At 40.7% G+C, this 63,296-nt stretch overlaps 3 protein-coding genes across 3 annotated transcripts in view; all 3 read left to right on the top strand.

The window, feature by feature from the left end:
• Positions 1-2,629: 2,629 nt before the first annotated feature.
• Positions 2,630-16,003, top strand: LOC309410469 (putative short-chain dehydrogenase/reductase family 42E member 2; the record flags this gene model as incomplete). The annotated part of the gene is made up of 11 exons (XM_082006857.1): positions 2,630-2,860; positions 5,467-5,562; positions 6,342-6,402; positions 8,222-8,340; positions 9,873-9,948; positions 11,163-11,245; positions 11,779-11,916; positions 13,195-13,260; positions 14,065-14,128; positions 14,484-14,557; positions 15,800-16,003. 11 exons carry the CDS (start codon positions 2,630-2,632, stop codon positions 16,001-16,003), a joined length of 1,212 nt encoding a protein of 403 aa, XP_081862983.1.
• A 4,255-nt stretch (positions 16,004-20,258) lies between these two features.
• Positions 20,259-31,510, top strand: LOC309410468 (putative short-chain dehydrogenase/reductase family 42E member 2; the record flags this gene model as incomplete). The annotated part of the gene is made up of 11 exons (XM_082006856.1): positions 20,259-21,235; positions 21,768-21,863; positions 22,870-22,927; positions 23,576-23,694; positions 24,635-24,710; positions 26,157-26,239; positions 27,503-27,640; positions 28,438-28,503; positions 29,163-29,226; positions 30,566-30,639; positions 31,262-31,510. Exons 1-11 carry the CDS (start codon positions 20,894-20,896, stop codon positions 31,508-31,510), a joined length of 1,365 nt encoding a protein of 454 aa, XP_081862982.1. The 5' UTR covers positions 20,259-20,893.
• Positions 31,511-44,798: 13,288 nt separating this feature from the next.
• Positions 44,799-63,296, top strand: part of EEF2K (eukaryotic elongation factor 2 kinase) — a gene marked incomplete at its 5' end in the record, with an annotated part of 23,209 nt that continues 4,711 nt past the window's right edge. Inside the window, 13 exons of the mRNA XM_082006555.1 lie at positions 44,799-45,044; positions 48,730-48,830; positions 50,415-50,475; positions 51,343-51,380; positions 53,719-53,890; positions 56,299-56,448; positions 57,993-58,125; positions 58,830-58,957; positions 59,566-59,767; positions 60,040-60,107; positions 60,884-60,961; positions 61,756-61,818; positions 63,090-63,224. Coding sequence (XP_081862681.1) covers positions 44,799-45,044; positions 48,730-48,830; positions 50,415-50,475; positions 51,343-51,380; positions 53,719-53,890; positions 56,299-56,448; positions 57,993-58,125; positions 58,830-58,957; positions 59,566-59,767; positions 60,040-60,107; positions 60,884-60,961; positions 61,756-61,818; positions 63,090-63,224 — 1,575 coding nt within the window. The remainder of the gene's footprint in view (positions 45,045-48,729; positions 48,831-50,414; positions 50,476-51,342; positions 51,381-53,718; positions 53,891-56,298; positions 56,449-57,992; positions 58,126-58,829; positions 58,958-59,565; positions 59,768-60,039; positions 60,108-60,883; positions 60,962-61,755; positions 61,819-63,089; positions 63,225-63,296) is intronic.

Below are 63,296 nucleotides of genomic sequence, written 5' to 3'. Positions count from 1 at the left end.
TGGGGATGAAGACAGAAAAGTCAGCCCAAAAGTGCTAAGTACCACTGCCAAACCAGATTTTTGTTTCTTCTCTTTGTCCAAATTTAGATTGAAAATCATAGGTACAAGGAGAAAGTATTTCCATTAATGCTGCTGCTAGATAATGACACAACCATGAGAGAGGTTTGGTTTCGAACATTAACGTTAAGAATGTATTTCTTCTTTTTTCTTTAGTAAAGAACCCTCTTTGTACTTTTTAAAAATAGTGTGAGACATTTTAGTAATCAAGTACAATTTATCTACAGAACGATGGTACCAATAGCATTTTTGTGTTGTCTACTGTCTTATCAATACTTTTACCAAGTAACAGTAAAGGACGCCATCCTATTTCGGTCTGATGTGGAGAAAATACTTCATTTTTTCCTGAAAAGGAACGTAAATTATGTACATATTAAGCCCTGCCCTTTTTTGGCTCCTGGCCCAGCCACCAGCTACAAAGGAGCAGGAACAGCAAAAGGGCCTTAGCACACGTGAACATCTCTGTGTGAGAGTACCTGATGCCCTTGTGGTACTAATTGTCCATCAAAGAGAAGTCTCGCCATCTTACTTGGACAGGAAGGACTGCGAGAAAGCTGACGTCCAGGATTCTACCAAGGGTACTTACTACTTCTTTAGCTATTTTTAAAAACCTGAAATGCTTGATTCTAACTTTCTATGGGAAGTAATTTCTGCATTTCTAATACTTGAAATGATGATAGGGGAGCTAAGAGCAGCTCACGCTACCTGTACTGCATAAGATGTAACTATGCTCATCGTGTAGAATACATTAACAAATCAGAATAGGTCCTAAAAAATTAGAGAAACAAGGAAGTTACTGGTTCTGGAAATAAGTATTTTCTTGCAGAAAATTGCTTACATTCAAAATTTTATAATAATTTTCTAATTCTATGAAGTACATTGATATATTAATGCTATTAGTGCTTTTAAAAAAAAACAACTTCAAATAGTAGTGCTTTTTAAAAAAAATTCAAACTTTTGGATACAAACTCCAGCTTACTTAAAGTTTAAGGAGATATTAATGACAAGTATTCAAATATATACCATTTTTCAAATATGTCTTTTTATGGTATATGTGACAGGCTTGACCGTGTATAAAAAGGTGCTATTTCACAGGAGACAAGGCAAAAGAATTTTATGTGGCGTAAAACTACTGCGTAGCATAATGTAGAGATGCAAGTTTAAATTTCCCTGATTGAACCAGGAGAGCATACTTGGTTTAGTTTTATTAGTTTTAATTTAAATTTTGTGTGGAAATGTGAATTATTTTTCATTTTTGAAATGTCGGGATGTTTTTCAAGATAAGGAGCTTTTCCACTGTGTTATGCCACTCAGTTCTCTGAATGTAGTGAGCTGACACTGGTGTTAAAACTGCATGGAGAACGTAGTACTTACTTCCCTGTGTCTGAAATCTAAAAAACAATGCATAAAATATTTTTTAATAATTTTGCTTGTGATATCTTTCTTAACTAGGCAATGGCAAAAGTAGTCCATAACTTTGTGTAGCAGACTGCATTTTCTGTTGCTTTTCTAGTATTTTTTTGTCACCCTGCAGCTGCCAGTTACCAATCATGCCCAGCTTCGCATAATCTCTGGTATAACCCTGGTATAAATAACTGAGAGTAAACTATGCTTAACTACCTGTGCCCAGCTGGTGGAAAATGATGTACTCTCATGCATGGGGATGTTACTGTGAGGACCCACAGTAGCTATGAGAAAACCATAGGCTATCTACATGGGAAAATTAACTGGACTAATTTCTTGGAGTATATTGTGATCTGGAATACCAGCCATTTTAATTGCAGAATATGAGTGAATTTCTAAAGAGAAGTGATTATTGTAGAATAAACTAATTTTTAATACATAACAAAGTAACTCCTGTGGAATTGCTTATCACAGGATGATATTCTAATCAGTTTTCCCAAGTAGATGAACCCACAGGGCAGATGGCTTATCCCTTCTGATCCTTGTCGGTTTAGCTGTATATGAATGCCCTAATGAGAACAATATAGGCAAAAGTTAGTAAGAAGTGGACCGAACAGTAAACATATTTAGTGTGTAACCAGAAAAGTTCAAAAATGGTAACAAATAATTATCATTACTGAAGAACTGTGACCCAAATGTGATATAAAGTGGATTTTAAAAGCAGAATCAATCTTTTCTTGCATTCCTTATCTATTTTTTTTACCTGACTAGTAGGCTAACGTCTATTTGGCATTAATATATCAGAATTCAGTGAGTTTTGGCAGATAAAATGTTTGATATACCAAACATTCAAAAATTTAATCATACCTGTTAAGGTTAGGTAGTTGTAATGTCTCTAGGATCCTGTAATTTCTCTTCATTTCTATATAACATGAAATTTGTTGTTATGAGGAAAAGACTAAATCTTGGAATATAAAAAGTGTTTAGACTCATGACTCATTGTACATAGAAATACCATCACCAAAATTATGAATTTATATATTTTAAACTTTTAAAAATAATAAAATAGTATAATCCTAAATATAGGAACATTGTAACATGAAATTTACTGAAATTACCCGGAGTATTATGCAGGTATTTTCAAGAGATCTGCTATCTTGCAGTCGTGATGCAAGAAGGATCTACAGAAGAGCTCCACAGCAGCCAACCATGTGAGAGCAAACTAAATGAGGGTGCGGGACCCCTGGTTAACAGAAGCAGAAGGACAATGGTGACAGGAGGTGGAGGCTACCTGGGATACAATCTGGGATGCGCTCTTGCCAGGTCAGGAATTGCTGTTGTTCTGTTTGATGTACGGAAACCTAAATGGGAAATTCCAAATGGAGCAGATTTTTTCAAGGTACGTTGAAATTATGTATTTAACAGCAGTGAAATGAAGTTGTACTACTTTTATGCACATTAGCAAGGCTTCCTCTTAAGGATTTTTGATAAAAGCACAATAAGAAGTCATTGTAAAAGGTCCTCAAATGCATAAGTAAGTGATTAAGAGGTAGCAAACGGGAGTCCAGGTGGTCGGTTCTCTCGGTGTCACCAGTGAAGTTCTGAAGAGTCCCGTGTTGGGAGTGCCACTCAACGCTTCCATAGCTCACCTACGTGAAGGAGCGAACAATGAAGTGACAAAGTTACTGCTCAGAAAAATTATTTTGAGTAAAAAGGTGAGAGCAAGACAGGGCAACAAAAGTGATCACAAATGTAGAATGACTGCCATGCAGGGAATGATTGAGGAAACTAGGACTTTCCAGTCTGGGAAAGAGATGACTTGGGAGCGGGAGAGCTCTACAAACTGTGAGTGACATTGTGACAGATAGGGATTGACTGTTCGCTGTCCTTTTTAGTACCAGAAGGAAGGGCCATCAGGTGAAATGAGGAGTCAGTTCAATACAAACAAAAAGAGGTCTTTTTTTCATGCAGTGAAAAGGTAAAAGGCATGTACAAACCCTCGCCAAAAATGTACTTCCGTTGGAGATTACGAAATAGGTAAGCTAAATTAGGCTCAAGAAATCTTCTGAATGAAAATACTTGGAGACTGGAAGAGTATTCTTGGGGAAAGTGTCACATATTCTTGCCCTGTTCTTGCTCGTCCCAGGGCATCCGTTGATGAGCACTGGTTCCGTTTGATCCTTAACAAGTCAAGGAATTTATTATGTCTGCAAAAGATGGGGGAACGAAAGAGACCTCAACTATTTAACGGCTCACAGCTATCTGTGGAGGACAGCGTCCCCCACTATGCCCTGATGTGGGGAGCACCGACTCCTCGCAGCTGCTTCACCCACCCAGGTTTGGGGGTCGGGGTGCACTAGCGCTTTCCGTGTGCTCCTGTCGTCTTGCACAAGTTCTAGCTAGACACAGGGTATCATTCAGCTGATCTTGCCTGAGCATTCAGCGTAAGAGCCCTTTGACACCATTGGGACTAGAAAGTTGATGGCAAAGCTGAAAGTGATCACAGGATCTTTGTGCCAGGGGCCACTGTGGTGATGGCAGATTTTCTCCTTCTGGCTACATCGCCACGTGGGACAGGCGGTAGGGGAGGCAAAGGGGGATGGTGACATTGCTCTGCACGTGGCTGTGTAGTGGGCAGAATACCAAGCTAAGCAGACCTTTAGTCTGACCCAGGATGGTTGTTCTTATTTCCAATTTCATCAACAGCTTTTGTAGAATATGGAACAGAGATCAAGTATTATTGAGGAACCATTCAAAAACCATAAGCTTGATTTGTTAAGGATATAAATCCACAGAATTTGATTTAAGTTGGTGGATTGATGGCAATTTACATCTTTTAAAGGAGACTTCAAGAGATCTGACAAATCATCTTCTGAGAACAGTTGTTTTTTTAATAATTCAACTGAAAAACAAGTATAGGTCAATTACCTAGAAAATAGAACTATAGAGTCCTAGTAAATGAAGTAATAAGTCAATTCGGAGATCCGAGCCTTGATCACTGATTTGGAGAGTGCTAATATTGTTTATACTGGTTAGCTGCTTTAGCATTTGATTGAAGGTAGGAAGGGTAAGTCAGCCATGTTTGTGAAATACTTTAGCAGTCTCAGAAGAAAAAAGTTGAGAGTTAAAGACTGATTAGATTACCTCTTAATATTACCTCCAGCCATTTCTTTTGTGATTATTCTACCAATTTCATTACAGTAAATTAAATAATATGTCATATTTTGAAATATCATCATTCAGATAAGAAAGGTATAATATTTTTATTGATATCTATTTAGGTATGTGGAGTATTATTCATATAGTATTATCTGTTGTACAAAAATGCAATATAATATTCTAAGCACAGCATAGCATTTGATAGTAGATATAGTGTGTGTGTATTCAATACAGTACAGTGTTCGGTAGTAGATATTTCATATAATGCAATTATAATACACCACTGTATACTAATACAATAATAAATGCATATAGTGTGTACTCTTTTGTTTTAATCTTGTTCAAAACTGTAATTAAATTTATCATGCAGTGTACCTAAAATAAAGCTTAGATGGGCAAAGAGACATTTGTCCAGATTGCAGAAGTCAGATCTTAAGGTGCTAACAGAAGAGGAGTTCGCTCTTATTTGGTGATTCCATGGCAGACAGATGACCCCTTCCTGCCCTGATTTATTGTCCTTAGGGCTTGATTCTCCAGCCCTCAAGCATATGCTGCTCCCATTCAAGTCAAACGAGTTTTGCCAGCCTGCAGGCTGCAGGGCTAAGTGTGAAAATATGCATTATAATTGAAGCCAACAAGAGTCATATTTGTTTTGCAAGAAAATACTAACAAAATTCTTAGTCATGCATTTTCTCCACATTTATAACGTTTTATTTAATGCTAGTTGATATTGTGAAAAATGTATCTGAATGACATTACATTTTCATTAATAGCCATAGTTAATACTAATTCTGTAAGAGAATGTAATGAGCTCTATCAATCAAAGTCCATTTTCTCATTTTACAGGGTGATGTGAGGGATTATGATGCAGTGTTCAAAGCATGCGAAGGAGTTGACTGTGTTTTTCATGTGGCTGCATGTGGAATGTCAGGATTAGAACAAGTAAGCACAATTTTCCTAATATTTTCTTTCGTTATTCTTGTGAAAGCAAAAATTTGTCTGCAAATACGTAGCAAAAAATGTGGTTCTATGATATTTAGGTCACAGAAGTTAGTTATAAAGGTCAAGTCATCCATACAGGCAACAAGAAGGGAGATATTCCTTAAATAATAAATGTCAAAGCATGAAACCAATGTACTACACAAAATACTCTAGAAAAATTAGATCATAGATTTAAGATCTTGGATAAGAAGGCATACCCTTTTTTGCTAATCTGAAGAAGTGTGACAATATTGCTCTAGAACTAATGTTGATGCGTTTTCTTCTTGTGAACTCATGGTCATGAGGAAGCAGACTAGCAACTCAGTGTAATTATGCTAAATAACAGTGATATTCACAGAGGGTGTTATCAAAAAAGTCATGAAACTACTAATTTATTTCTAGGAACAGGACAGATTGCCACTGGAACAAGAATTTGTGAAACCTTTCAGGGAGCATAACCTGTAATTCCTGTTTCTGTATCATGGATTACCTGGGGTGCAACAAAAAATTAAAGCATTGTAATTTCCTTTCAGAAGCATCTTATCTTTCATTTTTCAACTTTTTTCACACACTGAATAAGACAATAAAAATGAGAACTGACAGAAATCACTGTATGTCAGGACAGAGAACTGTAACACACACCTCACATAAAGGCCACAGCTGTTCTAGATCGGCAGTTGTAACAACTGTATTGTGAATGTGACTTAATTAATTAGATATTGTGCAAACTCTATTTCTAGCTTCAAAAGAAAGACCAGATTGAATCCATAAATGTCGGAGGCACAAAAATAATAATTGATGGTATGTACCTAGATTTTCTTCGCATCTGAACCAAACAATGAATTAAAAAAACTTCTAATTGGATGTTTCCTGTGTTGATTTGGCAGTAAAATGAGGCTCTTCTCTCCCTCCTTTCAGAGTATGATGTAAAGCTAGCTGTGCAGGTCCCATTAAAACCTGTAGGAGATTTGCCACTGATTTGAATTGTGGATAGGTTTTCAACCTGAACTTCAGTCCTTGACAGACCAACTTAAACTCTCCTCCGTGTACTGGTTATTTTTTTCCTTTTGCTCCATGTAATGGAGAAGCGTTATCCTCTTTCCTCATAGAAATAACGTGAGAGATACCATACTGTTTGTTGTGTTGTAAACATTGGTAGCAGGAGCCATCGACATGCTAAGTATATTTAGCTATTATTTTATCACATTAATCTTCTGTCCTTTCTGATCATCTATCTAAATGTGATCTCTTTTTATTACGTACTGATTTTTAACTACTGTCTCTAGAAAATGTTAGTAGATTTCTTTCTGTATATTCAATTCTAGAAAGAACATTTCAAAGTGTATTTTATATACCAAAGCTACTTTCTCTTTGGTTTTCCCTCAAAGACCAAAAGGCAAAAAACAATCAAAAAGCAAAATGGCAAAAGCAGTTTTGATTTAGACCCATTTTCGTGCAGCCTCTGGATTACTGTGTATTATTACTGAAAAAAGCCAGAATAATTAGAGTGAATTGGTAGGCAAGTAAAACTCTAAATGAGTTAGAGGGAAGAGATTGCCACATATTCCCTTCTTCTTACCCCAACCTCTGAACCCACAGATATATGTGATGTCAAATTTCCATAGGCTCCCAACAAAGCAAGGGTCTTGGGAGGAGCTGTTAATCTACATTTTAATAATAGATATTATTACTGTATTTTGTTCCAAATATTTACAACACAGTAATTACATTTATTATTTTCAAAATGAGCCAACTGCTCTGTAGATTCTAAAAATTCCTGACTTTGAATATTAATTCACTTAAACATTCGAAGTATTGTTAAATCAGAAGGAAATTTATGTTATTCAAGTTTGCAATGACATATATGCAGCAGAATTTAGACATAATATCTTAACACCTGACTGGAATCCATAATTAAGACTTTGTTTTGTAAATAATATTAATTCCAGTTGTATCTAATGTCCCATTGATTATACACCAACAGCATATGTTTCCTGCTAACGTGTCGTTTATCACTTACGAACAGATTGAGACCAATGCACGTTTGTCACACACCAGAGCGAGCTAGCACATTTTCTTATACGACTTTACTTACCTGCACAGGCATCCACAAAACTGTGGTGCAAGAAGCTCGCTGCTGAAATAAGGGCAAAAATAATCGTCCCCAGTCAGGCTGTTCTCCACAGTACTACCCCTACAGAAAGAGGCAGGGAGTCTTCAATGCTGTTTGATCACAAGAAAAGTTCATACTCATCTCCTTTTTTTCAATTGGTAAAACGAACATGTTTTAAGAAGTGTTTCTGAAGTGAAGGAGGAATTTTTTCCCCCTGCCAAGACAATTCCTCTGTCCAGCTGATCACTAGAATCCAGTAGCGATACGATAATTGCGGGTACCTGATTACAGAACGTTTGGTAATGTAGTATTTACATAGCAGATATTTAGGATGAAAAATTCCAGCTGAATGAAAGATAATATTATATGTTAAATGATAAGTTAATATTAAAATTAAAAGATTACTTTTTCTATAAATATGTTTGTTTTCAAAAAGAGAAGCTGCCCGTTCATATGTTGTTTCTCACTCTTTACTTTTGTTTTAAAATATTTTGTATACCATTGTAGTCTGCAAACAAAGAAATATCCCTAGACTGATATATACCAGTACAGTGAATGTGGTATTTGGAGGGAATCCTATTGAAGAAGGAGATGAAGAAACCGTGCCATATTTTCCACTGGAAAAGGTATTTTGTTCATGTGATGGCATGGCATTTACTGTGCTCTAAAGGATAGATTATGTGAAGGCTGTTCTGAGAGCAGAAGCTGGTTTACTATAGATCACATCAAATTCTAAGAAAGTATTTTTCATTAATGAAAACTGAACCATGATCAATGAAGAAATACTCAAATCATAGTGGCTTTAATCTGCTAGAACTAGCCAGATTTCAGATGATAGAATACCTAAAAATGGCTAAGAAAAGTGGAATGTGACATTTAACAAGAATATTTTAAGAGGAAGGGCTTTCAGGGGACCATCTGCTATGTAAATACTGAATATTATGGCCCCCGTCAGCCTTCGCATTGAAGAATAGTGTTACATAATCAATTTCTACATCTTTATTCAGATGCATTTCTGCTGCTTTGAAGTTCCCAAACCATGCTTTCTTGCTGCAGGCCAGGTGGTTGCCATCACCTCAGGGCTGCTCTGAAATACCATTTCCTTCTTTACTGTCATCATTTAGGAAATATTTTCTAGCTGAAATCTGAAGCTCAGTGCATTCTGGCCACTCTTCCCATTTGTTCTTTCCGGCTCCCAGCACACTGCCTGCGGTTAAAAGCTATAATTTTAGGATGTACATCCTGTGTCCAGGAATCCCAAAGAGGACTGACGACTGCTCTGTTGGCGCCTCCTGAGATACTTGGTTGGATGTGTCAGTTTGTGCACAGCACCTCGGACTTCTGAGAAAGCATTTCAGGAATTTGCAATTAGTTGCATGTGTCTGAGCCCTAATCATATGTTTTCTCTAACGGTGACCATGAAATAGCAGCAGCTATTGCTTGTAGGTGGGGCATAGAGAGAGGTGGAGCAGGTGGATTGAGCCACCTGAGAGTAGAAAAATTTTCAATGGTGGAATTTCATTTTTAGGTATATTTTTCAATATAAAGCATGGCAATGCAAAATTCAACAGATACTTATCCACACAAGGCTATTTATGTAACCACTAAACCAGCATGTGCTAACTGTGTCCAGAATCCTATTGTTTAAATACACTTCGGTGCAATTTTTAAAGTTAGTGGTAAAAGATACAGCTGGGAGAGAATTATTTATAACTCTGCAAGTAGTTTCAGTAAGAAATGGAAACATTTTTAGGAAATTCTGAATTTTTAATTTCGTATTTAACTTCCTGTTTTTTAAAAAAAATTCCAATTAAAAATTGATGTTTTTCCAAGATAAAATTATCTGACCCATGACAACATTTGGCTTGATACTGATTTTTCCAGTACATCCAGCACACAAAAAGTGAGTTAAGTAAATACTAGTGGACTTAAATTCACTCTGAAGCTAAACTTGTGCAATTAAAATGTAAGTCTGGTAAGTTTCTTTGTCTTAAAGTATATATTTGCTACATCTTGTTGTTATTTCTAGTTTGGTTTTACTCAGCTGATGTCTATAAGCTGTCTAGATTTAAATGTTACCAGACATAAACAGTAAATTTGCCTTTACAGATGCAATAATGTGATTAAAATGTTGATCATATTCTCCTTTTCTTTATAGCAATTTAATCATTATTCTAGAACAAAGGCAATTGCAGACCAAATGGTTCTTGCTGCTAATGGAACCTTACTCAAAGGTACATATAAAACATTTGGGTTTTTCCCATCATTAGTAGTGCTAATGGGTATTCCATTCTCTGGTTACTCCTTTATCAACAATTAGTATACTCTAAATTAACTGAAATAAGGGTTTCTTTTGTTTGTTTCTGCTCCTCCCTTTGGTGGATGATTAATTTTTTTATGTGTATACCCAGACAGATATGAGGTTATATGCAAATAGTAGGTGGGAAAATTCAGAAAATTGAACCTTACTTCTTTAAATCATCTTAAAAGTTTACCAATTTTACAACAGATACAGGATTTGTGCTTTCATTCCCCATTCAGTCTATCACGTCGTGCTTCTCTGATAATACCAATCTCTAAGCACTGTCCCATAGGTCATTTTCATAATCCCCAAAGGCTTGCAGGTGTCTGGCAAGAATAATTGCAGTTTCTTAAACAGATTGGCAATATCAGCGTCATGTTGACTTCTGAAGTCACACATGAATGAATAGCTGCAGCTAAAAATCTATCTGTACATGGCAAGGGAAATACTGACATTTGCATTTACACGCATATTTTGCTGTTGCTACTGATTTCTCTGAACTGAAAAGTTGGCAAACATAAATTAGGTGGAGATTCAATTTTAGAATCCTTGATTAACTGCTGAGCAAATACACCTACCCACATAAAAGATGCAACTGTGCCAATTCTCAGGAGTCAGAGGAGTCTACTTACTAATTCACACGCAGAGCGTCAAGTATACATTTTGATTTAAAATATTCTAACGAATTTGAAAGTCTCTGTTTAAGAGACCTCTTCCATTCCTTTGTGATGCCCTTGAGCTGCAAGTAAGCAAGGTGTCTAAATATAGCAAATTGAATGATCTTCTTCCAGCATTGCATGTGTCTGCAACGGTGGACAAATATGTACGTTATAAACTTTTATCTATAATAAACAGCAAAAGTCAATCAAGCAGGAGGCATATCTATAGGAAAATTTGATCTGTCCTGTCCCTGTTCAAACTCTTCTGTGGTCAGAGGGGTTCAGTTTTTCAGGCTGTTAAGCTAGGGGCTCTCACTACTATTGAATTCGATTTTACACAGAAATGAAAACAAGTTGCTGGGAAGCCGAATCACATAGGACGGTCAGACTGATCCTTTACTTTCACAATGTAAAATTCAGACAATATATGTCAGCCATGTATTGATGTCAAAGCTATCTGAAATTCACATTTTGTTCTCTCTCCAAGGAGGGGATAAGCTCCATACTTGTGTGCTTCGTCCACCAGGCATATATGGACCAGAAGAGCAGCGCCACTTGCCACGAGTAGCCGTATGTGTTATGTAGTCAGCTCTGGAGGACACTACAAGTAGTTGTAAGGGCATAACACGAGCGGAAGTATCTTGATTACAGTTCTTAACAATTCCTCCAGGAAAACTGTTGTGAAAGCTTGGTGACAGGTCACATGATGCAAGATAACAAATAGCGTGATATGAGCATTGCAGAAATGGCAAGGATCAAGCTGTACTTTTAAGAGAAAATAAAAAAATGCAAGGCTGAAATGGCATGGTAGAAGAACTAGGTTTGCATCCCTGACTGTTTAGTCGAAATGTTTTCTTTTAAATATGCACTTTAATTTCCGCCAAACACTGTAATGTCGCCATATTTTACCACTGTGTATCAGTGCAACAGTTCTTGATTTATAAAACCACCAGCTAGTTGGTTTTTTTCTTGTGATGCTGTTCTTGTGCTGTAATTGTACACAAATACAGCAAATTCTAAGTATTCAGGCTGAGCCAAAATGAACACATTTTACTGCGTAACAAAGGAATAATGTAGTTATTTCACGTTTTGTGTTGCTACAGGTAAATATCCAGCGGAGACTATTTAACTTCAAGTTTGGGAACCACAAAGTTCAGATGAACTGGGTTCACATAGGAAATCTAGTACAAGCTCACTTACTAGCTGCTGAGGCTCTCACCTCTGAGAAGGGTTACGTAGCTGTAAGTAAACAATATAAACACTGTGTCCCAATAGCTTTAGCTCTCAAATAGGTTTAATTTTTGATGTTTTGAGATCAAAGGTTCTCCCAAAAAGTGGTGTGCTAAATTCTCAAAAGTGGTATGTGGCTCCACAAGCACGTGGACAGTGCAAATGCAAATACATTCTGCTAATATTTTGATGCTGGTTTTTTTCTGTTTTGAAAATGTATAATTTCCTGTTTGATTGGAGGAAATAGTATTTTTAACCAGGTTAATATATTCACCATCATACAAATCTATATATTCTGTTATTCTTTTAAAAATAGAGTCTGATTCTAGACTAAAATTTACAGCATAAAATTTACAGCAACTATTCTGAGGCATTCCAGTTTAATTCTCAGGGTTGAAAATTCCAAAAAGAGATGTACAAAATTAATGGACAATTTTAAAAGGTGTTTCTTTTTCTTCTACTGGTTATAACTGCAACAACAATCTGAGGACTGTGAAGCATTACAGAACTGACAGTGTTGCAGCAGCTGCTACATTCACAGCTCCCGAAGGCTCCAGCTTCATTTATATTGGTAGGAACATATAGACAACAGGTACAGATACATCTGAACATCTTTCCATGTGCTGTCAACTAGTTAAGTGCTTGGAAGCTATGCGGCTGTTTTAGAATGACATAATGCCCAGGCTCCCAGGGTCTGCTTGGGTGCTCGGGAGTTCGTAGCGCCCACAGTTGGATAGACGCCTCACCCAGAGCATAGCTGTCAAGGAAGTATTGCCTGCACATTTAGAAGGCTTGAAGAAGATAGACTGGAAGCCAAAGCGGATTCAGGCACGGTGACATGCCCCGCAGAATGTGTATACTATATTTGTTTTAATCAGAAAATTAGCCCGAGTTGGAACTTGACCTCAAAAAGCAGTGTTTATTAAATGCTGTCAGTGTTGCCACTTCTGTTGGACTCATGAAGATAATTCTGCCCCCTGACCATCAGGAAGATCTTAATGTTCTAACAGTTGGGTTACTACATAGTGAAATCAAGCTCTGATCTGCATTACACCATGGTTAATCATGATTAGCTCTACTACCACCGTGGGGTAACGCAAAAGTACGAGACACATTTGAGATCACAGTCCAATGAAGGTAGCTTGCTGAGCTGATTTGTGTACATTCACGGTATGCATGCTGGCGTGTTATTCATAAAACCAAGAAAGATAGGTAGGTATGAGAGAGAAAGAACATGCCATCCTATGTATAGTGTTTTTTCTAATTGTTTTTCTCTGCTTCTTTGACAGAGCGGTCAGGCGTATTACATACATGATGGTGAAAACGTCATATTTTCTGAATGGATAGTCCCTTTAGTATGTATTGCACATACATGTAGCTCTAATGCACTGTGTGGGCCCTATTCATATAATTAATTAAAAGACCATACTAGCTACATGAAGTTCAGTGCACATTAATTACTGAATTATTTAACATTAAAGCCAGTCCTGTTCTCCCTGCATATCCCAAAGTTCCACTGGCTTTAAGGGAAGTTTTGGATATGCATAACTGTGGAGTTTGACCCTTGTTGTTTTCAGAGAATTTAGCTGAGAGGTATAGAACCTGCTACAGAACAGTAGCATTTCTGTAAAGCAAGCTCACGGTGCATGAGAAGTCCTACTATTAGCATCTGGCAGGCCTTTTATGACCATTGTTTATTTCTTTGTTCTGCCACCAACTGCAGCACAAAAGGAAAGGCCATTTAGAATCATACCTTAAAAGCTAAAAAGAGGCAACAATATATCTTCATAAACATCAGGCTGGGATTTTAGGAACATGCTAAAGTTTTGATCCTGCAATGCCAACACAGAAAAGACTTTCAGGAAAATGACTGCAGTAGAACGATGGGCCTGTATCTAAATGTAGTTAAGCTTACCCCGTGGAAATAGCATTGTTTCCCCTTTACCATCCGATTGCATTTGCAGGGTGGGAGGTGGACACCGAAGAATGAGTAGGGGGTTTCAATTGCATTTCTTACTTCCAGTATTGATAGGAATATTAACTGGAAAAAAGTTTAGATACATGTTTTATCAATATTCATTTTTCCATTTTCATGCTTCATTGACATCCTCAATTTGATACAAATTCTCAGCTATTCTTTCCTTTTATACCACTTCTAGTTTGAAAAATTAGGCTACAGGAAACCCTGGATACATATTCCTGTTCTCCTGGTTCATATAGCAGGTAAAAATAATAAAATACATACTAATCATTGTGCTATTTATTTTTTAATTTGTTTTCCTATTCCTATAAAGCTACGTAATGGTTTTATAAAATTCAGGGACCCAAATTGTAGGAATTATGTAACATAACATTATTCTAATTAATAATAACCGCCTACGGCATTTGGCATTAATTATACGAGATAAAGTTTAAAGGCTATTCATAAACTGAGTCCATCATGTAGTTTATAAACACCGCCTTCTACCACCATAATTGCATCCTCTGATATCAGTAGGAATTACGGGATGTGCAATGTAGGTATTATCTCAGTTTATTGTTGTACAGCTGTCTCTCTGAGTAACTTTCTGTTTCACAGCCACTGTGATGGAATATCTGCACCTGATACTAAAGCCGGTTTTTAGCTTTACACCTTTCTTGACAAGGAATGAGGTAAATATATAAAAAGAGAGAATGTTTATATACTTCTGACCAAAATTCCCATGAAGTACGTGATACGCCCTTTGGATGGACAGGATCGTCTGCATTAGAGCTCTGTTTTTCTGCTCAGGGTGCTTCCGTTCAGGGCTTACAAGTTCATTTTGTAGCCTGATTTTTCCATGCCATCCTGGCCACCCCTTATAAAATCATCAGAAATTAATCCTTACTTGAAGATTAGATGATGCAGAGAAACATCCTAGAGGCGCAAGACAGAGCGATAGACATGGAGCTGGCACAAAGAGGAAAACAGGCACCGCATCGTCATTTCCAATGAGCTGTCCTATGGAGACAACTGTGGAACTACTTGTTAAAAGGAGGTAGTCCAAGAGTACAGAGCAAGAGTCTGAGGTCAAAGTGGTAGCAGTTATCATAATACCAGGCTAGCCAGTAATTAGAAAGTCCACTAAAAATAATTCTAAATTGGAATTAAAAGTCAGTTTTCTGAAAAAAAAAAACTCGCCAAACTTCTGGACAAATTATTTTTTATTTAATCATTATTATGATTTATAATATAAGCCAGAATGCTTTAACTAATCTGTCATCTAGTCCTTACTGTATTGCAGCATGTAACGTAATAGGACACTGAAGGGACTTGAATGGACCTCATTAACTTCTGCTGTAGCTTTTCAGTTATTCCACAGTTTATCTGTCTGGTTTTTATACTTTTTTCCACGTTAGTTCTATATCTGAAGCAGAAATCATTGAAACTGTGCAACTGAAGCACTTTCACAGATACCATCCGTTCAGACGTGGGGGGTACAACTCTCCAAAAGTGCACGTTTCCCACTCCTCAGATGCGCGTTTCTGTGGAGTCGAGAAGCTGCACCCCTCTCCTCCAGCGCACTCCCCCAGTCCCCGTGCGCACTTCTGCGAGAAGAGCCGGTCTGAGGGAAGTGTGCTGATCTGTTACATGGGATTTCCTTAGTCCTTTAGCTCACATTCACAAGTGAGAAACGAGTGTCATGAACTCCTTCTGCACCCAGTCCACCGAGCTCTGGCTCTTTACCTGTCAGCTACCTCAACTCATTCTGTTAGCGCTGGACAGAATCCGACTCCAAAATGTATATGTTTTTGCATGTCTGTCTTTCTTCATGTTTTTCATTCTATTGTAATATCATTGTTGACATATTTTCATCCAAGTTATAGAAAATCAGATATTAAAGTCACTTCCATAACTGTCCTTTTGGATTTTAGGTGTGGAATGTTACCGTAACTCACACTTTCCGAATAGACAAGGCACGAAATCAACTTGGTTACAAACCAAAGAAATTCTCATTCGCTGATTCTGTGGATCATTATCTTAAAACACGACCTACTTGCCAAGAAGATCATACATTCCTTAAAATGGTGTTTGCTTTTGGCATTTTGTTATGTTTGATCATTCTTTCTTTCTTCTAAAATCGAATAATTACCCACCTGTTCCAGAAAACCTGATTTTGTTTCTGAATATTCATGATCTGGTCATAGTACATTCCTCAGTCACAATGGACTTCATTATTATTATTATGATGATGACATCTCTCTGATTTCGTTTTAAAAAAAAAAAGAAAACCCACAAAAGTGAAAACACAGGACACATCAGGAAATCTTCCCAAAGGACAGTGCAGGGTCACAAAGTCAACGGAGGTCACCGCTAAGAGGTGCAGGAATAGTTTTAATGGATCTTCATTAATGGATTGCTTCATGCTGAGAATGATTTCCAAAAAATGGTAATTTAGGAGGGTGAGAAGTTGGAAGAAGAGGAACCATTGTAGGACTGCGGTGCTGTAACAAGTCCAGTAGCTCCAATGAAGAAAAGATTGACTAAGCAATTCCTCTGATGAAGCCACTGCTACAGCTGCTGTATGTTAGTATGAGGAATAACGAAGACCTGGGAAATAGTACAAAAATACGACAAGTAAATATTTATAAATAACAGGTGGTGAGAGGACTGAAAGTCATGTTTATGTAAAATAGTTTTATTGTTCAAAAGCTTTGTAAAAATGTAATAAATAACATTATGTGTGTTTGTAAATCAAATAATATCCTTTCAATGCAACAATAAATAACTGAACCCAATACTGTTTTTAAGGAGTCTGTGGGAAGGGGGAGGGATGGCACGTAAGACCTCGGAGTTCAGCAAGCTGTTACCGCTGCCACGCCTTGTAAACGAAGCCAGGTTGTGCTATCCGTAATCCTGTACCGGTGCTGGCACACCCCGCTCAGCGAATCGCCACTTCAGGGGGAGCAGGCGAGCCATGCACTAACACCTGAGTGAGTTCATAACCTCTCTCTTTTCCCCCTTCCTAAGACTTGCGTTCGTTGCCTCTCGGGTGGATTGTACTGCCTGAGCCACACGTGCTGCATGTATGTGTGTGTGCTGCATGTATGTGTGTGTGCTGCATGTATGGGTGTGTGCTACATGTATGGGTGTGTGCTGCATGTATGTGTGTGTGCTGCATGTATGGGTGTGTGCTACATGTATGGGTGTGTGCTGCATGTATGGGTGTGTGCTGCATGTATGTGTGTGTGCTGCATGTATGAGTGTGTGCTGCATGTATGGGTGTGTGCTGCATGTATGTGTGTGTGCTGCATGTATGGGTGTGCTACATGTATGGGTGTGTGCTGCATGTATGTGTGTGCTGCATGTATGGGTGTGTGCTACATGTATGGGTGTGTGCTGCATGTATGGGTGTGTGCTACATGTATGGGTGTGTGCTGCATGTATGTGTGTGTGCTGCATGTATGGGTGTGTGCTACATGTATGTGTGTGTGCTGCATGTATGGGTGTGTGCTGCATGTATGGGTGTGTGCTGCATGTATGTGTGTGTGCTGCATGTATGGGTGTGTGCTGCATGTATGGGTGTGTGCTACATGTATGGGTGTGTGCTACATGTATGGGTGTGCTACATGTATGGGTGTGTGCTGCATGTATGGGTGTGTGCTGCATGTATGGGTGTGTGCTGCATGTATGTGTGTGCTACATGTATGGGTGTGTGCTGCATGTATGGGTGTGTGCTACATGTATGGGTGTGTGCTACATGTATGTGTGTGCTACATGTATGGGTGTGTGCTGCATGTATGGGTGTGTGCTACATGTATGTGTGTGCTACATGTATGGGTGTGTGCTGCATGTATGGGTGTGTGCTGCATGTATGTGTGTGCTACATGTATGGGTGTGTGCTGCATGTATGGGTGTGTGCTGCATGTATGGGTGTGTGCTACATGTATGTGTGTGCTACATGTATGGGTGTGTGCTGCATGTATGTGTGTGCTACATGTAGCCCAGATGGCTTTTCATAAGGTCACCTGTCGCAAGGATTTTGTTGAGGACCGGCTGTGCTCTCACCGGGGAGCAGCTGCTCCCTCTCTTGTACCCTGCATGGATCAGGAGAGCTGGACTTGGCCGGGTGCGTCACAGAAGAGAGTGATGGAAAAGCTCTGCCATCCCCACTCTGTGTTTGTGTGTTTGTATTTTGCCCTTGTGTTAGCATTTTACAGGATTTTTAAGACCAGTAAGTTTATGGAGACTCTTTCATCAGATCTTTAAATTTACAGGGTCCACAAGGGAGCTAACAGCAACCCAACGAGAATAAAATGGTACAGGTAGAAGACAATACACAGTGACAGGAAAATATGTGAGAAACCACAATTGTCCCTGCAGCTTATGTTAACAAAGATTTGTTTAGCTCTTTTTTTTTTTTTCTCTTTTCTTAAACAAATAGTTCTGTGTGCAGTGAAAGCAGTAAAGCCTGGTCTCGTACTGATTTGCATTTGGAGATTGTCCTTGTCCATAAAAACTGAGCTCACACTGTACATCTTCCCTTAGCAGGGGCACTGCTCAGCCCTCTCCTATTCCTGACTACGTGTTGTCAGGAAACTTAAAGAAACTCAGCATATACGAGACCTTTATCCAAGTTTGATTAAAAACAGTCAAGTTCACAATTTATCAATACAGAGGTGCAGCTGGCAGACAAGCAAGCGCTGCAGGAGGCACTGCGTAAGCCTTGTTTCCCTAGAAATGCAGACTAGAAAACCACAAGCGTAAAGTTACTTCCCAGCGTGAGCATTTTAACCGTATGCAAACATTTAATTTGCTTTTAAATCAGTTATTTATGAATCTTTCATATATTGCTTTTAGTAGACTAATAGCTCAGGACCGCACCCCGGGTTACACCAACACTTCTCAGAAGCAATGCCGGGCAGCCGAGCGCAGCCCAGTGAGAAGTGCAGGCTGTGGCCTCTTTCCGGAGGCTCCGCAGTAAGGACTAACCGAGGAATTCCCTGGCTTTGCGGGTGCAAGTCCCTGTGGAGTCCCACCATTCCAGTCCTGTAACGCCACACCTCTGATTTCTTGTTTCAGGTAAGATGCTTTTTACATCAGTTTTACCAGTACTGATGAATGCTGACTGGCTTCGTTCAATTGATTTATCATTGTTACAAATCCAGTATTTGAAGTTTTAAGACAACTGTTAGTATCAGTCTGGAATAGCCAGCTGTCTCATTTCTGCCAGTCTGTACTGAGCCTTAGTTAAAGCTGTCTATTGTTTGAGTTACTTATGCTCTAACACAATTGCAAGTGTGTCTTTAAATGATTAAAATTTAATATGAACATTCAGGCATGGCACAGCTATAATGGAAGAGGTAGACGTGTTCAAAGTTTAATTTTTGCCTGGCATGGGTAACTCTGAAATTCTGCAGCTCCTGACCCTTTTCTCATCCTCCCAAGCATGAGTGAGCACGGAGCCAGACAGAGACCCACTGCCAGCTCAGGAGGGCAGGGACCTTAGTGCTTATTTGTTTATGATTGTGTTTCCTCTTTGGGGGTTCTGGCTGTTTTGCAGGTGTTTCTGATGCTTTGCTTCTCTCTGAGCCATGTCCTGCCACCGACTGTCCAACCGTAATCAAGAGATGGTGAGTTTTTCCTGAACAACCTGTTCAACAGGTATCTCAGTGTGGATGGAGCCCTAGCCACAAGGGATGCTTTCGCCCAGTGGTCGCGGCTGTATGAAGACACATGGAGGTAAGAGCCCCCATGGGATGCTGTGGGATGATCAATACCCCAGGATGGTGGGATCCCTAAGATGCTGCAAGAGGTGCCACAGGATGGGTGGGGACACATGGGGGTGCTGCGGGACCCCAGGGAGCCTGGTGGAGCCCATGTGCGGGGCCACCCGGTGCCACAGATGGCCGGCCAGGCGGACGGGGCCACTGGCCCAGGACCCACTGGGCCATGCCTGGTGGCAGGGCAGTGGGGGGTGGTGGAGTTGAGTGCCCAGCCAGGACATGCCCTCCTGCCCTTGACCAGGGCATAGATGGGAAAGAACCCCCATGTTTAAGACATAAATGATTCACTATTTTTTCTTAATATGCTCATTGACCCCTTCTGTCACATGGGAATTATTTTATTCTAGTTCCCCTGGAAAGTGAGAGTTTGATAGCCTTGTTCTCTGAAACACCTTCTAAAGATCTATAGTAAGCATCAGGCATTCCTCTTTCCTTCTCGAGTATCTCCACCCCATCCACTGCCAACGATAAAAACGCAGTGTACTCTTAATTTGCATTCAGCTGCCGCTACTTAGAAAGGAGTCGAAAACACCACTTTCTCAGATACCGGTCTGTGTGATAAACCAGGGACAAGTAGAAGCAGCATTAAAGATTTATTTCGCTCTGGGGAAGTTTTGCTCTGCTGCTGTTTTGCTTGGCCCTGCTTGCTTGTTTGTTAAGCACAGAAGCTTAAATGCAACTTGTTCATCTTTAGTGTTTTCCTGGCAGTTCAAGATTTCAAATTCAGGTACAGCCCTATATCCCACCTCACCCCTAAAGGCCATCTTTGAGCTTGTGACGCAGACCCGAAGGAATTGAACTAAGACAAGGAGAGGCATTTCACATAGGCAGCAATTTCTCTTCTGCTAATAAAAAATTATGGTCTGTACCATTATTGTAGTTTTGACCCATTTGTCAAAAACATTTGAATTAATGTTTTCTGCATTAGGGATTTTTTTTTTTTCTTTATTATTCTGGATACTATTTGCAAATAAGTATTTAGTCCAAAACATGCAAACTTTGTTATTTGTTTTCCGGATGCTGTATTTAATATGGTATGCAGACATTTCAAATATTTGTAAAATGTAAAAATTATGATTAAACAAACTCTTAAACAGTCTAAGCAGAAAATTGAAATGGGTCTTTTAAAAGAAATCTTTGAAATCTGGAAATTTTGTAGCTAGTCTTTTGCTTTTGTCCTTATCTCTCTTAAACAGGTTGCATTACAGTAAAACTTTGCTGCTGTGAACAGAGCTGGTTAACATGAAACTCGCTGGAATCGTCTGCATCCAGGAGCACTATGGAGCAATTTTCAACATGGAGGAGAAACTGTCACATGTGTCTGGTAACAGAAGGCAGTATTTCACTGACAGAAAACTTACACCAAGTGGGGTAGCAAAGTCCTGGCACCAAACCTCTAACTCCAAAGTGAACAGCAATGCTGGAGCACTGAATGAAAAAAGTATGAGAGCCGTGGTGACAGGAGGCGGGGGCTACTTTGGATACAAGCTGGGATGTGCTCTTGCCGACGCAGGAGCTTCGGTTGTTCTATATGACATACACAAGCCTATCTGGGAAATTCCCAATGGAGTAGTGTGTATCCAGGTATGGTAAATTATATTTTCACAACAATCAAATTTAGTTCATTTCCCTTTTCCATAACGTCTTACTAGTTTTCACAGAATCCAAATACCTAATTGCAAATTATTGCAAATTTCAATAACCTTTTAAACTGTGTGAATATCTCACATGATTTTTGGTCAACTGATTTTAGTACATCTGAAATAAGGTAAACCATGAAACCTGTAATGCATAGCACAGAGTACCTGGTTCGCCTCCTGACTCTGAAGTACTCCTCAGGACCCAGTGACTGCCCGCATGTGTGCCTTCGATTAAGCACCCATAGAATGAACAGAGGGGTATTATGAGCTTAATGAATGTTTTTAAAGTCCTTTGAGTTCTATGGAAGAAAAGTGTGATTATCAGCAAGTACTGAAATGGGCCTAGTTTTCCATCCCAGGATGTACAAGTAAGTACAATTATATATATGCGTTCCCTCCGTACTAGCCCACTATATGACAAATGCTAACCTGCAGCTTTGATTTCAAGTCCAAATATCTTTTCATATGTATTACAGGCAGATGTCAGGGATTATGATGCCATATTTGCAGCCTGTGAAGGGGCTGACTGTGTGTTTCATGTAGCTTCATATGGAATGTCAGGAAGAGAGCAAGTGAGTCCGAATAGTTTTCTTTTTTTCTGTGTGCCTGTCCACACTGAAGATGAAAGACTTGATGCTGTAACACTGCATGTTAGATTTTTATCTCTTCCAATTATCCTGAGCGCCTGAATCCATGTCCAAGCTGTTTTGGAAATTGCTCCGTGCAAACTGGTGTGCTAGTTGCAAGCAGATACTTACAGAACTGTCTTCCTAGTTGTGAAATTATTTCCTTCCCATTAAAGGCTCTACCTGCACCCTGGGAGGGCTTTTGAGTTGGAAAAGGCATTGAAGAGTTCCGAAATAGCGTGAGGACAAAAGGAAAGACAAGGGAGGCAGGTTGCCTCCAAACCCCTGATCTTTCCCTGAACCTTTCACATGGAAGCCCTAGCTGTGAGGTCACTGGGAGGAATGAAACCTGAACTAAATTGTAAATCATTTTATGTATCTGGATTGTAACACTGGGCTGTATTTCACGTTGTAATTGTTTGCCATGAGGTAAAAAGCTGTAAGGATGTACTTGATGTAGGACTCCAAGGCACAATTTTTATGATTAAAGTTACAAAGACACACACGGCCTTTCTTACTTTATTTAATAAAAGGAACTTCAGTCATTGTCTTAGCTGGGTAGAACAGCTCATTCAAAGATGATTGCAGTTGAGCAATGCATACTTGGAATTGCTTTGGGTAGTGGCAGCTGGTCACTGAAGTGCTACTGAGACGTGGATATTTAACTTATTGCTGCAAGATGTATAATAATTGGAATGTTGTATGGTCAGAAGCACCAAAGCATTCTCTTTGCTTCAGGCTAGTCTGTAAAAATACAAGAAGAATACAGGCACAGTTTAAAAATAATTATTTGACTTCTTGAAGCCTGCAACAGCAGTCTAAATGATCTTCTTTATAATCAAAGCACTAAATTGATTACATTTATTTGGGGACATTTATAACATCCCTCTATTAATTGAATTTAAAATATATTATTATTATTCAAAAATGTGCAATTTCTTTATTTTCCTAGTTGCACAGAGAAGAGATTGAAACTGTAAACATTCATGGAACAAGATTCATCATTGATGGTATGTATCTGACCTTGCCATGGGGTCTTAGTAGAGCATATCAAAATATAATACCACTTAGAAAAAGGCAGTTGGCTTTTTTGGCACGTGCTATTTTTTACCAAATACATTTTTGGCAGAAGATAAGGGAACATGTCATTGCAGTTTTTTATGCTCGATTCTCTTACGGGGTGTGATACGAAAGCCAGCACTGCAGTTCAACTACGTCAGCTTTTCGTAACCATGTTTGACCTGATGTCAGAATCTGTATCCATGTAAGGTGTTACCTATTTCCATGTGTATTTTGCAGCAGCAAACCTCGTTGCTACCTAATCGCTTGTGCTGCAGCGGGCAGCCCCTGAAGCAGAAGGGCTTCTGGCCACCTGCCTGGCCAGAGCTACAGCCCATCTCAGTGGGCTGGCAGCAGCCCTCCCAGAGGCACAGTGTTGGCTTGCACCATCCGAATTCGGATGTGCCAGATTATAAAGCACTTGGTTCTACACTGATGTCTTCCCTTTAAATATGTTTTGCATTTTAAATCACTCAATCATTAACTGGAAGGACTTGCTCTTTTAAGATTTGACAGTTTCTCAGAAAAAAGTCATACAAACTTTTTTTCCATATTGTTTCATCTTCCACTAAACTAATTTACTTTATACATTGCCACAGCCTGCAAACAAAGGAACATCGCTAGACTGATATACACCAGTACAGTAAACGTGGTGTTTGGAGGGCTTCCTATTGAAGATGGTGATGAGGAAACTGTGACATACTTTCCAGTTGAAAAGGTATTTTGGTTGTACTATATCTTCATGTTTCCTCTTTGTTTACTTTGTTTCTAAAAAGCCTGGAGTTTTTGTGACCATGCTTTGCCTGATGCCAGAATCCAGTGCCAAGAAAGAAGAAAACTCTTTACACTCTTTGTAGATGCTGTTCATAACCTTGACACATCAGGTTTATCTACATGGCAGTATATATTTCCTTGTTTCCTATCAAGGCCTTGGTTTTGGAAAATAACTCATACAGTGTCCCATTAATATTAATGAAATTCCACCTGGACATAGGGATTGGTGCCTCTTTAGCCATTTATTATTTACACGATTTTTCTGTTTCTCCCTTATTGAAGATGACATGTATAAAATGTAGAGCTGAGGTGGAAAAGGGGCCTATTTTTAGATGGTTTTCTTGCACTTAAAAAGGAGAAAGTACTTCTGGTTGCTTTGCATATACAGTGGATTTTTGTGTCCCTCCCCTCTCCGTTAAGTACTTCACAGTCTTTCAAGAAGTAGAGAATATAGAGAAACTATTGAACAATATTTTGAATAATATTTCAAATAATATTTTCTCTGGGACAGTGCCACAAGAAAGTGAAAAGGATAATTCAGACCAATTGTAATGTTTTCAGAATTTGGCTTTTGACTTTTCCATTACCTGAAAAAGAAATCCAGATTACAAAGTAATGATCAATTACATTCTTGGCAGCATTCAAAGCATACATATATTTATTGTTTCTCAAATGTGCTGAAATTAATTAACTGGATTTGCATAAACAAAAATGCTTCCTTACCTTAGCAATAGGCATGTGTTTTATCCTAAGATAATACCCCACAGCTTCTGTATTTTGAGGTATTTTTTGCCATCTGCAAAGCAAAAACTAGTAGAGAAGAGATTCCCCTCTGTCCTGTCTTTTCAAGAACAGATAAAAACATATTTTCTTTTTCTCTGTAGCATGTTGATCATTATTCCAGAACCAAATCAATTGCAGAACAAATGGTGCTAGCAGCTAATGGAACTCCACTAGCAGGTACTTTTTGTCTTAGCATGAATTCATAGTAGAATTTACTTTTCCTCTTCTTGTTCCTCACTAAAATCCTATAACCTGTATGAACCCCTAGTGGACATGATTTTCCAGCAATTATGAAATCAAATCATCTACCCCCCTCTCACAAAAGAAAAGATTTTCACTTAAAAATCACTTTATTTGTTTTTACATTCACACAGTGTCCGTAAAAGGTTTTAGCATGGTAGCAGCGAGTTCAGTATGTTAATTGAAAAGATGAAGACAGCTATAAATTAAATAAAAACAAGTGTTTAATGTCACTGTATTATGCAACACAAGTGAAGCATGAACGCTGATTAAACTGTTATACACCTCCCCACCCCAAATTATATATTAAAATCTGAAGAAGCCACCTGATACTACGGCCTGCAATTATTTATTAGTGCTTTCCAAAGTTTTCCATGTTGAGGAAGCCAGTTATACACTTGAATACTTAAGCTCACCTGTGAGATACTATAACTGCCAGTGCAAAACAAATTAATGTAAAGTGCAACATGATTCTATGTGACTAAGTGATACTGAGCTAAATTTAGCTGTAGACAACTTACAAAAAGACTCTCTTCACTTGATACTTGCAGAGTGCTAAAAGAGATATCAAGATATGGGCATTCCATCCCAATATGATTATTTTTTGTTTAAAAAACAAAGGTTTTTTTCCTTATTTCCTCAGCAGCTCTTCACATCAAAGACCTTCTTAATTTTAGGAGCAATACACAGTTCTGCATTTGTCAATTAAATTAGAACCAGTCAGTGTTCCAAACATCCCATTTTGATCCTGTGCCATAGCAGGATTGAGTATTTTGCATGTGTTCAAGTACTATTAAGAACAGTTATTAGCAGATGATGAACCAGCCAACTGATATATTTGGGAAGTGATTGGATTTTTATTGTGGTCCTTACTTTCTCCCACTGAAATTGTCAAGAGCTTCTACAGCAGTTCTAGTGGGAGCTGGCTGTGCCTGCTGTTGAGAACCTTTCGGCTCTATCTTGTACTGCTAGTGAGTCACTGTTTCCCATCAATAATTTTGTATGAGATGAGTTGGTTTCATTCCACTTCCCTACCAGTAACTTGCTCACTTCAGCAAGCACCACCGCCACGGTTGGCACATTCATTGACTGCTTTGGCACAGAGACAAAGGCCTGGTTAGGAAGAGGTTTTGAAATATCTTGTAATTTCTAGGAATGCGACTGTGCTGGCCCGACTCCTCTGAATCTTATCTTGCTATTTTGCATGTTCTGATTCTGCCAACTTAATATCCAACTAGTAATTCAACACCTTTTGGTACATATTACTTTTTAAGATGGTGAAGTTAATTTATTTTCTGCTACCACAGTCTTTGGTTTGTACAAACAAAGATACAATGTAGTCATGTGAAAGTCACTTAAGAATGGTCTTATCAATTCTTCTAGAAGGCGGAATACTCTATACATGTGTTCTTCGCCCACCAGGAATCTATGGACCAGAAGAGCAAAGACACTTGCCAAGGCTAGCAGTATGTATTTTAATTTTTTTAATCAGCAGAATTTTCTAGGATATACGAGAGCATCACTTATTTGTGTGATAAATTGACTGGCCTTCTTATTGGGCAGCAATTCAATAATTCAATTGTCTGCTGACGATATTACCACTTTTGTTAACAAGCACTATATTATATCTGTAAAGAATGTATAGTACATTAAAGAAGCCTTTTTTTAAAATACAATCACATGTAAGTCCAGCTTTATAATTTAATGCTTACTATAAGTGTAAGATTCAGGCCAATCTACGGCATTTCAAATGTCTGTTTGCATGCAACTTACACCAAATGGTTTAAAATATTAATGAAAAGAGATAGGGCAAAATATCTTATTTCTAGTCTCAACTATTAACAGCTTTCACTATCCAATGAAACAAGTCAAGGAGCCAGAAGCACCTTCTGGTACGATAGGTTACTAAAGAGCTAACAGCTGAGGTGCTCATGTTTTACTCTTTTTCACTGGCTGTCTTTTACATTGTAGGACTAGTACAGTTTTTAGAATATGATCCCTGTAGAATTACATGAGTCAGTTATTTTAAAACATCAGTGCAATAGAAAGTTACACACAGCTTTGAGGAAAGAACAGATTCAAGCTTACTACATAATAAATATTTTTGGTTTGTGGCTGAGGTAGGGAATTATACTGAAGTCAGCCAAAATACACTTCATCATCTTCTAAATAAAATAATTTTTAAGAATGAAAAATGTCTTTTTAGTTAAAACTGAGAAGTTTTCTTTATGCCTCAAAAAAAAAAAAACCCAGTCTTTTTAAATTTCCATTTAAGATTTTAAGTTTATTTATTATAAGCCCATTTTAAGGCATGATCTAACTGTCACATTTTGCAGTTTCTGAAAGGTACCTGTTAAATGAAAAATGTGACACCTAGCATTACCTTCCATTTTTTCCCAGCCAAAGCTATTTGTTAAATTTGATCCAATTTTGTGAATACTTTTGATCCATTCAGAACTGTACCTTACTTTTCCATATAGTATTTTACTTATCCTTAGAAGAGACTTGTATTTTTTGTAAATTCAGGACATACTGTATTCAATATGTTCTTTGATCCTTCCGCATGAGCAATATTTTTAGAACTCTCTGCACGTCTCTTGATTCTTTTTAATTGATTAATGTAATTTTTTTAAGTAGAGACAAACCTACATTTACCTGGACAATAAAGTGCACTGTGCCTCATTTTAAAACCCATTTTGCTTTGGTTTCACGTTTGTTTATGTCTACAGAAGAATATTGAGAGAGGGCTTCTTAGCTTCAAGTTTGGGGATCCATCTGCTAAAATGAACTGGGTGCATGCAGAGAATCTTGTACAAGCTCAAATTCTAGCTGCTGAAGCTCTCACCCCTGAAAAGAACTACATAGCTGTAAGTAAACAATAAAAGCACCACAGTTTTCGACAGTGGATCCTGCCACTGTATCCTGTACTACAGTAACTACTGTACCAGCAGTAATTAATGTATGTGTTATGGTCCTCTACATTATGTTGTTGTCTCTGGTTTTAATTGACAAATGGTGCTATGAACAGTGTGGGACCTGGCAGCATTGGCTGTGCAGTGTGTTAGGAGTTGGAATATTCAGTTGGAATATTCAGATAGGAATATCTCCACCTTTGCATTTTTGTAATATAATATTTGCCATTTCTGGAAATTGAGCAAAGAATGTTTGCTATGTTGGAAATTAAATTGGAAGTTCAGGAAGATTTATCCCCTGTTCCCCTATATATAGATCCAGACTTAATGTTCTGAACTGTGATAATCAGTTCTTCCCATACCATATGCAAATAAAAGCACATTTTGTTTGGGTTCATTGATTTCAAAAATACTTGCAACTGTTTTCCTCCCTGTAAACACAGTTTTTTGACCTAGAAGCACTACCCTTAAAGCATATGGTAATCTCTGTGTAGTCAGCGTAGCCATTCAATATAGGCACATCCATAATAAATTAATTATACCAAAGCATGTTAATCACATAAACCACTTGTCCACCCATTTCATTGCACACATTAGTGCAAGTGATTGAAACACATGTAGATAGTTTCTTAGCTTGTATGTACATATTATATATTGCTGTATTATTTTTAAGCTATTCGTAAGGAGTGAGAAAAAGAAGTCAATATATATGCAGTATTATTTTTACTAACTTGTCTCTACCTCTTTAACAGAGTGGTCAGGTATATTTCATTAACGACGGTGAAAAATTCAACCTTTTTGAATGGTTAACTCCACTTGTACGTACAATACATATTTTATCTCCAAACACATTAATTTCTTTGACTGTATGCAACTCCAGCTTTTGTGTGCGTGTTACATTTAGTATGTTTGCTTTGGGTATAAGGGTTCTGTTCTGAGTGTGGCTTTAATTCCTGCTTGAAGTTCAGTGTGACTAGTGCTGTAACAAAGCCTACCTAAAATATTACATTAAAGCAACTGTCTTCACTGAGACCAAAGAACCATCTAAACCAGTATCCTCTTTTGAGTTGCCATTATCTTCATTTCTTGGGCATGCATCTGTTAATGGTGGCTATTTTGGGTAGACAAAAAATATAAATCCTAATTATTAATCTGTAATAGACATTATTTTCAAATGATCATTTTGTTGTTAACGATGGGCTCAAAACCATAAATGTCACAGTGTTAAATTAGGTATCAGCCCACCATGACATTTTGATCGATTATTATAAACTTTTTATTTCCTCTTTTTAAGACTGCCCCTTGAAAATTACAGAGTTTGCCTGTGACATTTAACTGGAATCCCCTGAAAAATGAAAACTCAAATAGTAACAGCAATGATTAATTTTTCTGTTTTATCAGTAAATATTTCCACAAATATCTTCTGTATTGAACTTTAAAACTGGTTTGAGGTTTCAGTTTTTTAAATTTCTTTCAGTTTGAAAGATTAGGTTGCAGTAAACCACGGATACGTATTCCTACTTCCTTCGTTTATGCATCAGGTAAAAATATTTTATCAATATTTCTCTTTCCTCTCCACATTACCCTCATTCCTAATTGTAATATAATCATAGAATCACAGAATGGTTTGGGCTGGAAGGGACCCTACAGATGATCTAGTTCTAACCCCTCAGCCATGGGTAGGGACACCTTTCACCAGACCAGGTTGTTCAAAGCCCCATCCAACCTGGCCTTCAACACTTCCAGGAATGGGACATCCACAACTTCTCTGGGCAACCTGTTGCAATGCCTCACCACCTTCATCTTCCTGATAGCTAATCTAAATCTACCCTTTTCCAGTTTAAAGCCATTACCCCTTGTCCTATCGCTACAGGCCCTGCTAAAAAGTCCCTCTCCAGCTTTCTTGTAGGCCCCCGTCAGGTGCTGGAAGGCTGCTACAAGATCTCCCTGGAGCCTTCTTTTCTCCAGGCTCAACAACCCCGTCTCCCAGCCTGTCCTCATAGGAGAGGTGTTCCAGCCCTCCAATCATTTTGGTGGCCTCCTCTGGCCCCATTCCAACAGGTCCATGTCTTTCCTGTGCTGAGGGCTCCAGAGCTGGACACAGCACTGCAGGTGGAGTCTCACCAGAGCAGAGTTAGAGGGGCAGAATCACCTCCCTCGACCTGCTGGCCATGCTGCTTTGGATGCAGCCCAGGATACAGTTGGCTTTCTGGGCTGTGAGCCCAGAATAATGGTTTGGGGTTTTCTTATTTGCCCACAATTTTCAGTTTCATGTATAAAAATAATATACAGTGGGCTCATCTAGTGTGCTGCAGTTAGGGGTGAAGTTCAGCTCTATGCAGTGTGTTGAAACCAGAAGGATCTGTTATTTAAGTCCCACAAAAACAGGATTTATGTGGACTTCACAGATGTATAACTTTGTGGAGTTAATTGTATAAATATGAAAATTTAAATTTAAAAATCCATTACTTCCTGAAATACGCCAAACAGTACCTGCTTTGCTGCATGGCTAAATGTCTTGCTCTTCTGTATCCCATGCTCTCTCCAGAATCAACCCCCATGTGCAGCCAAGATAGTCTCCAACTTTGAGTATTTTGTTGTTACCACATTTTTTATGAAGTCTCATTATCTTTTCACTAGACCTGTCACCAACCCTCCAAACCCTTTTCACAAAAGTGCCCTAATTCAAGCTGACTGGAGAACTAAGATTAAATCCAACCCCTTGTGAGTAATTAGTCCTGTTGATGTTAGTAATGGTGCCCTGAGCTCTTAAGCATGTGATTATCCTTCACTATAATATACAGTGCGAGATATGCCAAAATCATAATGGCATAGCCATTTACTATTCTTACTTCAAGTAGAAATCTTTTTTTTATGCAGCCATGATAATGGAATACCTCCATATGATGCTGAAGCCATTTCTTGAACTGTCCCCACTGCTGACCAGAAATGAGGTAAAGTCTGTTTGTAAACTCCCCTTAATTCTCACGGGATGCTTACATACACGTTAATACTGAGGTACAATTTAAGATTAAGTCAGTAGAAAGTAAAAACCATCCGGTACTACTTCAGCCTCCGGTTTCCAGGACAAATATATGTGTTGTACATTTTAGGCAATGTATTATGCTTGTTACCATAATCTTTTAAAAGATACGAGCTTATGCTCGCAGTCTGGGAGAGGCTGCTTCAGCTCCTTCCTTCCAAGGCCCAGTATCCTGTACAGCTTTGGCTGGTCAGCTGGGCCCTAATTTCTGAAGATATTTAGGCACCTAAGAGATGGCTTTTATCTGCTTCCTTAGGCACATAAACAAGAGTACAAAATATTTTTAATGGATGTTTTCAAGATGAGGAGATTCTGCTCTGCAGCTTTTACTGCCTCTTTATGCTTTCAAGGTTCTCCTTTTGAGTGAACAATTTATAAAGATAACATGACATGTCAATAGGACATTGAGATAATGTTGTGGGGGTTGTGTTTGTTTTACATTTCCTTTAACTGTGTTTTTCCTACCATTTACAGACTTTGTTACAATTTGCTATGTATTCATATCTTTGTATGTTGAATCTTTTGCCCTATAGGTACAGAACATTTCTACAACTCATACATTTCGAATAGACAAGGCACGGATTCAACTAGGGTACAGCCCAGAAAAGTTTGCATTTGCTGATTCTGTGGACCATTACATTAAAACAAGACCAGAAGTGCAGAATCATCACATGTCCCTCAAAGTTTTGCTTTCTTTAATTGTCAGTTTAAGTTTGATCTATCTTTCTTTACGATTTGATGGCCTTTCAGTTTTGCATTTTTTTAAAGAAACACAACACTGACTTGCATGAACTGCATGTACTCAGTCACAGTACTGCTATGATGTGGATCATTTTAATCTCAATAGTTACTGGCCCCAAAAACAGGCAGTTATTTTTAGATCTAAAACCAAAATTGTAACATATCAGTAGCTGTACTTGAGAAATTAAAACACACAGTAAACAATTACAGCCAAATCACTGAAACACACTGGAGTCAAGATTGTTGCATCTGTTTATTTCACACCAAAAAAAAACCTTTCCAAATTGGTTGCTGAAGCTGCAGACAGAACAAGAGCTACAGTCAGCCTGCAGTGCTTCACCAGTGAAGAAAAAGGGCTAAAATAAGGAGAAAGATTGACCACAGCTGCTGCCATGGCTCGCTGCTCCATTGGGCAACTGAGGAACAAGCAAAGGGACGGACAGAACAGATTACCGTAAATAACACATACCAGCCATACAGAGAGAGTTCACACTGTGTGAATTTCTTTTATGAATTACCTGTATCACTGCATATGAAGGAAAATAAAAGTGTACTTGAAACTTTGCTGAAGTCAGTCCTGTGACTCTGTGTACACTGTTCCAGAAACTGCTCCCCACACTACCCCTAGGGTGCAGAGCCATCTGTGACAGCACCTCGTGGCAGTTTGCAGGCTTAGGGGGTACGTGCAGGTATGGTTTTCCACCAGTCAAAACTGCGTATTTTAGTTAAATTGGAAGTTATTAACTAAGTTACATTAGTTAAGTGCATTTATGTCACCGTAGAGATTGCAAAGATTGCACTAATCTTTGTACTGCTTCCTTTACCTCCTGTAGTTATCAAGGACAACCAACCAACCAAGTTCAGTTGCTTAGCAGCTCAACTTTAGGTACAACTGTGCTTTTTCACCTAATTTCTGAAGTACAGCAGTTGTACTGAGCAAAACCCTGCAGTAACTAGTGAACAATGTGCTTTTTGAATTACTGTTCAGGTAAAATGGGCCTAAAAAGCAGAGGGTCTGGAAGGCCCCACTCCCTCCCATCCACCACTCATGATGGCTATTTATCACAGAAATCCCCCTCCCCTCTGCACCTTTTCCAGCCTGTAACATGGGGAGGGAATAGTCAAGCCCACGATGCAAGCAGAAAGAGCGAGCTTGGGAAAGGAGGCAGGACTAGGGCTGAGACAGGAGATCTAGAGCAATCAAGGTTGGGGCAGCGGGGTAATCACAGAGGGATTTGAGAATTCAGGAGAGGTGAGAGCGCCTACACCTCACCTCAGTTGCCTCAATCTAAGGCAGGCAGCAAAGGCCCAGTGCAGGGCCTGAGTGTTGAGGGTGCAGTCAGCCACCCGCAGCCCGGGAAGGCCAGCGTGGCAAAATGAGAACTTCTGATTTTATTTTTAAGCCAAGAGACACGCAAGGAAGCAAAACCTCTTTCCTCGGTACAAACCACTACCTTCTATAATTCCACTTTGATGAGCATGACTGGCAACCCCCCAGCGCCGCCGCGGTGCGCCATGCCCGGTGAAGGCCAGGCCGTACCGCCTCCGGGCCGCCCGCGCTCGCCGCCAACGCGGCCTCGCTAACCTGGCGGCGAAAAGGAGCCGCCGTCGCAGCGGGGACCAAAAAACACCTTGGCAGCGGTGGGATTCGAACCCACGCCATCGAAATGACTGGAGCCTAAATCCAGCGCCTTAGACCACTCGGCCACGCTACCGCCTGACTGCTCAGCCGCCCGCCAGGCCTCTTTCAGGGGGGCGGCGCCGCCGCTCTCCCCACCCCTACACACTGCCCACCTGTGTCTGCGCTACCCCAACGCCCTGCGCCGCGGCCGGCCGGCGCTCTCCCTCCCCCGGCACCGCCAATGCTGCAGCGGGCACGGCCTACTCGCTCTCCGGCGAAAGGCTCCGCGGCCGGGGCCGCCGCTGGGGCGCAGACCCCGCCACAGCGCCCGTCCCCCGCCACAGGCCACGCACCCTCCCCGCGGCCGGGGCGGGCGGCGCGCGTCCGACAGGTGGCGCCGCTGCCGCGCGCCCGGCGCTGGCTGCACACGTGGCCTGGGCGCCGCCCGCGCTGACCCCCGACCTACGGCCGCCGCCTGGGGAGGCCGGAGCGCGGCATCCCTCCCGCCCGCGGGGCCCGGCCAGCCCCCGGGCCTCGGCACCCGGCTCCCGCGGGGCCCTTTGTCCGCGGGAGGCATAGGCCGGCACATCAGCAAGGCCCTGCCCCGGGGGCCTGTTCCCCACCGCGACAGCGGTGGAGCGCCAGCTTGTCCTCCACCGGGCTTTGCCCGGCGGCGCGGATATGCCACCCCAAGGATCTCCTTGCCGTGGCCAGGCAGGGACGAGGGCAGTAGGTGCCTTTGCAGTGCAAGAGCAGGTCTGCGCCCACCTCCCTGCCAGGAGAAGGGTCCTGTCTGTCTCCTGCCCCACAGCCAGGAACTGGCTTCTCTCCCAGCTTCTCTCGGCGCAAGTGTATCCTCCCGGCCCACTGCGTGCTGCCCGCGGAGCTGCACACCCCAGAGCTGCCAGCACGCTGTGGGGCTGGTGACCTTGCCAGCCAGCTGCTGACTTGGCTTCACAGTGTTTCTCCAGCTGAACCATTCCCACCCAAATTGGGAGGCCCTTGGCTGCCTTTATCTCGGTGATGCTCGACATGGAGCTGTAGAGGCTGGTACAAAGTGCAGCTGGTGGCCAGGGCTGTCCATACACAGCTGCTTGTCCTGCAGCGTTGGTGCCTTGCTTACCTGCTGCTGCTGAGCTCGGGCATGGTGTAAGCAGCTGCTTTTCCTGTCCACCTCCATGAGGGAGCTAGGTTTGGGAACCGGAGCCAAATTCAAGCTGCCACTGGTGAGTAGACAGAATTCTCTTATTCTGGGAGGTCTGCAGGAGGAATTTATATTAATTACTTTTGTGGACAGAGCTAAAAATATCAGGACTAAATGCTGTGCAATTAAAACAATACAGAGCAATGATAAATACCCTTGCTCTTTTTCCCGTAGGAAGTCATGCACTGGTGCTCCAGGAAGTTTATGCGTGTATGTTATATGCACCTACCATATGGGTGAAGTGAGGTTTATGACCAACTGGGTTTACCTTACAAGAGAGGACTGTCATAGGAGTAGGCAGGCACAAATTGCTGAGAGAATGAATTTATTTACAGGCAGTTTTTCATCTAGAATTTAAAATTAATGCAAAACAAAATTGCTCTGAAAGTTAATATTATCTGGGGTGTGCTTTCCTTGTCCCTTTCAAAAATGACAGTTCCCTAGAACAGCAATTTCTGAACAACCCCATTTAACACAAGCATACTGGAACTCTACAAGCTTCAGTGCTCTTGGAAAAATATATATGCCTTGCTGAGCACACTAAATTAAAGAGTAGCATAATAGACTTAATTTTTTAATTTATTTTTTAATATTTTCAAATAAAAAATAAATGTGAGTCAAACCCCTTAAGTGTTAAGGATATAATAGGTAACATCTATATATAAAACTAAAACTAGAAGATGCAGCATGACTGGGCTAGTATCTAATATTTCAGTATACATCTTTAGTGTTTTATCAAACACTTTTTCATCATCACCGATTGTTCTTTTAAGAAAATGTTACAGAGAAGGCCCAGAGTTAAATCTGAAAATAAGTACACCCTTGCATCAAGGTACCAGAGCTGACTTATTTAAAAGCATGAGAAATGCATAGCTTGAGACGGTATTACCTAACTGTGTTCCTAAAACCGCAGAACACTCTCCACAAGGATATATAGCAAAATATAGCCATATGCCACTGGGTCCCTTTTGGCCCAAAATGATGCTGCATATTTATGAGTTTAATGGCAGCTACTCTTGTGACTTGTTCAGTTGTGCTCACATATCACACCGGTAGCAGTATTCCACCGTTATCAGTAGCCTACAATAGCAGATGGTGGAGGTTTTTTTAACCATTACCAACACATTTTCACGCAGTGGGAACGAGGCATCTGGCTTCCACCAGGCCTTCAGAAGTAATTTGACGAGTCTGCCCTCTTCCCAGGCCCTGCTGTGAGGCATCCCGATGGCAGCCCTGCTGGATGCTGCTCTCCCCACGGTGCTCATCTGGGTTGCCCGCAGGATGAGAAATGGGGAGACACACACTCTGGTGCTGATGGGGCAAAAACACTCAGTTTTTGATAGTTGTTAATATTTACAACAGTGATTTGCAGCTGGGAGATGAATAGGACCTCAGGGGTTTTCTGCACAATCCACAAATGTTGTACATGTGTTTGAGCTTAAACTCTGCAGGAGTTTGAGGCTACCAAGCAATGTGCCTGTAGGAAGCAGCATGAAACAGGGGCTCAGTCAAGTCTCCGCTTTACGTTCTCAAATGAGAGCTGCATCCTCAGCATAGTGCTGGAAATTGTTGCCAAAATTACAGATACCTTCATATCGCAGGCAGTGTGCCTGCATGCACGTGCTGCTCCCTCCAGTCCCCAAGTTAAAACTGCAGTTTAATTTATGTAAGTTATGGTGGTAGTAGACGGGTGTTTCTGGCAGAGAGTCAGAGCATCTGCTTTGTGTGTTTTTACTGAAATATTAGTAGTCTTCCTCCTGAAGATTACCTCAGCACTAGCATTGCAGCAGCATTTCTCTGTGTTGCCTCCCTCTTTGGAGAGAGCAGGGATTGTGCATTGTTCTGTCTGTGATGCTGAAAGAGACCATCCATCTTCATGAAGGACATACTCACATCTGTCTTGGTTTTGTAACCCTCTGCTTACAGGAAGAAGCACTAATGAGGATTATTTACATGAATACAAGATTCAACAACAGTAAAAGGAACGTATTTTTTGCAGGCTGCCAAGTAATACAATTAAGCCAGAACCCATTTACATTAATTTCCATGTAACTCATGAAAGGATAAGGCATTTTGTTTAAATTTTCCACAAGTTCTAGCGTGAGGAAAAGCTTAAACAAGGGCGTTTTCAACCCAGAAAGCCAATGTTTTAGGAAGAAAGCAAATGTGGGTGATTTGAGGAAACCTGAAGCCTTTGGAACCTGGAATTTGGTGCATACTTCCACCATTTCTCATGGTGAAATGCAGTGCTGTGCAATTTAGCTAAAAAGGCCAAACTGAAGTGTACAGAGCCCCCACAGTCACTGCCTATGTCTGCTCCTTGCCTTCCCCCAGGGCTGGGGTCCTTGGGGGGAGCTGCTGTTTAGTGGGCCCCTTCCCGTGGGAGCACCTGCCCTGGGAAACCCACCTTTTGGCTCCAAACCCAAAGGAAGCAGAAACGAAAGGGAACTCGGATGCAGCTCCCGTGAGCAGCACTCAGGAGACCTGGCTTCTTGCGGGTTTCCAGCACAGCCGCTTTCCCTCCTGCTCTCTCTCTCGCCCGGGATTCCCCGTCTCTAACACCTAGCAGTGCTAATCGGGGGCTTTCGCCTTACATTTTCAATGTTTTCCTCACAGCAATGAAGCGTCTGTAACGCTCCCCTGTCAGCCCCCTCTGAGGCTGCGAGCGTGAGGCGCCGCCCGCCGCCGCGGTGGGCGGGAAGGCGGCGCGAGGCGGCAGCGCGGGAGGTGAGGGGCGGCGCCGCCGCCGCCTTCCCTCAGCAGGGCGGCTGCGCGCCCGCCTGCCGTGGGCTGGGCGGCGGCGGCGCGGTGGCGGCGGCATTGCTCTGCACTGGCTGGGGCGGCGGGTCTGCGCTGCGCCAACCCGGTAGGTGCCTTCGCGGTGTGGGGGCCGGCACGCGCGGGGGTCGGGCCCGCGAAAGCTGTCGGTAGGCTGCTCGCGGGGTGAAGTGCGGAGGGCGGAATGGGCGTTTTTAATGACAGAAAATGGTGAACAACTTGGCGGTTAGAGCCTGTAAAAGCCCGGCGGCCAAGCCGTGAGCTTCTGCGGTGACCTAAAAATAACCTGCTATTTTTATATTGGGCAACAATCCTGCATTCACGCCTGGAGATAATAGTTTCATCCATAGCTGCTTCCAGGACAGTGCAATCAATTTTAGGGCACGCCCAGTGTAAAAGTCCCGAAATCCTGTTTCTCGCTGTAGAACAGCCCAAGAAGAGAAGGGTGCTGGTGTGTGGGGCGCGGACGGCGGGGAAGGGGCCGCCCGCCTGTGGACCGCAGGCGGCTGAGGGTTAGCGAGTACAGGGCGACAGCCTGTAGGGGCCTTCGGGACTGTTCATATTTGGATAACTTTTCAAATGCCTCAATATGCATAAGGCATGGGGTTGATTAACAACGCGGAGTACTGAGCAAATGCTTACTAAAAGTTAGTGATAGTTAATCGTTCAGTGTATTTAAAGCCAGTTGAAATAACAGCAATTAACGGCAATGGAAGGACATTTTAAAGTTATCTTGAAAGTTCCTTTTTTGTCCTTTTACACCCTTGTGTTTTGGCTACTGCTAATACAGTATTTTTTTGCATGTTTGGCAGAAGGGTGGACTTGACTCAGAAGGGTCATTTCTGTGCTTTGCTGCTTGCAACTCTAAAAGCTGTTTGTTTGAAGCCGCAGTGTGTTTCCTTGCACAAGGTTTTGAGTCTCAAATGCTTTGGACTCTGAGCTGGTGCAGATGAACTCTCCCATTTGCTTCATGAGTCTTGCACCATTGCTTTCTAACACTCTCTGGCTAATGCAGCGCGTTATCCCAGCTGTGCTTGCAAGCAAACTGGATGTGATTTGTGCCACGCTGTTTGCGGTAGTGATGCACTGGAAGGGACCTGAAGTAAAGGCTTCTCATTAGAAGATCTGTACTTGGTAGGACTGGGTTTGTCAAAGGTAGCCAGTGAGTTAAGACATTTCTAGGTTTTTTAATCTTGTTTTTTATCAGAACTGTTACCTTGACTCACTAAACCTGTTTTCTTGCCAGTCCGTAGTGCAGATGAGAATAGACAAGGCTCGGTTAGGTGTTTGGAAAGCGCAGTAGTTCTGTAACATGCCACAGGATGTTAATGTAGCAGTGGGGTTGTTCTGGACCATGTTATGGTTATAGCTTTGTGTCTGTAGTTCATAAAGATGGTAACAATACGTTGTAAGGTGCATAGTCTGTATAGTTGTTTAGGTTAAATTTCAAATCTCTATTTTAAAACAATGTTAATCTGAAAAAAGTGTTTTCTCTCTTGAAAGAAAAAAATGCTTATTACTGTTACAGGTATCCTACTAGATGGCTTTAGCAGATGTGGTATTAAACCAAAAGGGATTTAGTATTATACAGGGAAAGGGGGATGATTCTTGCTTTAATGCATCTCTACAAGAGAAGGTGGGACTTACTCTGTTCTAGGGCAGTTCCTGTTGCCCTGTCCTGTGCTAAAGTGGTGCATAGGGCTGTGTCTGAGCTGAAACGGCACTACGTAGTAGCTGGAGGTGTTCCAGCTGTCCCTTCTTTTGCTAAGCGTTCCTATTGCTCAGCTCTTTGGGATGAATTAAGGCAGGTTTCAGTGCTGAGGCAGCTGTGGGGTCTTGCTCAAGGGTCCTGCCAAACCAGAAGTGTTTCATAACAACAGACGCCCTACAAGAAACAAGTAATGTTTTGCCAGCACTGTGATGTGAATTTTCCTCTCTGTTTATCTGCGTTTGCATATTCACTGGGCTTGGCACACAGTGGATTGTCCTTGCAACTCACCTGTCCCTCCTGGTGATGTGGCTCTTGGATGTAAAGGCCAGAGAAAGAAAATTACTTTGGGCAGGCATTGGAAAAGCCCCCAGAATAATAGAGACTCGAGCAGATTTAATAACTGTTTGTGTTTTAGATTATTTTCTTTTTTAATCACGTAGTACAAGGTTGATTTAAAAAATGGAGTAAATTTTCAAAGTAGATTGGAATGGGTAGTTTGAATTACAGGTTGTGTGTGATTATGCAGGCTTGCAGGCTAGGTTCCGTGCAGTCTGACTCTTTGCTGCTTAGCCCTAGGAAAGCTTCTGTAATGGATGTTAAAGACTAGATGATGAAAATGCAGCAGCAGTAGAAGCGGAGGTTCCTAGATAGTACAGCTTTATGCCATGATGCAAAAGCACAGAATATAAGCCTTTGGATGAAGCTCAGGCTTTTTTATAGGGCTTTTGGTCAAATGAACTGTGAGGTTTAGAGCAGTGTTTGTGGAGTTTAAAGTTTGATTATTGAATTCTGTTTTAAAGATCATCTTCTGTGAGGACAGTTTTTAGTAAATACACTTCCAAAGTCAACACCACAAGTCATTTACGAGAAGTGTGATTCCAAGAAAAACTGTCAGAGTTTTATAGACACCATTAGCTTTAAATACAAACTGACACAGCAAGTCACAGAAATCATGAATGTTTGCAATCACTGCTGCATAGACCTGCATTCCTGTTGCTGCTTCTTTTCATGCCGTCTCAGACCTGATGCATCTGCTGTGTATTTGACTGCAGTAGTAGAAATGAGTGCAGGACAGCAGTTGTGGGTAATGAGGCTAGCCCTGTGCTACAGTATATCCTGGAGTTAGTCCTGTACCTGAAGCATCATTTTACATCTGCTGTTGTGTGTGCTGACAGACAGTGGAAGTCAACGTTCTCAAATACTCATTACACTCTAGTAAGATGATCACAGTAAAAATGGTAGTGGCAGCTGAGGATCCCTTCCCCTTCCAGTTATGCGCTTCTCCCTCTTTCCAGAAATGATGGCTCTCACGTGGTCTTTGCTAGAAGAGCGTATTATATGCGTGCTCCAAAGCTGCTTCAGTGCAAAGTCAGATGATTTGGCTCAAACCTCCTTCAGCAGTGATTTACTGTAGCTGATGCTGCCTGATGCAGGTGCAGTTCTGTTGTTACCCATATTGCTAGCTGACCTTTGAGAATGCTGTCAGAAAGGCAGTAACCAACAACACAATGATGCTGGTGACAGCTGCCATATGTTAAGGTACTGTTTCTGTGGTGATCATCTTCTCAGTAGCTGTGGTCTAAGGTCTGCAGCTATGAATACTGCTGTAGGACTGTATTTATCTGGTACTGTTTCACGGAGAAAGAAGGTTGAATGTGCACAAAGCTGAAGAATAACAGTGAAGCAAAGCTGAAAACTTTGGTTTATAGTTGTCTTTTTAGGCTAGCTGTGTGAAAATCCCTGATTTAGTTGGCTGGGTGAGGTTGCTCTAGAACTAAGCAATTGATGGGACGCTTAGAAGTGTCTACTTCAAGTTGCATGCTGTTGCATAGACAACGTCAGAGCCAAATTTTGAAAATTCTAACGAATCCTCTGTTTTGTAGGTGCAGGTATTTTCAAAGTATCTGTGTAGACTTCCACCTCTTCCAAGGGCTCTGATAATTCCTACATCTCATTTTTCTAGCTTGTAAAACAAATGATACTTGTGTTAGATGGATGTTGGAAGGAAGGGTTATACTTCCATAATATTGAGAACAAATTAAGTGTAGTATTCTGTAAGCTCAAATTGTTGCTTTCTGGGCTCCAGGACCAAAAGGATTTTAAGCTATATGTAGTGTGAAACAAATATGCTGCTTTGTGCACTCTACTTCTGCCCTCTGATCAAGTACAAACCAGGCAGACCTGACTGTAGTACACTCACAGTACCCGTCTAAAGGGCCAGAAAAATTCACTGCAGCAAACTTGCCAGCAAATATTTGTTTAAACTCCACTAAATGTTTGAAGATTTGGATTATTATTTTGCATTCATGTAACCCCTTCCTGTATTTCATGCGGCAGAGCTTGCAAACTAAACTTGTTGTACATGAAACTTAATTGGAGAACATAGCAGAGCCACTGGCGGTATCCGCTCCCTGAAACCAGACTAGAGTTACCCTGAAGTAAATCCCCAAGAGGAGGATGGTGAGGATGTTGGACCCTCAACACAGCTGTGCTGCTCTACAGACCTGCCCCCAGTTCACTGAAGTACTTGTAGTGTGGAAGAAGCTGTGCTGTGTTCATGCCTCCTGGGTTCTTGCCCAGATGTTAGATTCTTCTGGTGAGTTTTAATGAGTCAGGTTGTTCTTTGCTGTCAGCTTGGCAGTGATCAGATTTGCTGACTGACCTCAGCATTCAATAAAAATGCAACAGGAAACAGTGGAGTGACCCGAAAAGCTCCAAGCAGGGTACAGTCATAGGGGAATCAGTTGTATGTTGTACATACAGGGAATGGATGCCATCCCTTGACAGGCTTGAGAGGTAGGCCTGTGCGAACCTCATGAAGTTCAATAAGGCCCAGTGCAAGGTCCTGCACAATGGTCGGGGCAATCCCAAGCACAAATGCAGGCTAGACGGGATTGAGAGCAGCCCTGAGGACTCGGGGGTATTAGTTGATGAGAAGCTCAATGTGACCCAGAAATGTGTGCTGGCAGCCCAGAAAGCCAACTGTATCCTGGGCTGCATCCAAAGCAGTGTGGCCAGCAGGTCGAGGCAAGTGATTCTGCCCCTCTACTCTGCTCTGGTGAGACCCCACCTGCAGTGCTGCGTCCAGCTATGGAGCCCTCAGCACAGGAAAGACATGGACCTGTTGGAGTGGGGCCAGAGGTGATTGGAGGGCTGGAACACCTCTCCTATGAGGACAGGCTGGGAGACTTGGGACTGCTGAGCCTGGAGAAGAGAAGGCTCCAGGGAGATCTTGTAGCAGCCTTCCAGCACCTGACGGGGGCCTACAAGAAAGCTGGAGAGGGACTTTTTAGCAGGGCCTGTAGCGATAGGACAAGGGGTAATGGCTTTAAACTGGAAAAGGGTAGATTTAGATTAGCTATCAGGAAGATGAAGGTGGTGAGGCATTGCGACAGGTTGCCCAGAGAAGTTGTGGATGTCCCATTCCTGGAAGTGTTGAAGGCCATGTTGGATGGGGCTTTGAACAACCTGGTCTGGTGAAAGGTGTCCCTACCCATGGCTGAGGGGTTAGAACTAGATCATCTGTAGGGTCCCTTCCAACTCAAACTATTCTGTGATTCGTACTCTCAATAGAAGAAACAATTAACAAACCTGTTTGGCAGAAAGGTCATTGCACTTCAGTCTGTGTGTTCTCTTTAGTGTGGTCTGAGCTTTTGATGTGACGGGGTATTAGTGTCATTGCAGATAGCCATTAAATTTGGCAAAGACAGCTGTTAGAGACTTAAGGAAATTACTTTGAAACCTAGAGTTAGTGCAGTTAATGAGAGCAGAGTTTCAGAAAATGTGAACTATTCACACTTAGAAGAACATGTGAATAGGGATACATTATTGTTCTGTGAAGGTTTCTTTGCTCTTTAAAGCAGCTGCTAAGAGATGAATCATGGACCTGTTCTACGCTGGTTGTTCACGCATTCCTCGATAGCTAGAAACCTCCATAGACATGTACTTGATTGTGCAAGTGGACTCAGCAGGAAAAGGACAAGAGTTCAGAGGAAAAAAAGAGCGTTAAGTCGAAGAGTATCCAGGAAATATGCTGACAATGTGGAAAGGGAGCCTGAGCTACAGAGAAGCACTGTGAAACAAAGGCACTACACTGAACAGGAGGCAGGCTGGGAGGTAACACCAGTTTCCTACTCAGGCGTATATCCCCAGTCTTCTGCTTGGCAGCATATGCTATATACGATAGACTAAAATGAGCCCTTGCACAGAAGGTGTAATGTTACTCTATGCCAGGGGTGTCACGGCCACCCTTCTGTTTCAGAGGCCGCCTTGGTGAAGCTGTGTCGTGGGGTGGAAGGGGGAGACTTTATAGGCCTAGAAACTGGCAAACTTTTGTCTCCGAAAGTCAGTGTTGGTGTCCTGCTGCTAGTGGCTTTGGACTGTGAAATGTGGAAGAATGGAAACTGTTTGCATCTGTATGGCTGGTAATGTGTGAAAGAAACGATACTTGCCTTCTGTAGCTTGCTACTGTAGGAGTTTGTTTGAGTTCTGCTGAATCATCACAAACTATTTCTTTGGGTGGAGGCTGCTGGGCACATTCTTCTTGTAAGATCTCCAGTGGTAAAACCCGAAAATACTTCCATGATTCATCTATCTTTTTTTATAACGCATGTCTATTGCAGCAGTATGTGTGCTCTGCCTCCCTGAAACTGGTGTCACTAATTTGGAAAAGGAACGGTAAGACGGGAGACTTTGCAGAGCTGCAGTTTTGATACCCATATGGAACTCCCCATATTGTTTACTCTAACATTGTTTAATGTGTCAGAATACCTGAGTAAAATATTTACCTAGAATGTCACCTTCTGGGCTTACAAATAGTTGATCAGATTTCAGTAAAAATTCATGACTTGTCTGCCTCACACTGATGCTTTTACTTTCAATTTGCTTAGTTTACTTTGGAGGTAGGACCCAGGAGAAGCCAAACCCTACCTATTCTGTCCTCTTAGGATCTAGGAAGCTACTAAAAAGTTGAAATAACCAGTGACAAAATCAAGCTTTCTAAACTCTTTGGAAAAGAACTATTAACCAGGGAGAATATTTTTTTCCTTTAAGCTCTATGCTTAAAGGGAGCACCACTCAGAGGCTTGATGCTGTTGAGCAGACTGCCTTACCTGATGTCTTTGGAGTTGGAAGAGGATTGTTTAAATCACACAAGACTGGTCCAAGGTGAAATCCCTTCACACAGTGTAAAAGACAGAAGGGTTGAGGTACCCCTTACATGTTCCTCCTCTTGCTTCTCTAGTCTACTAGTAAGTGCACTTGGGCAGCAGCAGTGGAATGGCAGGCCTCCTTTCTTGGCCTCTTTTGCACTTTATCATTCTGAGGACATCCTGAGTAGCTTGGACCAATGTGCTTTGCACTTCCAGCAGCATGATTTGCACTGTGGACCATTGGCGGCAGATGAGCTAAAAGCCAACTTAAATCTTGGCAGTGGTATGACAATTTTCTGTGTTATCTCAGTAATACACTCTAACTCCGTTGGCTATTAATTTTGTATGCAATATCCTTGAGATGACTTGTCCTGAAAAAATTTGAAAACGTGACTATGGTGTTTGAGGTAAAACTCCCTCAAGTTTCTAAGATCAGTGTTGTGAAACTCAGCATTTCCGATAAGGAAGAATAAAAACATTCAGAGGAGGAGATGGGAGCATTAACAAATGTCAGCCATAGGCAGCAGGTGGTGTTTGCAGTCCCTCAGATTTTATAGTATAAGTCTATATGTGGTTATCTTCTTTTCTCAATCTTGCAGCAATTTGAAAACTGAGTGCCTTCTGGAAACCTAGATCTAGCACCAAGGTGTTCAAAACCACACGTAGGTGCTTGGGCATCATTTTTTATAGAGCCATATGAAAATGATATTTTTTTCTGCCAGTGTACTGACATCAGTTTCATGCACTATTTGTTCTTTTAATAACAATCCTTTTTTTTCCTCTCTCTCACCCTCACAGCTTCTTCCCTCCATTTGCATGTGTGTTGGAATAGTAGTTGCAGGAGTTAAACTGACCTCCCACAATCATGGCAGACGAGGACCTTATTTTTCGTATGGAAGGGATTGATAATGCTAGATCGACTACAGCGAACTCTGGAAATTATCTTGATGCTGATAGTGATGATGAAGACAATTATTTTATCTGTCCAATAACTGATGATCCAGTTTCTAACAAGTCTGCTAGTATCAAAGTTGACAATTACTATAGCAACTTAGCAAAAACTGAACAGTACAGTTCAAGCTCTTCTCCTAGAAACTCTTTTAGCTTTAAGGTAAGTATTGGCTCCAGCCTTCAATAAGCTTTTGGTTTTACATGGTTGGCATGAGAGATTCTCTAACTGCTTCATCTCTTGTAACTAACCCTTTTCAGTAAAAAAACACATCTGTTCTTTCCAGACCTGCGGTTAATTCCATTAAGCCAATAGTCTGACACTGCCATTGAATTGCTTACTTACTTTGCCCCTTTTAGTTCAGTGGGACATCTTCATCTACAAAGGCAGCAGATTCCAGGTGAACAATTCACTGCCATTTGATCAAGCCATTAAAAAAGAAATGCATTGATTGGGAGATTTAAAAGATGGTACTTGTTGTAAGGTAAATTGGGGACTGGCAGAAGATACTTTATTATCTTTTTCTGCATTGCCAAGCAGAGTTAACAATCCATAATATTTTTATTTGGACGAATAAAATTGTAAATTATAAAATTATAATGATGCGTTTTCAGGTTATAGTTCCTTCTTAGGGAGTCTTTAACATGTTGACTCTCGTACTTGGGCATGAAGCGTCACACTGGCAGTAGTTCCTGACTGTACTCGAGCAGTGTCTGACCTTTTTAAAATTAACAGCAATCACAGCATTGCAGAGAGGTCAAAGGGGCCATAGTTGGTGCTTCACTGGCAGTGTGTCCTGTTCCACTCTGCTCCCTTTGCACAGATCAGGCCAGGCAAAGGGAGACAAACCCACAGGCAGTGGAGCCTCAAGAACGCAAGTGACATTCACTCTGTAGGTTAGGTATTCCAAATACGCACCATTTGTGATAAACTGTCATGTCTCGTAGGTAGATTTTGTCTAGACTAGGATTTAATGTGTTTGTTAACACATCCCTTGTTATAACTATTAACATTATTTATTTAATAGATCCTCTAAAATCTTGGTTATGCCTAATGCAGGCTTTATTCCTGGAGAGATACCAGATGATTTATTTCAGTCAGTTAACATATTAAGTAACACATTAAAAGTGAAACTGTCTTGTCTACAGTAAGATTTTTACCAAGGCTAGTTAATAGAAACATTAAAAGGTCCATATTCCTGAGGAAGGTGAAAAGTAAAAGTTTAGTATGGACAAGGGGACAGATTTTAGTGTATGCTATGGTAAGCAAGTTAAGACCTGGTAGGGAGCTTAGTCTTCTGCATACATTTTAGCATGTACTAAACACTTGCCTCTGGGTTTGCAGTGTGAGTTCTGAGTCATGTGGCCTGAGGTAAGACTGATGAGGACTTAAGAAACTGCAATTATTTCCTCCTTCCTAAGCTATCACTTTGCTTCTGCAGAATACATATGCCTGTGCTTTGGGCGCCAACAATGTTTGATTTGGAATTTTAGCTCCTATCACAGATAAAATGCATTGGGTTGAGATGTGGAGCAAGCAAGTCTTAATCTGCTGCTTAAGCTGCAGAAATGATGACTTACAACACAGAGTGAAGCAGACAGCCAGGACTGATAACATCTTAAACCACCACAGCCTGGTCTGATCAGAGCTCACTTCTCAGACCCCAAAGCTAATGACAGCGTGGGCATTGGTGATGGAACGCAGAGATAGATAGAAGTGTTAGTATTAACTCTTTGCCTTAAACAGTACTCAGCAATGTTTAATTAGCTAGTTAATAGGCACGTTTTCCAACAAAAAAACATGCCAACTTACCTCAATAGGCTTGTTCACAGATGTTCTAAAAATGAACTTAAATTAGGAATATAAATTGAAGAGTGGCTTTTAAGTGGAATTTTTTTTTAACTAACAAAGAGAACAGAGACTCTTTGTCAATCATTTGTTTTATCACATGTGTTTTCCTACTTTTATGTTTCTCGTGCATCCTTTAGAATGACACACAGCATCGTTCTAAGCACGGCTCTGTGGTTGACCATAGTCGGGTAGGTTAAAAAGAAAATGTGAACACCCTATCTAATAGATTCATTAAGATGTTTTTCCCTTCGTGTTTTTTTTTCTTTCATGGCCTTTTTTGTTCATTATTTTATTGTCTGGGAGAACTGTTTGCCTCAGCCCATGAAAGTCATCAAGTCAAAACTAAAAAAGGTATTTGTTAAACGAAATAATACCCATCTTTTGTTCTCTGCCCTGAAAAACCACTTCTTTTAAAGCACTTATCTGTAGTTGTTTCTTCACAGTATTTCCTACTGTGGACAAGAATAGAATGGATGCAAGACATGTACTTAGTCTGTATGGCAGCCATATGCCTACAGCGGGAGGAAAATTGCACTGTTAGCACCATTTCTGTGAAGTCCAGCTCCTATTTGTTTTAACATTAGAATACAGCTTTTTTACAAAGCACCTCACAAGATCAAGCACAAGTAATTAATTTATTTAAATCATTACCTAGCATGGACACAGATTACCTTTTGGAGAGGGACCCTACTCAAGAATGAGTTGACATAGATAATTGACCAAGCAATTCTACTTGTTTCTGTCTCTCCCTATTTCTTTCCTATATATTCAAATATGGAAATTCCCAGGTCCATATGAAATATGTGTCATTGCATGATATGAGGCAACTTCATTTTCTTATGAAACATGTAGGAAATCTTTCTCAGCATGTCTTTTAAACTTGTTTTATTTATTGTAGTATTGTGTTCATTTTGTGGTTTTATTGTCAGAAAGGGGAGCATTTAAACTGTTTGCAAGGTATGCAGATTTACAGCTGAAACAAAAATAAACATGAACTAAATTTAAAAGCTCAGCGGCTTCAGAAACTTCTTTGGTCATTGCTGATACCAATTTATACTGTATTTTTTAAAAAATTAGACTGAGATTTAAATTCCAAAGAAAAAAACCCAACCCAGTATTTTAAAAGTTACTGTTTCTGCATACTTGAAATTCAGTCAGCGAGGCAGTAACAGAATCTCAGAGCTCAGTATTTCTTTACTGGTGGGGGTGCAGGGTGGCCTTTCTCCTTCTCAACTTGCAGAAGGCCTTTGGCACATCAGATGATCATATCTCCAGTTCTCTTGGAACAGTGCAATGTAATAAGAGGGAGATCAAAATGTTAAGAGAAAAGCATCGAAATTGGCTGGTAGAGGGAGACTGTTTATATTCCAGAAAACTCCTTTGATTTTTTTTTTAACTATTGACTGGTGGAGATTGAAATAGCTACTTGTCTGGAATTGTTATAGTAATCCATTTTTACAACATTCTAATTTCTTCTTTCTTAGGCTGAGCACAATTTGGGAGCTTTGGGGCTTACAGGACTTTTTTTCTTTGTCCATATTGCTCTATCACTAGTGGACTTTTTTATGCTTATGCTGCCAGCATATACTTTTAGTTACAAAAGTTAAAAGTCAAAACAGTAAAAGTTAATTAATATCATTTAGGGGTGACTTATCACTATTTGCAGCATATGTTAGAGATATTTGCAAATTACAATAGGTTTTGCAAATTATATTTGGTACATACTAGATCAGATTCTGTTCTTAATAACTTTACAGTGGCGCAAATTGAACTGAAACCTTATGCTTTATATTTCTGAACTGTGTTTCATTATACTTGAAGCTGTAAAATCTCAGAATGGTCTTCTGTATCGCTTTGTCCCCGCTCTGAATAGTGCTTTGGGGGGTTGTGTAGTTGCACACCTTCATAGTATTTGGATCCTGACCTGCTCTAGAAAATGCTGTTGTTGTGAGTTTCTGCTGATTATAAATAACCTGACGGTTTGTAACTTCTTCAGGAAACCTGGAAACATGCCATTCAGAAAGCTAAGCACATGCCTGATCCATGGGCAGAATTTCATCTTGAGGACATTGAGACGGAACAAGCCACTCGTTACAGGTCTGTGGGTCTTTCTGCTTTTAATGCTGATATTAAACAGAATGTGCTGGTTTATGCAAGGGTTGTGCTTGTGTAGTGCAGAACATGTGTAATTACACGGCTGACAAACTTTCAGTAATGCCCAAAGTGAGTGTGTCTTAACTGAATCTTCCAGGAATATGTAAATACTGCACAAATAAACCTTTCAGCAAACCAGTGTCACACTTTCTATCTCCCACCTAAGTACTATCTATGAGTTTGACCGTGTAGACAGGAAACAAGGCTGAAAAGTATTTTCTAGTTGATTTATTAATGCTGTAAACTTAATGTAATAAGGAAATGAATCCCAATAAAAAGGCAGCATACTTAGCTTAAATAGTTTAGAAAAAAAAGCAACATAACACTCTGTGCCTTTCCCAAAATAGCAGTTTCACTGTTGCTTGTCCGTGCAGTCAGTACTGCTGCATGTGGCCAGAATTTAAATCCTTATAAAGCCCAGAATAGCTCAGCATGGTGTACGTGCTGAAACTGAGCTTGGCCCTTAAACTATTCTCAGTGCTTTAGCACAGGCTTTGCCAAAACATTTACCCCACTGACACAGGTTTCTGGGTGGAAGGTGTAGGAGTTAGAGGCTGGTTAATTACCACTTAGCATCAGTGTTTGGGGAGGCCTCCCTTCCAATCATGTAACACTGTCACACAGTGCACTTCTTCCCCATAGACTGCATCTGTCCCTGGTCAGCCACACAGTCCTGAAACAGTTTCCATGTTTTAAAATACAAATAAGTAATAATATTGGTTTAGGGCTACTCAAATACACTATTAAAAAGAGATGGCTCTGATATTCCTATTTCCCTCTCTTTTTGTCTGCTGCAAAATGGGGTGATACAGAACCTATGAAGGGATGTATGGGGGTCTGCATGCATGAAGTACTCTGTGCAGGTTGGGGGAATCAGGCTGGAAATAATTGTGTTGGTGACTCAACTGCCGTGGTTCTCAATTTGGCTTTTACTGTGTTGGGAGTTAAGGGGGTGGGGAGAAACCACAGTCGTACTTGTTGTATTATCATAGGGTTGTGCAGAGACTTGCTCCTCCCTTGGAGCAGTGTTGGGCAGTTCTTGGCCCTGCTGCCATTCACAGCCACAGCTGGTGCTGTGTTCTGCTCGCATCCTCCACAGGCCTGCGGCAGATCCCCAGCCAGAACCAGGTTTATGCAAGCTCAAGGTTGGGGGAGACGATCTGTCCAATGTGTAGGGCTTGGGTAGGGCTCTTTCTGCCTCCAGTGTAGTGTTTAGGCACCACAGAGGAGATTTAATGTCAAAGCAGATAAAGCTTAATTTGTACTGTTGCAAAAGCGTAGCTTCTGTAGCAGAATCTGTTTGTTTTCAGTAGTGTTCAGTGTCTCTTCAAAGAGCTATACATATTTCTTCTTTCCTACCTGAAGTAAGGAGGGCAGGAGTGCAGTGGGCAAGACTAGAAGTTTTTGTGTTGGGGTGGCAGCAGCACTTTTTAGCAGTCAGATAGAGATAAGGAAGGATAGGTGCTGGGGATGGGAGGATCTGCGTTCCCTCTGCTTTTTTCTGAGGCATATCTCCTGATTTTGCAGGTACAATGCAGTTACTGGGGACTGGGTTGAAGATGAAGTCCTCATCAAGATGGCTTCACAAGTAAGATCACACTGTCCTTCATGTTTATTAGCAGCTAAATTTGTGGTTTTCTTCCTGTTACTGAATAGTGGCAGCAAGATGTTTTCCTCATGTAGAAGTTTTGAAGTCTCAGTGTCATTCTTTTCTCCCCCCTCTCTTTTTCCTCAGCTCATCCATTACGTTTTGGTGTCCAAACAGCCTTTTCTCCCCAGACTAGACAGGAACATGGAGTCAGCCCTTCCCCATCAGCAAAAGGAGGCATTTGTTCCTCTCCCAGTGATCTCCCTGCTATTTCAGCCCTCCCATTTTCTGCTGGCCTGATCTCCTTGCCTGGCAATAATCCTACTATTTTGTGTGCTTCCAAATAATTTCTGCTCTTAGGATGAAAACAGACTGAATTTTTGGTCTGCGAGGGTAGAAGCTACTGTCACTTCCCCATTAAATCATGGGCTTGGTGGTGTGTTGGAGTCACCTCGCTTGGTACTACTGACATAGTATGTGGTATCTGGGGAGGTGATGCTCTGTGTGGAAGCCTAAAAGCAGAGAGCATGAGATCTGCGAAGCCAGCTTCTCTAGGCAGTCGAAAGAGAGCTGACTCCAAACTGGAGAGGGATTTTAAATAGCTTCTTTAAAAGACATATCATGTCTGCTCCATGGGATGTTGGAAGTGGGGGCTTATTCCCAATGTCTTTTCTCCAGATTCCTACTTACACTGCCAGTGGGTTTTCACTTTTCTTTGAGGAGACATATACTGTATAGAGCCTACTTGAGAACCGCTTTCTGCAGCATATAAAGGGGGAAGACATGGTTGTGTCTCTTACCAGTTAGAAATTAACTTTGTGGAAATGGCAATGCTGGGTTTTTGTTTTTTCTTTTTCTTTTCCCTAGCCTTTTGGCCGTGGAGCAATGCGAGAGTGTTTCAGAACGTAAGTATCTGCTGGCTTTATCTTTGCTGGCCTCTGTGCAGTATTTTCTTCTGTGGGGACTGGAATTTCACTTAGCCATGGTGGAAATTGTGTAAAGCACGGCTCTCCATTAGCTCCCTGCTGTTCCTTTCCAAAAGGCATAGCTGAGGGGGTTATTCCTGTTTGTGTGACTCCAGCTGAAGCACAGTGAGTGAGGTTCAGAAAGCAGAACATTCTCTTAAAGGAAGCACACGCAAGCATGATACAGGCATCCAGTGAGCTTGCTTTGGAAAGTCAAGCCATTGTCTGTACTGGATCTGCAGCGGGATGGATAATGTGCAGTCATGTCCAGTTCCAGCAAGTATAATCAGCCTATCAATAAGCATATCAATTTATGCTATTTTCACTATCTCTCGGAGGCAAAATACTCATAAAGGTACAGAAGCAGCTACATTTGTTTCTGTGTTCCTAGTGTGCAAAAATATCTTTGAAGTTGATGTGAGGCCATAGATGTGTGCAGCCTGAAGGCCAACTTGAGGCCTATAGGTAGGCAGAGAAAAGGGGAAAGAATAGTTGGATGGTGCAATCTCAACTCAGAAAGACTCCCTTGGTAAAGAAGGTTATCCTCCCACAGTTTACTTTGGATCACGTGTACCAGAATAATCCTGTTCTGAGTAAGGCAGAGCTTGAATACTAAGTTACTCTTTCCAGAAGGGTAAAATATAGGGGAAGACAGAAGAGGAACTTTTCTTTCCTCAGGGAGTGTTAGCAAATATGGTTGCGGGCATCAGCACCTAACTTTAAATCTGTTTGTACTAGAACAGTACCCCACCCTTTCCAGGCTCTGGAAATGAATGTTTCCTGGAAAATGTACATGCGTGTGCTTAAGGCCGCTCCCCCCTCTTTCCAACTGCAGAATCGAGAGAAATTGCATTTCATGTCTGGTTTCACTTCTGGAATGACAAAATGTGGTGTTTTGAACTTGAGGAAAAAGAGGGAGAAGTTACCCCTCAGTCCTCCAGTTTGGCATTGTTTCAGTATCAGTTCGTGCTGGTGGCTCTGTTCTTGCAAAGCCAGGCAGAGACAGCAGTGAATGAAGCCTAGGAAGTAACAAATCTTAGCCTGCTGACATTGCTTTTAGCTCTTGTTTCTGAATGACCAAATTCCCCTTTACAGAATATCTTGAGTAGTGCCATAAACAGAAATTTATCTTTGCATCTTTGTCTTAACTGCTTGTACAAAGAAAACTTAACTCGTATGTCAGCTTCCTACTGCTGGATTTTCCATAACTCTGTGGTGTGCTGGTATTTCCCATCTGGAGCTCTCTTCTAGATTTTTGCAACTCTGCAAGTCTTTAGTCATTACAGTGACAGCGTTAGCTGCACTTGGGTCAATGAACTTCAGAGAGTGTTGGCTTTGGAAGAGCACATGAGCTCGTTTGTTTTATACAGAGAAATTTGTTTCTTCAGAGAACTGGAAAGGTTTCGAATCCTGGCCAGAATTCTTCTCACTTGCATGTTGCTTCTTTCCAAGGCCTCTGTTATAGCGACTGTCTGCCTATCCCTGCAGGAGGACAGACAATCTGCAGTTGTTTTACCTTTACAGCATCCTGTAAAGGTAATGTTAATTCTGTAATCCTTTACATTACTTGTACTTCTACCGCTGCACCAAGGTCTTGGGAGGCAGAGAGAAAATGGAGGAGGGGAGGGCTGAGACTTTGAGTGTTGCTAGTTGTTTCTGAAAACGTACAATTTGCCATGGCACCAAGAAAGGCTCAGAGGATGATTGTTACTGGGCTTTTTGCCACCTTCTCTGTGGGTTAAAGATTTGCACATCAATGGAAGTTAAAAGCTACATCATAAGAACTGTCACGTGCAGTTTTCCTTCTGGGGTTATGGGGGTTACTAAGTAGTCACCCCTCTGTGTTGAGAAGGTAGCAGTTTGCTCTTATCATAGGCAAGGGTTTTCCTCTTAGTTCATGTTTGAAAGCCCATTCTCTGTTGATTCTGCAGAAAATAATTGTTGACATTAGAACAGCGTGTTGAGGTGGCACCAACCCTTCGTACTCTGGGTTTGAGGGGAGTGGGGTGGGAAAGGAAATGAGAAATGGAGGAAGATAAGAGTAGAAGTAGCTGCAGTCAAACTAAACAGGCACTTTGGCATGTCCCAGCTGTTCATATGGGATGTTGCTTTTTCCCTTGCCCCCTACCTGTGCTTCACTTTTCAGCTAGAATATCTGGTAAATGACTGAGGGTAATGCTGATCTCAGGGCTGGATCTGTCTGTGCAGGCAAAGAAATGGGGAAGATTGAATTAAAATTCTTGGGTTTTCCTTCATCAGTGATTGATTTGTCTTTCAGGAAAAAGCTGTCCAACTTCTTACACACGCAGAACTGGAAAGGTGCCTATAACTATGTTGCCAAGCAATACATAGAGAGTGTGGGCAGGGATGTGTATTTTGAGGATGTCCGACTTCAGATGGAAGCAAAACTCTGGGGAGAAGAGTACAACCGGCACAAGCCACCAAAGCAGGTAGATTCAGAGATCTTGCTAAGCAAAAATGCAGTCTTGCTCTCCTATTAGATTAGTTTTCAAATTAATTTAGAGGGAATTACTTGTTCACATTCCATTAAATTAAATTGCTTAGATTTTTCTGCCTTACCGTGTTTCCCATTAAATGGTAGCTGATTTTTAATGAAGTGCAGAAATTGCTTTACATTTCCAGAATTAGGGGCTGTGTGTTTGTGATTGACTGTTCTCAGCTGTTGACTGAAGACCAAAATAAAATGGTGTTTGTATTGCTCTTTTTGATATTTGCCCAGCTGCTTTTGAGATAACCAAAGATGTCACAGAATTTATTGCCAGCAGGAGTCTCAGCAAGCACTTAACTGTTAGTGGTCTAGGAAGGTAGATGCTTAAATCTTGTAAACCTATCTAAACATCTAACTAGCATTGATTTTTTTTCTTTTTTTAATTGTTTTTTAAGAAGAACTTTACGAAGCTATTAAAAAAACATTTCTGAAGAGTGGTCAAGAATTTAAAAAAAAATAAAAAAGAAGATACCGTGGCTTTGTTTCCTTTAGATGTCTCAGTGACAATACTAGCACATTGTTTAAGTGCAAAGTGTTAAGATGTATAAAACTCCCACGTGGATGGAATATCAGACTGGGCTCAGGGTATCAAGAGAAGCTCCTGTCCTCTGCACTAGGGATGTGCATAAACACATAAGATTCAGGAAGAGGTGGTTCTACTGCATTGCTGACTATATTTCTGGTTCTGGGGTCCATGCTCAACATTTTGCACAGCCAACATAGCTTTGCATTTTTCTATGCTGGTAAGTTGGATAGCTGCTGGTCAAAGCTGGCCATTGCATCCTGGACAAAAACACCTCCAGCAGCAATCAGCTTGTTAAAAGACAAGAAACTAAAGTGCAAGGATGAAGGACTGCAACTGTTAATTCACTCCCAGCCAGTAGCTCCTCTTTGAGTATGTCCATGGTATGTATCAATGAAGCTCTCAAGTCCCTTTAATCTGCAGCTGGTCCTGAATGCCTGAGTGTAACTATGACTTCAGATGGCTGGAAGAGATGGCTTATAGGAAGGGTGCTGTACATGCACTGTGGTACCTTGGTTCCTGTGCTTGGCCGTACCACAGGCTGTGTGTGATATGTGACAAGATGTATAATATGACGTATTGTTTAGAAGTATGCCTCAGTGTGTGGGCCTTAACAATTTAATAGCCAAAATGACTGCTTTTTGAATATGTGGACTATGTGCATTTGTCTCCCATATGAGGGTTAGTTAATAACTACCTGTCTGTCCTGGTTTCAGCCAGGATAGAGCTGGTTTTCTTCACAGAAGCTAGTGTGAGACTGTGTTTTGGATTTGGGATGAGAAACTGTTGATAATGTGCTGATGTTTTGGGTTGTTGCTGAGCAGTCAAGGACAGTCCAGCTTCTTGTGCTGGCCTACTAGCGAGCAGGCTGGGGGTGCACGGGGAGCTGGGAGGGAACACAACCAGGACAGCTGACCCAGACTGGCCAAAGAGATATTCCCTACCATACAACGTCATGCCCAGTACATAAACTGGAGTTGGCCGGGGGGCGGAAATCGCTGCTCAGGGATGGGCTGTCGATCACCAGGTGGTGAGCAATTGCTGTATTGGGCATCACTTGTTCTTGTACATTCCTTTCTCGGTATTATTATTGTTGTTATCATTGTTGTTTCTTTCTCTTTTTCTGTCCTATTAAACTGTGTTTATCTCAACACACGAGTTTTTTTTCTAATTCTCTCCCCTGTCCCACTGCGGGAGGGGGAGTGAGCGGCTGCGTGGGGCTTAGTTGCCGGCTGGGGCTAAACCACGACACTGTCTCATAACAGCAAGGTGAGCTATGGAGTGAAGTGCATAGAGAGGAATCTAGAAATCTAGAAGTTTTAAATGCCATGTGGGGGAAAAAATGTAAGCAAAGTGAGAGTTGTGATGGTTTCTCCTTTAGGGATGCATCTGGGACAGAGGGAGGAGGTGAGGCAGGATACAGAAATATCTGAATGGTAGAAGTCTTCAGTCTTTCTCTGAAGAGGCATTTCTTCAAATTGTGCAGTAGTTACTGTTTGGTTTTCTGCTGTCTGGGTATAGACTCTTTGCACTGTACTCTTCAGATACCACAAAAATAAAATAGAAAGCCAGCACTTACTAAGAATTTTTCAGAGGCATTTGTTGCAGAAGTGAGCTGTTTTGAAGTGACTGTGTTTAATTTATGGAATTCCTCCAATAACCTAAGAAGCACATGATTCTTCCCCTACCCCCTTGTTAAACAGACAGATCTTTGCAATTGTTCAGCTTCTTTTATTGGGAAGGTTTTCACAGCTGGAGGATTCACATGCATTTTGATCTGAAGACAGTATTCTGTTAGTCATTGTTTATCTTCTTCCCCTCCCCAGGTGGATATAGTACAGACCTGTATTATCGAAATGAAGAACAGACCTGGAAAGCCTCTCTTTCATTTGGAACATTACATTGAGGGCAAATACATCAAATACAACTCAAATTCTGGATTTGTGCGAGATGACAACATTCGTCTTACTCCGCAAGTGAGGCTTTGTTTAATGCTTTCCATAGAGTGTGCTGCAGGGAATTTCTTGGCTCTATCCAGAGATCCTTCATTATTGCCAAGAAAGGAAACTGCAGACTTTCCAGTACAATGCCAAATTAATTTCTCTTTTTGCAGTATGTCTGCCCCTTATTTGGGGCCTGTTCTTTCAAGCACTGAGTGCTTCTTTATTGCATTTTGGTGTCTATTGGTTTTATTTGAGTTGAATATGGTTAATGCTCTTTGGAAACCTTATGCCCTTTGACTCTAATTATAATTGCAGGCATTGACATATTTCAAACTCTCTTCAAATGAAGGTAGGGGGAGAGACCTCTCATGTACTATGTACTAAATAGTCTTCTGGTGCCTCATACAGAAAAGGAGGTGGGAGATACCCAACTCATGTAATTAAACATCTTGTCCCTTTGCATGTAAGAGTCTGGTATTTTCAACTACAGCCTCTGAATAGGTGAATCTGAAATTGTGTATAGAAATGCAAGAATAGATTTCAAGTGATTCTTGGATCTTGTAAAAACTTTAAAATACTGGCAAAAAATGCAAGGTGGTCAGCTTAGCGAAGCAGTGTTTTACTGGGGCTTGAGAGTTTTGTTCTTTTCATTTTTTCCCCTGTTTTTAAGGTATTTGTCATGATGCTTAATGTAAGCAGAAGGTTTATGTTCTTTTATGTTCTGGGCTGTCTTCTGTACACTGAATTAGTGCTATGCTTTCACAGGTTGGGAACAAAATGTTCTGTGAGATTTGCTGCAGTTAAAAGGTTTGTCTATCACCACCAGTCACCTCCCCCAGGCCTGGTAGTGCTTTTTTGGAGGCCTTCCCAGCAGATTCCTAATGTCTCAGCTTTATGCCAAACAGAGGCGTTTTTATACCTGATTCTTGAAACGCTGCATTCAAAGAGGACAAATGTACATTTTATTACCTGATACACAAATGTAGAACCAGATCAGCTGTTCAGGGTGACCTCTCAGAGGGTACAGTAGGGAAAGGAGAATTTCTGGGGTTGTTCACTTTTGGTTTTTTGTGGGGCTTTTTGTTGGTTGGTTTGTTGTTTTCAAAATGTGGGAGAGCTTTGCCTCTTGGCAGAAGGAAGCAGTGTCCTAAGGCTGCAGAGCTGGGAGATCCACAGGCATAGCCAGGATGTTTATGCAGAAGTTATTCTGCACTGGCTTCAGAGCCTACTATTGTTCTCTCTGCCAGGCAGCTCCCCACTTCTTAAGGTGAAGACTGTGGTGGAAAACAGAATATCCAGTACAGGAAGGAGGAATAAAGCAATATCCTCTCTCCTGCATGTTCCCACTGCTGCTTTTCACCCCACCTCTTTTACCCATCTGTGAGTGAGGATAGGTTGGAGAAGCAATCTACTACATGCTTTTAGTCTCTCATTGCTGTCATCGTGATGTTGGTACAGTTATATTTCATCAACAGGGTTATCGACTTCTTTGCCCATTTATAAGAGGTGAATATGTCTTGCTGTTTTTGGTAGATCAAGGGAGAGTTTTCTCAGACATTTTCTGTGGTTCTTCCCAGGCCTTTAGTCACTTCACCTTTGAGCGCTCAGGACACCAACTCATTATTGTTGATATCCAGGGAGTTGGAGATCTTTACACGGACCCTCAGATCCATACAGAGAACGGTGCAGATTTTGGAGATGGCAACCTAGGTAAAATCAGTGATCCTGTTTCACATGCTAATGGCTTCTTGTTTTCTCTTCACAGCTGTCTGCTGAGTAGCCACTATACGGCTGAGTGAGCAGGCACTTTTCTGAGGGTCTTGCAAGCAGCTGGGAAAGTTCTATTGGAATGAGTCCCTGAACAGGGCAGCTGTCACGCAAGGGTGGATTTAAAATGAGAGCTGATCTTGGCTCATGTCTCCTGGCCTACTCTTAAACCAAAAAAGTAATGAAATTAAGTAGCTTCCTACAATGTGAGAGCAGTAATCATGGCCTTTAATTTCCTTTTAAATTCCTTCCATTGCAGGAATGGACACAGATGAATGTGGAGAGATAAGCCTTGCATATTTTTAAAGCTCTGAGTGTCCATACATAGGACTCGGCAGTTTTGTAAGCAGAATCAAGTTTAGGCATGTTTCTTAATGACGCAGCCAAATTAATTTATTGTTATATCCTGTGCATACATGGCTTTCGAAGATATTGCAGACTTCCTTTCACTGTCTCTTGCAGAGACAGTGAAAAACCCTTACAGGTGTTAAAATAAAATGGAAGTGGGTTGAGCTCTGTGCGCTACAAAGGACTTTCTTTTTCTTTTGGACTTTTTAGAAAATGCTTTGTGACTTCTAGCTTTTGATAATTAAACTGTCGTATAAACTTTGAGTAAATCCTTTCTTCACTTTTTTTTAATGCCGTAGGTGTTCGAGGTATGGCCTTGTTCTTTCATTCTCATTTCTGCAACAAGATTTGCAAAAGCATGGGGCTTGCACCGTTTGATCTTTCATCCAAAGAGAAAGATGCCTTGGATTGTAATAAAAAATTGCTTGTAAGTGCTTGATGAAAAAACTATAACTAAGCAGTATAGCTGGTTTATTCTAGCTTTAAAAGCCCTGTAAATAAAACTGAAATATGCTATTTACATGGCAAATAAAACCACGTTAATCACTAATGTTGCAGTTTAAAATACAGCAGTTTAAAGCTGATTTATCCATACTTGTCTCTGAATTAATGCTGTAGCTTTAATTAATAGGGAACTTTATAACATATGTATATTTAGGACCAAGTATTTCTCTGAATGCTGAAATCATTAGTAAGTTTCATATCTCACAAACCTAATTTGGGGAGATAAAAAGAATGCAACTGCTTGTCTTTAACTGCTCTGAGTTTCAACGGATATTATTGGGAATGGGACTTGATGAAATGCTTTGAATGAAATTCAGTCCTAAACAGAACTCTCTCTGACTGTGACAATGCCAGGACTTGATATTTTGTTGGGGTGTAGAACTCTTCAAAGCAAATAGTTATGTGTACAAGTGCATATTTATACCCCCTGCTTTTGTAGAGGGCTCCTAATAAACATTCATGTTGGCTTATGTAGCATGCTTAGAATACAGACAAGCATTATTCATGGGACTTTCTTGTTAATTTGCCAAGGAATCTGCTCAAACAATTCTCCGTGGCACAGAGGAAAAATGTGGCAGCAGCCGGGTGAGAACAGTCTCTGGTAGTCGGCCTCCTCTGCTCTTCCGCCTGTCTGAAAACTCTGGAGATGAAAGCATGAGCGATGTAGCATTTGACTCTCTACCCTGCTCTCCTTCCTCAGCAACCCCTCACAGCCAAAAGATGGACATGCTTAGTGAGTGAACCTCGTACAGAACTTCCTTGGGGGTTCCTGAACGTTGGGCAGTGACTTGTTTTATTTTGTTGGTTTTAAACACAACAGCATTTAGTCCAGAAAACTTGTCTCTAGCAGTCCTCTTTGAGCAGAAATAAAACTAAAAGTACTTATATGTAGATAATCAATGCATAGATGCTTCTGTGAAAAAAATGAAGTAAAATGATGGTATCTAGAGCTTTCTCCTCCAGCATGTTATCCTTACAATAAGAAGCAAATATTTTTCTTCCTAGATTGGCCTGTGTTCAATGAAGTAGATAACTTGGTTCACAAAGACTATGATCAGCTTGATAACCAAAGGGTGAGTGTCTTTCCAACAGAAAATGAGATTGCAGTTTCTTAATGAATGTGTCTTTAAAGGACTGCCTGAAGGCTTTGTTCAGTATAAGCACATAAGGGTGCTCTGCCTGCTTCCATTGCTGCAGGTCATGTTACCTGCATGCATTTGCTGTTTCTAATAAGGAAGAACATTTTATTTTAAAATAGTATTAATTATTTTTTTTCCTCCAGAAATTTATTTGCATCTGGTGTATTTCAATAGATAATTAAAGAGTGTGTCTGTTCCCCTGCCTGCATGTTGTGTATTTTGCACTTGTGCCAACTGCTGTGGTATGAAAGCTAAACCAAATTCCCATTGGTTAGGTCTCTGCAAATACTGGTACTGTGGGCTGTTAGTGAACCTCACCTGAGGAGAGTGCAGTAAGTTTTGCAACAGGAATTTTCCGATACTAGGGCCATAGTACCAGGGGCTGTCAGTTACCATTTTATCTTTTAACTGGCTACCACTGAAGACTGAAAACTATATTAAGTGGACTCTTGGTTTGATATAGTATGCGAGTCCTTGATTTTTTTCTTTTTTTAATGTACCTAAGAGAGAACACAAGCTTGGACAGTACCTTCTGGGTCATAAAGTTCTGTTCTGTCAGCCAGAGGTAGCACAACATAGAATCATTTTCATCTAGTATATCCATCCAGCATATCTCATTGAACCAGCAGAAGGTTATCTGTGTGGGAAATGTCAAGCTGAGATCCTTACAAAGGGTAGTGCTAATGCTGTGATGTTTTGGTCTTCTGTAGGATTTTGAAAATGGTGGAGACAGTGGATATCCCAGTGAAAAAAGAAGTGAGCTAGAAGATCTGGATCACAGAGAGAGGGTAAGAACCTGACTCTGGGTTTAGCAGAATTGGGCCAGTTCATACTTGAACTGTTTCCATAGAAGAATCTTACTTTTAATCCCTCGTGATCTAGCCTTTATAAACAGAGGAAACAGTTGGAAAGAAATTCCCACATGTTGCAAAATTATTTATTAATCTTGGGAATGTTAATGACACTTTTACAGAAAAAAGGCTATTTGTAACTAGCTTAATTTCAAACCTTATATTTAATTGCATACTGTTGTGGGTTTTCTTTAGGTATTCTGTATTGCATCTGAGAAGTACAGCCATATAGAATCCATGAGTATGATCTACTTTCAGACTCTTTTACCCTCTCTACTTTCTATAGCTTTATATGGCTTGAGATATCACAGAACTTAATGTTGTTGTCAGTTGATAATATGCAACTTTAGAATTGCTGTGAGTTAGTTGGTTACCTTTATAATATGAACTATTAAATAAATGCTTTTTGACCTGAAGATCTGAACTGGATATTTAATTAAAAGATAGGACAGAGAATACTGCTTGCAGAGATACCACTCCTTTTGTCACCTTTGAAGTGGCAAGGTATTTGGGATATCTAGTTTACAGGATTAAAGCCGGGGTTTGCTGTACTCTTTACTATTTCAGTATGTTTCTTTTTACATTGCGATATCACTGAGAGAAAAAAATCCAGGGGAAACTATTTTGGTCATTGTCACTATTAGTTTTGCTGGACAGGAATAGTCTAGAGGGATCGCTGGCACACATCAATTGCTGCAAATTAAATTATGCAAACTTTTACATTAATGTAGGGCCATTCAAACAACAACCGAAGACATGAATCTGATGAAGACAGTTTGGGAAGCTCTGCAAGGGTAAATAAAGCAGAAATGTTCATAGACAATGAGTTTGCCACTCTGCTTGTCGTTTTTTCCACTCATCTGCCATCTAATTTCATTAAATCAGATGTCAGTTTTTCTTCCTTTCCAGCTACAGAATATGTTTATTAATATTAACTTACCACTCTGTGTTGTTTCCTTTTTTTGTCTTTATTTTCCAGTTAAAGAAGTACTGTTACAAACAAATTGTCACCTCTGTAACTGATCCCTTACATAAATTAGTGATTATGCATGGGTTTCTCACTTAAAAAAAAAGTCTATGGATTTTTTTTGGATTATAGTTCCTTTCTGCACTTTTATTTTTGGAATTGTGTCCCAGTTGTGATTGGATGATTTTTTTAAAAAATGTGCAGTGTTTGAAATACGTGACAGTAGCTCTCTCCACTGTGTATCTAACTGAGCTAGGGAAGACCAGCCCTTCTTGTATGTTTTTACAAAATATAGCTTCTGTGATAATTAGTTTCTGTGGCTATGAACTTAAACAAATAACTCTATTATGCAAGGAAAGAAAAACAGCTTTGAGAACAATGAATAGTTTAATTAGATACGTGTTTCAGAATTTCCTTTTAATGACTATATATTGCTGTTTCAGGAAATTGAAACAGTTTTAACAGACTGAAGTTCTGTGCCAGTAACCGTCCCTGTTGTGTTTCCCCTGTGTGCCTCCAAAGGCTTTCATTCTGATTGGATTGTTTTCAGCCACGGTTTCCCATTCACCCATTATGTTGAAAAGTTGTTCTCATTTGTGTTGGACATCCTGAGAAACACAAGTGCATGTATCTGCCTATCATCGTCTGCTTTGTTAATTCCCATTTTTCTAGAGTTGTAGATGTAAGCAGCATTTAAAATGTTTTGAACTGAAATTCTTACCAGGAAAGTATGGGTTTAATTTTTTTTTTGCATGGATAACCTCAGTGCTTGCAGTGTGACTATTCAGGTGCTTATTTTTCTAAGTACCTTTTTTCTGATTCAGAACTTAAAAGTAATGCTTTGCTTTGCTGCTGCCACTTATGATAGGAGATTTTTGATGTTGGGATTAGAAATAGAGGGCTTTATTCTGTTTCCCTAACGAAGAATAATACACATTTATTCAGCTACTAACATGACTTTTGAAAGCCATGTCTTAAAGTACAATATTTACTAATAAGTAATAATATTAATGGAGACTGATTTCTGGATGGTAACCCATATGAATAGTATGGAAATTTTAATTTTGGATAGAAGTAATAGTATATTCCCTATTTCAGATCAGTGTGGAGAAATGGAATCTGTACAACTCTTCCAGAGTCCACATCCACAGACCATCCTGTGTTGCCCAAGAAATTCAGAGGCTCAATGCACTAGAACTTGAAAAGAAAATTGGGAAGTCAGTCCTTGGGAAGGTACGATGGGTCTAGTAATCCTGTTCTTTCCCACTGGGAGGACACATCTTTTATTTATTACCTACATAAAAG

This window comes from Phaethon aethereus (genome assembly GCF_964289735.1).
Source record: "Phaethon aethereus genome assembly, chromosome: 15".
NCBI lineage: Eukaryota > Metazoa > Chordata > Aves > Phaethontiformes > Phaethontidae > Phaethon > Phaethon aethereus.
The sequence above is the reverse complement of the archived record's forward strand: the minus strand, read 5'-3'. Positions and strand labels throughout refer to the sequence as shown.